At 39.9% G+C, this 72,089-nt stretch overlaps 1 protein-coding gene across 1 annotated transcript; it reads right to left on the bottom strand.

The window, feature by feature from the left end:
* Positions 1 to 15,977: 15,977 nt before the first annotated feature.
* LOC307254708 (BMP/retinoic acid-inducible neural-specific protein 3-like) lies at positions 15,978 to 45,220 on the bottom strand (the record flags this gene model as incomplete). The annotated part of the gene is made up of 8 exons (XM_080033187.1): positions 15,978 to 16,748; positions 18,144 to 18,486; positions 23,435 to 23,657; positions 25,981 to 26,217; positions 27,038 to 27,143; positions 31,456 to 31,646; positions 33,913 to 34,103; positions 45,000 to 45,220. 8 exons carry the CDS (start codon positions 45,218 to 45,220, stop codon positions 15,978 to 15,980), a joined length of 2,283 nt encoding a protein of 760 aa, XP_079889313.1.
* Between the last annotated feature and the right edge of the window lie 26,869 nt (positions 45,221 to 72,089).

The raw sequence follows: 72,089 nt of genomic DNA, 5'->3' as shown, positions 1-72,089 counted from the left end.
GACATGCCATAGCTATTTTAAGCATATAAGGTGTGTACCAAAAAAATTATAACGCATAATGCAGCATCTCGGCAGTGGCGAAGTGGGTGGGGAGATCGCCTCTGGAGTGCAGGGTCGGAGGTTCGATCCCCCGTCTCCCCGCTACATGTCGAAGTGTCCATGTGCAAGACACTGAACCCCAAATTGCTCCCGATGGTTTAGAGAGCGCCTTGCATGGCAGCTACTGCCATCGGTGTATGAGTGTGTGTATGAATGGGTGAATGTGGTAAGAAATGTAAAGTGCTTTGGGGCTGAGAAAATCGGCTAAAAAGCGCTATATAAGTCAAGTCCATTTACCATCACGGTCATAGATATATTATAGACAATCGGTGGTGACTCCCTGGACATTCAACTTTAACATGGAAATTAGGTTTAACCAGTGTATCTTTACAGTAGATACTTATTGTGTTTAAATACATACGAATATTCATTTAGTTTTCATTGTTGCCCCTCAAACTGACACCATCAATGACGTAGCTGTCAGCCCATGATACAAAAACTTTAATACTGTGCATGTCTTTTTACAGACAACTAAGGATATGAGGAAACAATAATGCTATTCTTCTTCATTATCTGTCACAGCCAGGCAAAGCGTCACTGTTGCCTGCTTTTGTTCCCTTTGAGAACCTACTAGTGCTCCTCAGACTGCGCTTCTTTGTTTTTGCTAATTCTTTACATGTCGGATAACGTGTTGTCTTTGTTGTTTATGAATACTTAATCAGAGGGATCTTTTTTTAATTTACAAGAGTATTCACCTACCGGATAATAGAACAAAATTAAAATAAAACACGATAAACTGATTAAATAAAATGATTTAAAAGACAAATGCATAGTGCCCGCTCTCATCTCCTCGTCTCCTTCATTTACGAACATCCACTTTTGTTTTGCTTGTTTATGTGTAAATAAGTCGGTCCCCAGAATATACTGATCTCAGCTGTGTTTCATGTGCTTGGTGCCGCCAGCTCTTTAGCTATTTCAGATTATGCAGACTATCCTCTACAAGAAGAAAATGAAAGTAGCAGCCATGGTTTTGCATAGTCGGATTTAATTGAGTGGATATTATTGTAAGAGCCATAACACTGCGGTGCAAATGTTCACATGAACTCTGCCGAGCCAAGAATGGAGGACACAGTGTCTGAATATTTAATGAGTGTCACATTAGCCCCGCCTAATGAAATGATCAGATTCTCACTTGTTTTTATTCACACAGTTCATGCATAATGCACCGCTCTTATGCAAGTAAGGGGATCTACTCTATATATGCATTAATCCTAAGAGCCGAACTGATTTTATTATTTTTGTCGAGTGCAGAGAACAAGATAGAACTGTACATTTGTGTGCGTGTGAGTGATGTGGGTGAAACTACGAAAGCAAAATACTAACCTCTACCTTTGTAGTTTTAGGTAATTACTTTACAATATTAAATGATCCCTTTCCAAGCCAGAAATGCTTCCAGGCTAGAGGATAGATTATATTGGGTTTTCAGCAGTTTATCATCACTTCCCACAGAGTATAGCTCTCAGGGAATATAGTGATCAAAACATGATGGATAACTCTCATATTAGCCATCATTTGCAATCACTCTTGGCAGCACCCACAAAGGTATTCATTCACACTCTGCTACGTGGGCTTAAATGTGAATATACGTGGCCATGCAATCAGTCATGCTTGGTCATCGCACGCTTGGGAGCAATTAACTTTAATCAGGCTTCAAGCGGGTCAGTAATTTGAAAAGCAATCACAATAATCCAGACATTTTGACATTAAATGTAAACTTGGCACCAGGCTTGTTTCTATAAAAGGTGATTTGTGTTTGTTTTCCATTATATCCGTTACCAGAAGTGAGTGGCTAAAGTGAAAATACAAATTTGACTTTTAAATTGTTTCAAATAGTTCAACACATACGGAACAGGTTCTGAATGAATTAGTTGATTAATTGACTAGTTTATAAACACAAATAAAAAACAGTCTTGACAACTGATTAATCACATAAGTGGCTTATTAAGGAGGACATTTAAGAAGAGTTGCAGCAGAGGCTGTGAAATCCTAACATTTCAACCCAGTTTCATGCACCAACTATCCATTGCCAACATTCAATACCAATGCAGGAAGTTGTTTCCACATTCAATATTTGTGGAGGTATAGTGGCATGTTGGATTGTCATAGTTTAGTGGCCAACACCAAGATATTTCCCCTAAATTTACCCATACTGGAGTTGTATCCAATCCAGGTGTATGCCAAGTAAACAAATGTTGAGGTTTTGGTTCTGTAGTAAACTTGAACTTTTAGTCCTTGTATTTTCCAAAATCCCCAGTTCTTGTATTTCCAATAATGCAACTTGAAAGCATCTCTTGATTGGGTTCTTGAGACATGATCTTTAAAGTTTAAAGTTGTTTGAGCCTTTGCTGTCCTTTAGAAAGACAAAGGACCTGGTTTTGCAAGAGTTTGGACTGTTTAAATAAGTGTTTAAGGAACATGTCACATGTTTTGGGGAATATGTTGTAAATTATCCCCCTTTTTTTTTACTTTATTTGTTGTACAATTCCTGTATTAAATGATTATAAATAAGTTGATCTAAATCACACAATGAATATATTATTTGACAAAGAAAATAACCATAACTTGCAGACCTAAAGTGAAGTATTCTGTAGTTCTGTAAGAACTAAAGAAAGTCTACAAGGCTGTTTTTCACTGCTTCTCTATGTAAATCTGAGATGTTTGCATGAGTGCGTGTGTGTGTGTGTGTGTGTGTGTGTGTGTGTGTGTGTGTGTGTGTGTGTGTGCATGCATGCAAATAACGATGTGTGTGCGAAGTCCTTGTTTACAACTGTTCCAGTGCGGCGGTGTCATTGTGAGAGAGCATTTATTCGATAAAGGCTTAGAGGGATTTGAGATGAAACTTGTTTCTCTGTCGTTTTATTTTCCCCGTTTGACTTTTCGGCATGAAAGATGAAGATTATAAAGAGTCGTGCGACCTTAAAATGCATGCGTTGTTCCTCAGAGCTGTGTGCCTTTCATTTAACCTCTCGGCTGATTTATTTATGAATCAATCTGACCCTCTGACTATTCAGATTCAAAGGTGTTGTATCTATAATTACTCTATATTAACATGTCTTTAAGTGACACAAGCCTATGATGGTCTGACCCTGATCCCTTGTGGTTCTTAATTCACCCTGATCCTACCAATCTCCTTCAAATCGATGTCACCTTGAAATACAAGCCCCACTTAAAGGGAACCTCAACAAATATCTAATTTCGTACCTGCTCTTATACACAATCAAAGAATTTCACACACTCAAAACAACTTTGCTCTTTTAGTGAAGACCAGAGTACTTTATATAAAGTGCTGAAGGAGAGCCAGTCATGGGCAGTTCAAATGAAAAAAAAAAAGGTTTGGTCCGTGAATGGATATTTGAAGCATGAGTTCACATCCTGACTAGCAGCCCTCACCCACCGACACCTGAATGTGAATGCCCAGCCTGTGCAGGTGTTGGAAAATCAATATCGTCTTTGAACATTGCATTGTCAAGCCTGCCATAACCTTGCATTGGAAATTCCCAGGCTTGAACGCAGGAAATGCTTGTAAAAAATGAGCCTCTTCAGAGCAAATGGGATGTAAATTAGCTGTATTTGTCATGTAAAGATCTGTCAGATTCCCTGGCAGAAAGACAAATGCTCTACCTGTTTGTGTCAGATGGATAGTTATGAGATATCCTGACATATGACATAACGATATCCTGCTTGCCAGGCTTATCTGATAGAGCTGCGGGCTGACACATTACCAAGAACACTGGTGTCCTTATTCAATATTCACTCTGCATCCTGCATTGCTACCAAACAGATGGCTTTGCAGCTCTTTTTTACATAAACCCACAAGAAATTGTTATAACTCGTGCATATAAAACCCAGCGTAGTCTCAAATAATGGGGTGTCACTCTGCATAATGTCCATTTGTTCTGATGGATTTGGGCTCATAATGTATTCTTAATTAATGCTTGTATGTTTTGAAAGGCGCTGGAGCCTGCACAGAGGATAAGGCTCTCTCTAACCATCCCACACACTGGGAGGTTTTGGAATCAGTGGACGTGAACGTGATGATGATGATGACGATGACAATGCTACCAGCTCTATTTGCATACCTCTGTGTCTGTGCAGGCGCCACCAGTGTGCCATCCATCCATCTGTTGGCGTTCTAATATTCTGGGAACGTGAGCTGAGGGCACCATTTGTCTGAAGTGTCAAAGGCACTTGACATTACAGGCCCTGCGGCTTGAATCTCAAAGACAGGATGACAGGAATCTGCCAGCCGATTTGAAGCCATCTGAGACAGGTCTGATCCGTCGGAAAGCTCTTTCTTTGTGCAACTTTCAGAAAGTTATCCACTGAGATGACTTTAGGGGAAAGTTGAGCTGAGGCCTAAGACCAGGCCTCAACCATACGCAGGAAGACAGACACCAGGCTACACACAGTGTGATGGACTGAGAAGATGAGTAGATTATTCACTGAGCAATGCAGCATGATGGGGCTGTGGACAATTTAGCAAATTAATCCTAAAGCCAGTTATAGCTGGTGGAATGGATGATAGCAGGAGGCAGTGAAACACTTGAATGACTCTGTGTAAAAACGCACACACGTGTCTCGCGGATCTAAAAGGACATAACGCTGCATGCTTTTCTGTTCCACATCATTTCTATATGTTCAATGTTTCAGAATGTATGCAAATTGAATTGAGGTGTACTCTTTTTCACGTGCGCCTCATTCCTGGTCAAACCAATCTAAAGGGAAAAACTTGCAGGGCTGCTACTGTATGTCTGATAAGTGTCTCAGCAATGATTTATTTCCGCAAGATACACATAACGTCACCGTTCTGTCAAATTCATTCACTCTGATGAAGGAGCAATTTCAGCAGATACACCACAAAGGCTTTTTTTTATTTAGTTTTTGACATTTTTGCCAATATGTCTGACATGCAATTTATGCAAATTGATCCTCTCTAATAAGCATATTTTTCTGGTTCAATTGGTTCAGACCTTTTTTCTCTCATCTGACAGTCTGCACGTCTAATTTTGGTCATGAAAACAGCCTTATTATTTTCCTGATAAGGGCATGCCTATTGAGATGTCACTATTCCGTTCTTGCGGAGCAATCACCCTATCAATTCCATTTGGATTCGAAATATCACTTGCTTTTCTCATGGGAGCTTGTGCCCCTCCACAGTATGTAGGTGCTCCATGCACAGATGCACGCATACACACACATTCAAGCACCTCATCATTGTCATCTCAAATAAAACTTGAGTGATGGATCGTTTTGCAATGCATTCATTACAAATAGGAACATGGAGTTCTCTCGCCCAGCATCTACAATTTAATTCTCTGCTCTCCCAGGAGGAGGAGAAAAATGTTGCATTAATATGTGCTGTTGATATTTTCTTCATGTAAAGTCAAAACAAAGGGAGGGTGGGAAAGAGTGAGTGAGGGGTTAGCGGGACTCACATTAACTACCTGTGTTGGAATGGGTTCGTAGATAACTTTGCATTCTGCCCCTGGGAGGGTCTGATTCAACCATGCACAGTCCCTGCACACGGGGTGTTCTCCCCGAGAGGTTGAAAAATGAACGGCACCAAAGCAGATCTGAGGAACTATTGTTGAGCAGCTGCACTGTGAAATTGATATTAATTGAAATTGATTATTCAATCTGGGACACATGGGTCATTAATTTCTAATCTCTGCCTTCAATCAATACAGTATCCCTCTCTCTAAAGTGTATTTTACAGCTTTTGACTCTTGTTTATGAATCAAAATGATTACAATGATAGCATTCCTTAATTAAAGCAGAGGCGTCCCTGCCTCCTAATTATTTTACTGAATTGCATGCGACTGCAAGGGGAAAACGGATAATTAAAATAAAATAAAACAAAGATTAGGAGTTTGAGGAAAATCCTTTTTTGAATTCACTCCATTGCATAAAAATGTTTTGACTTTGCCCCATATTCTGCTTTTATCAGTTTGATTATTTTTGCTGTCCGAGACGAATGTGTTATATGGGTTTGTATTTTTCTCAGTGGCACTGGCTTTTTTTCTAAATGGGAGGGGGTAATAAAGTCCATGCAATAACACATACATGGCTGTCAGGTATTCAAACCCACACAATAACAGCCATGTGAATTCATCATTTTGTCCACAAATCCTGTTTGGAATCAACATGTACAATAAATGCAGCATTGGGACATGCACCGTTATTGACTTGGTTTATGCAAAACTGCAACTTCTGTATCTTAGATGGAGACAGAAAATCAATACAGGCTTTCGACAGCCAGAGTTGTTTGCCACAGTACAGCCTGATTTGGCTTTGATTATGTTTGTTGATTCGACCTTAATTATGCCCACTGTTTGGTGCTCATCTTCTGCTGCTGATTACTGACGCATACCGCTATGAGGTTGCGAGGAGCAGCATCCGGTGCACGTCAACAGCAACATTTCAAGTGCCACTGAGGCGGCTAATGATCCTTTTCAAGCACTCCAGGTTGTTTGATTTGTGGATGTGTCATTAGGAAGGGAGCTCCTTTAAAAAACACACACATGCATGGCTTTTCTATGAAGTTGACTATTTTTGAATCGTGTTCTTCAGGATGTTAAGACCTGTTTGCCTCTGGAGTGTTGTTTATACCTTGTTTATATTGTGTATATATCATCTTCTCTCTCTCTCTCTCTCTCTCTCTCTCTCTCTCTCTCTCTCTCTCTCTCTCTCTCTCTCTCTCTCTCTCTCTCTATATATATATATATTTATATATATATATATATATATATATATATATATATATATATATCCTTGGTAATTATATATACAGTATATTATAATTTAATCTAATTCTAGCTATTGTTGAATTAAAATGAGTTAGATGGATAGATGGACAAATGGATGGATAGGTTTGTGTTTGATGTGCATTTATATGGCTGAGTGGAAACTACATTCAAATCAACATGAATAGACTGATAACATTACATAACATTAATATTTGTGACAATAGGCGAGAACAACCTGATAACATCACATAATCATCTCAGAATGTGTTATTGATTTCTCGGCTTCTTCAATTAAACTGGTGTCAAACGAGGAGCAGGGGAGAGATAACAACTGCTATCTTTTATCATAAAAGGATACGATTAACACATGGTATTAACCTTGATAAGTCATATCATAAGAAAACCGTCTGATTTATATGGAGATGCTATTTAGCTGGATGCAAAGGCTCACACTGGAAAGCCTTGGAACAAAGGTTATCCTAATGTTTGTGCACAAACGTAGTACAAGCACTTTACTGGAACACATTGAGGTTTGTTTTCGTAGTGCTATGGAGCAACATTGTTTAAGTGGATCCCCTGTATTTTAAATCTTATGCTTGCACATGCGGACACACATAGATGTGAAGGAGCATGTGAGTTAAATGTTCCAGCATTACAATGAACCATAGGTGGTGGTAATGTGCCAAGCAAATAACTGATGGGCCAGTAAATGGTGGGGGGAAGAAGACGGCTGCAACATTTAAGAAAAAATCGGTTTTGCAAAAGTTATATGATGATGGAAATGCATTTGGCATATTTGTCACACATCAAGGACACAATGTGCAATGCATGTATGTAAACAACAATGCATTTAAATTGAAAGTTTGGTTGTTAACAAGAAAACTACAAAGGGTAGTACCCTTTAACTTATTCTTAATTCTTAACACTTTAACTTGAATAATTCCGTTTTATATTCTGTTGTATTTCTACTCCACTACATTTGTGGGATATTTGTATTCATTAATGTCTTTATAGACTAAAATTGTACGTTTAATTTGGATATACAGGTAATTTTTGCCTCTGGTTATCTGCTTTTTAATTTGGTTGTGGTATATCCACTTTAGCTTAAGTAAAGCATTTAAATGCCTATACTGCTAATGAATAGATCATCACAGCAGTGAGGTCCGGGATGGTATCTGCTGCAAGATGCATACTTTCCAAATATGTCACAAATGAACAGCCTGACCTGTACATTTTATTCAAACCTTTTCATAGCTGATTTCCTCTTCCAAACACAACTTTTAACTTTTATTAAATATTACATAATAAACCCAATATCGTCAAATCGATCCATTTGGACAGGATGGTCATTATCTACGGGCTTATCTATAATTTGGTGGTATTTAAGTTGGTAAGACATACTTTGTTCAGGCATTGCAGCAATGTAGGGCCTCAGTTATCCAGAGAGGAAATGCTGCGGATTACACGTTCCGCTCCCCTGACACACAGACCGACCCAGACATTGACTGTGTGGAGCAGTGTATTTGTAAAATGCGACACAAATCCAAATAACTCATAAATGACCTTGTCTAGCACTAGAGCCTCAATCCTCTGATGAGTACATGTCACAGCAAAGGATTGTCTAATAAGTGATGCAGTGAAAGGCCTGGCCAAAGGATCCCTAAAGCAATTCCTTGGTAATTGATGTTGCAGCATAAAATGACTCTCAGTGGGCCGGGCTGATTAGGTTTTTTTTTTGTGTTGCTGTCTAGCCATTTGCCTCTCACAAACAGTCACTCACCAGGTGGACTGACAGTTTCACATCCAATTATCTCATTAAGGCAGATCACATTCTTGTGTGTCCCGTTGTGTGTCTCTCATCTCATCTGCAAATGCATGTAAGCAGCATATAAATATTACAGTCTGAATATTGACAGTCGTTTGCCTTGATGAATGCTGTTAGAAAAAAACACAAGTTGCTTGGGTTTATTTTAGAGTTTTGAATGCAATCTATAATTCATAATGATGAATATTCTTGGAAAATTCTTTTTTTTCTCTCCCTCTACCCTTCTGTCTCATCCTACTTGTTTTGTTTTTCTACATTCACTGCCGTGTGGACTCAGGGGATTCAATGCAAATGTCCTTACTCTCCCATCCAACAGGGTTCATCAAGTCTAATCAGATGTGCGCTCTGTTGATTCCCCCTCCGCCAAACAGACCCACAGAAAAGAACAGAAATATACCTCTTTGTGTATGCAACCTTATAATTTGCCACAGCACTTGAGTTCATTTGGAGCCGCCACATGAGCACCACTATAAAAGCATTACATGCCTAACATCTGCGTACCGTGCAATATTATACTTTATGATAAAGCATGCATCATACATTATGAATAAAGCATTGTGACACATTAACATCAAGCTGCCCAGCAGTACTAAATCCAGTGGCCCTTACATGCACAGCAGTTTATAGCATACGCTGTAATAATCTGACAAATGTGATTATGCTCAAAAATGAGCTCACAATGTGCCTTTAAAGCCTTGTGAGCGACATTTCTACCAAATAATGGTACATGTGTGTTCTGTTTAGTCGTCTGAGCAGTGTAATTACCACGCTGTTATTTGTGGCGACTGAAAGGATATTTCCATAATTAAAGGTGCAGCAGTGTCCAAGGCAGTCTCTTAGACGCCATGCCAATGATTTCATGCTTTTCTTGTGATTCTCTGTGAATAACCTTAACAACTCATTTGTTTCCATCTAAATTCATGACTGCAACATGAGCACACAGGTTAATTTGTATATATCTATAAATCCATCTATATATCTATCCATCTATACATCCATCCATCCAGTGATGATGCCTTTGTCTTTTGTGATTTATATTTTCCTCAGATAAATCGTATGAACACTGTTATTGCTTTGTCTACACATCTCTAATGATTAATACTGAAAACAATAAACACTTTAACAAGTTCACCCAAAAATCCTAAACTCTCTCTCTCTTATTCTCTGCACATCCACAGTAGATGCACTTGACTCACTTCCTAACGAATGGCATTTATCCGGCACCCTGTGTAATGTCATTTTACAATGCATCATAGCAGCTAATAAAGTCAGGATTGATTTGTGCTTATACAAAAACACATCAGGCGGAAACCATCTCATCGGTAATAAATTGAAGCTGATCTGGTCGTGGGGACAGAGCTGCCAAATGCCAGGGGGAGTTTTATTTATTTATTTATATATTTCCTTATTGGAGGCTCCTCGGCAGTCCAATCGATCTCGGTGCAGAGCCTTTTGTTCTGTGAAGTAATAAAGGAGTGTATTGATTTATTGGCGGACGACAGTTACCTTTTGCCTCCTCCTCCTGTTCCGTGCCACTGTTAGATCCCTGGGGAGGAAAAGTTTGGTCTGTATGGAAGGAGCTGAAGCCTAACACTTTTTCTACGATACTATACACTCATGATCACACAGTGACATAACGGTGGAGTCAGAGATTTTGGAGAACGCTTGAATATCTCCCCATGATCTACTACCTGTCTGTACTTTGTGTGAATTGAAAAAAAAAGATGGTGTTAATACACAGCCTAGGTGCTGTAAGCGGGTATGCAATTGTAAACAAAGGGTTTGTTAACAGAAGGGGCTCACCGTAGCTATGTCTGTTTACAGAGCCTAGGCTGTGAATTAACACTGTTATTTTGTTCAGCGCACAGTACGGACATGCTTTTGGCAAACAAAGTTTTTTTTTTTTTAGAACAAGCATTATCCAGAATCACTGACTTCACCTTTAAGCACCATGCAAAAATGCCATGAATGCAAGAGGTATATATCTGGACAAGTACCATGGATTGGCTGTTAGTCAGCACTGAAGGCTTTGTCATCATCATGTATGAATATGCTAGGTAATTCTCTGACACTGTCAATTGACAAGACAGGCTCAGTAATAATCTCCATTTAGGGATAATTTATCTCTTCTAGCTGTCATAGTGAGTGTGAGCAATCCATTGTTTCCTTTGTTAACTCCTGTTCACATTTTCTCAATGTGGCAGATGAGAGAGAAGAGGCTAGACACCAGCCTCTGTTTGTATAAAAATGGTTATTATAAAGGAATACAGTAACTTCATCCTAAATACATTTTGAACAGCTCCTAAAATGCCAATTTCAACAAGCCTTCAATTGTATGTATCAGCATTACCAGAATATTTTATTTGCACTCATCCAATCTTTGTTCGCTCTCTCTCCCCCTGGAAATGCAAAAACATTTGAAATGCTTTAACCAAATCAATGAATGGATGTACCAACATTTCCCAAGGCAGCCCTGTCTCCTAGTCCTGTCTGCGGTTAGATTAAAGCAAATAAGCTAACATGTTGTGTATGCTTTTAGTCACTGTTGACTTTTTTATTATTTAAAACAAAATCATGTGCAGTTTATCTATGAGTGGGTCAACTTTTGGTGTCTTGTTCAGGCACACATCCAATAGTTTCACACTATTCCAGGATGGTGGTAACACACCAGGCCAATAACAATGTTCTTAATTATGTTGATAACAAAAAGTAATATTACATGTGTTGCATCATCTATTAGAGCTTACCACAAATCATGAAAAGTTACTTATCTGTTGGAAATACATTTCTCATCTGATAGCTATTTTTAATGATAAAAATGAATTACCACTGCAATAACAAAGTCCCCAAGTCCAAACAGGTTTTTGAAAAAACATATTTCCACCTCTATCTGCACTTCAATGACCTTTGCTCAGGTCTTGAGAGGCTATTAGCTACAAACCTGAACATATCTAAACATATAATATCCAGGTGTACTGAGTTTGTCCCATTGTTTGTGTCCAACAGAGTGTTACTGAGCCATCTTCTAGTTTATTCTCTTACTTTGACCTCAGTAGTTGTATAACATGTTCAATAATGTTCTACGAATAAACTTTACCTGCCTGGCTGTCTGTTTTCCACCTTTGAATGAAAATCATTAAAATTTCTGAATGTAGATTTAAGCCATCCAAGGTCATCATCAGAATGAATAGTTTGACTGAGGGTAAAATGTATCCTCAGGTTCAGTCAAAGCAGGAAGAAAAAAATACATAGCAAAATAAATCATGTTGACAAACAGAGACTCTAATCAAGCAGATTTACAGATAATCAGATGGGCTTTTGTGATTGCTTTGATTGACAGACTAATCAAAGTGTGCCTCTTGCTGTCCACTCACAATGCCGTAAGGGAGGCTGCATAAAGACACTGGTGGAATAAAAAATTGGGCTATTTACAAACTAACGGTGATGTATGATGGCTTGCTGCCTCTGCAGGATGTGCTTTTATAATTGGTAATTGCACCATGAGCAGGGTGCTGTTAAACATCATAATTATGGCTGTACGCTACCTTATGCTCTTTTTATTTTGCTGGAGGAGAAACACATTCTGTAGGGAGGGTCGGATCATTTTTCAGTCCCCCATTTACCTTTTTCTTTGAAAAACCAAATCCGTATCCCTAATTACTCAGACTGTGCGGATGTTAGATTATTTTTCCAGGGGGAGATAGGAAACAGTATTTCCCTCCTGCAGTTTTTCCTTTTTGTGTAATCTCTTTCCGTCCCTTGCATAGAGTTATAACTAAAGGTTTGCTTACCGGCTGCGAAAGACTGTTAAAATTCGATGTCACTAAGTGTCCAAAAAACAATGTCCCCACAGACTCACAAGCACAACCACAGGGGCTGGCTATGATCCTTTCAGACATAAAGCACTCATTCGCTCCATGTAATTGGCACGGCTGTGAAGATGTGCTGGCATTTGGTAATGCATTCTACCCCTCACACATCTAATCAAATGCTACTCATCCATGTTTCCTCGTCCAACGTAGCTTTTGACATGAGTTGGAGTTGATTGTAGGAGCAGACAAATTGAGGTGTTGACTGTTCACCTTCACAGCTGCTTGACTTCCCTCTGGTCTGCAGTGTCACTAAGGCGTGTGCTTGTTAACAGATGAGAGGTGACACCTGACAACAATACGGACAAACTCTTTGACCTAAAGTACAGAGGCACGGTGGTGACTGAACTTCAAAGTCTACATGTTTGTGTTTCTGTTTAACATCAATAAATCAATATTAGTCCGGATACATTAGTATGAATAATGTAAAGGACAAATCCTGATCCTGCTCATGACTGAAACAGAACCCAACAGCTACGCATGGCCTTTTTTAGTTTATGTTTATGTCCAATGTTACATTTAAATATAATTATTGAGTTCTTGGGATGTGCTATAGGGTAGATGTCTCCTATTTCTCATCCCATTGATTGCCAGTGAAATGATGAATGTGTTGCAAAGCCCACCTGGTGCATGACTTCACAATCCATATTTGGGCCAGGATTCTGCCAAGAGGGGACTTCCCACGTGTGCACTTTACTTCCATATCCAATTCTTAGACACAAAACTCCCATTAACCACCTGTAAACCCTTTTGTCAGCAAATGATAAGATCAGACAACTAAAACAATTGGCCGGGGCTGGGGGTTATGGAGAGATTTTGGTCATTGGCTTGAATATTTGAGAAAACAACACACTGTCAGTATCAGATGGCGTCAGATGTTTAAAGTAAAGCCTTCGTTTGCTTCCTCTTCTTCAAAAGGTGACTCGACACACTGACACAACCACACATAGACTGTCTTGCAGACACAGTTTAGCAATAGTTTGTTGAGCTGCTATGCACTTTGGTCGGACAGAAAGTGTTGTGTGCTGCAAAGAGCCTAATTGGCATTTGGTCCCATCACCTTGTCTAAACTGGCCATGTAGTGGAAGCAGCATGTCAGCAGCACAATAGAAGCAGCTGCTGCTTCTGTCAAGCATGTACGGGTGAACAGCAATACTGGGTGCAAACACATCCAGTGGAGACAGTGACACAGCCCACAGCAATGGACAAGCATGTCTGTTTGAGTAAGTGTTAAACAAAAAGTGTTGAAAGTGTTGGAACAGGCTTCAGGTTGCAGTTAAATAGTTGGAGAAAGGCGCAACCCACAACACAGTTGGTCTAGTCAACTGCATTGGTTAACATTCATTTGATCTGTTTCACGACCCAGCAGCCTTAAAAGACAAGACAATGCTGCTGAAACACAACAGGTGTAGATATCATATTAAATTGCAAAATACATTGCAAGATAGCTGAAAGCGGAAGAAATATCTATTTCATGCAAACCAACTACACTTAAATGATCATATTCCTAAACCTAGCACAGGCCATGTACGTTTAAACATGGCCTAAAATCTGGAACCTGGACTTACGTATTGTCAGGCATTGTGTATTTACTCTGCCCTTTACTTAGCCTGGTCCAACCAGACCATCGTACTTCATTTCATTTGTACAGAAGGTCTGGAACTGCTCTATTTGGCAAACGTTCACTCACTTGGAGGCGGGTGTCGGTTGAAGTTTAAAACTATTGGATCTGCCCAGTACCACTCTGGATCAGCCAACCAATCGCATATGGTTTGGTCATGACGTATGTCATGAGCCGGCTTCTGACGGTGCGTTCCAGTTGTACTGGGAACTCGTAAATTTCCGACTTCACTACATATTGTAGTCTATGGATCTACCGGTACCTGGCAACGGTAACGTGCTAGAGCCTAACGTTTAGTTATTTGGATGAGAAAGGTTTTAGGCGTCCATTCTTTCGCGAGCAGATGCACTGGAACACAGACAGGTCGGAACTCGGAACTCGGAACTACCAAGTCGTAAATCTCCGAGTTCCGAGTATAAAGGAACGCAGCATTCAACTGAAACTGGAGCGCGACTTCGACATCATCGTTCTTAGCCACTCGCTCTGTTCGCTGATTGGACGGCCGGAGATTTTCCTGAGCTAAAAATGAGAAATTCACCGCAGCCCCAGACTGACTATTGAAGGGAAAATTAAATTTGAGCGGAAGTAGGTAGGCGGGCGGAGCCAGGCTACCCTTTACTCACTTCCATGAAGCACTTTGTATACACACTACTGTATTAGATTTGGCAAAACATTGACTTGATGGCTTAAAGTCAATTTTACTCACAGCATTAGTGAGAACAATAAAGCAGTGACTTACACACACAAACCATTTTACTATTCAAAGTGCATTTCTCAATTTCACACTAGCTTGACTCTGTGGATTACATACAGTGTTTAACATACAAGTGTAGTGTTGTGTTCTTATAGAGAGGGGGAAAAATAATATCCCTTGTAATAGAACCCACTAGTCCATAGAAAATGTACTCTTAATTTTCTATTTCAGTGTTTAACAGTTTCAGTAGAGTAAAATGGGGCTATGGTAGTGTCCACCGTGGTCACCCTATCAGGTTGAGTGGCAGTTTCCACATTGAAAGACTAAACGTGGGACTATTTTGACCATATATGTTTTTACCTGTTAACGTGAATTGAGGAAATAAGAGCTTGTATTGCCATATGTGGTGTGTGTACCTCAACATTTTTTATGATTAAAGGATATTTGTGCTTGGAAAAGTTTTCCTGAAAAGTGAAGTGGGCAGACAATGGGAAAAGACATGGGAGTGATCACAGAAAACAAATAATTTTAACAAGACTACATGTTTTGATGTAATTTGTGAAACCTTTTAGCCTGTATTTTAGAAAAGAGCGCTGGTAAAAATAGCATGAAAAATATTCCAACTGCTGTAATCTGTTATAACATAATCTTTTAATATCAATGTATCTACAAAATTTCGACTGACACCACTATATTCTGGTCTTCATGGAAAGTGCACTGTCACTGAAGCAAAGGAACATATAAAAATTACAAACAAACAGACTGTACCATTTTACCATAAAATGTCCATTCATTTGGCACTGGTACTTACGGTATAAATGAGCAGTCTTATTGAAACAGGATGGTTCTACTTTTTATGTAGCGGGATCTGAATGTCTATTGTACTTTTGTAAGAGTTTTTTTTTTTTCGGGAAACAGTTGTGCACTTTCTCGCTGATCCACCTCGTTCTTTACGATACAGCACTGCAAGTAGATGCCACAAAACATAAAGTGAAACAAAACCAGATAAGTACATTCTTCGGCTGTCCAGTTTGGTAATCCATAGAGACAATGCACAACTGTAAGCATTTGCCACACAGTGTACACAATCCTTATGTCCAAGAGCTGTCCTTTCAAGCAGCTGTTAACTGCACAGCTTGGTGGTCTCGTAATCCATGGAATTGGGCAGACGTGAGCTGAAAGCCTGTAAGGAGGCATGGATACGAACCACCTCGCTGGCAGTCAGTTTGAGCCGATGTCGCAGAAGACAAGCAAACAGGTCCAACCTCTGTTGACCCGCAGGGGACAGCCGATTCACCCGGTCTCGTATTTCCAAGAGCTGAAGCATGGCCGTGTCCTGGGACCCTTGGGTGTACGGGTAGTCCAGTTGCAGGATCAAGTCACGTATCGCCTCCGGGTCAAAGTGCATGCTGTAGCCAAACACTTGAATGCTGTTGATCTTCATGTAGCCCAGGTTCCTGGCAGGGTCTGTAATCTCTAACGGCTCGTAATAAACGCTGCCATTCGCTCCCTCCTGAGTCTTTATCCTGCTCCGAAGGTAGATGTGTATGGTTTCAAAGAACGTCTTCCACTTGTTGCCCAGTGTCAGTGTCCAGTTATAGCACTCGAAGGGTAGGTCCAGCTTGGTGGCCTTCCAGTCGGGAAAATTGTTCTCATTGATGGGGATGTACCAGCTCTCCGAGTGGCTCCCTCCGAAGGGGTTGATGTAGAGAGTGAGGACCGGCTCCAGGGTGCTGTTCTTTGTAAGGCAGACCTGGAGGGACACTCCCAGCAGCATGTGGACCATGTTGGACTTGTACTTGTTGCTCTTGAGCGTCAGCAGCATCCTCTTCCTCCACGATGGGTCAAACCAGCTGTTGAGTCGCATGTCGTTGCTGATGAAGATTGCATGGACCTATAAGACATGGAAACAGTATGGTTGGACTGAACTCATGAACACACAAAGTGCATCAATGCATTGACAATATTTAATTCAGGGGGCGCTCGTGGCACAGTGGTTAAGGCCCGGGCCCTGCACCGCACTCATTCAACAGGGGTACCCATCTCACTATGGTTATTAGGAAAAGTATGTATCTTAGATATCATCCTATCAGAATTTCAGGTCACATGACATTGCTTGAGCTCTAAGAGACTTTTTCACGCACAGGATTGTATGGTTGTTAAAAACTAGGAAACTGTAATGCTCATATGAAATGTGCCCTAAAACAAAAACAAAAAACTAAGGAGCATTTTTTCATTGCCCAGTGAGCACCTTCCTTTGAAATGATTTTTGGACATTGCATGATGTTCTCTTGATTTATTCCAAATATACAATATCACACTGGCAGCTTAAATATGTTGAAAAGCAAATATTCACTGAATGTGAAATAGTGAAAGAGAGGAGGAAGCAAAATACTAAAAGGCATGGAAATGTACTGTATATCAGGTAGCTGGGTGCATCTGTCACTCCTTTTAATCTATTTTTATGGATGTAAAGAAAGTGTCAACACATGGTCCAGCTTCTTCCTTTCAAAGCATTTACCTACATCCTGTGATCTTCCAGAATAAGTTGTTTAGGGAAGTGTTTTTCAAACCTCTCCTGGGGAATAACTTGTCCTGCACGTGTAAGATCCCTCCATGCTTCAACACAGCTGATTCCTTTGATCAGCTTGTTATCAAGCCGCTTCAGAAGTGTATAACAAGTTGATGATTTGAATCAGTTATGTTTTGGAGCAGGGAGAGGAGGACAAGTGTCCATCCAGGAGATGATTGGGAAACACTGGTTTAGGGAAAGTCCATCCAAGGCCAGGCGCTTCATGATGTTGCAGTTTCCTAAGGCAAGAAGACCCCTCAAACTCATTTGTTGTTGTTTATAGTATCATTTGGATTAAAGAAAAATAGAATTGTCATAGTGTTATTATGCCTGCTTGCCTTTGGTAGGAAGGTAGCTATATCATTCTGGATATTGTAGAGTAAAAGTACATCTCTATTTCACTATTTATTATGATAAACCTGTGAAATCATTAAAACATTTATTTTTGTCTTGTTTATCTAGAGAACATATTCTCTCTATATATATATAAAACCCCAGACTGCCTGAGATGTATAGGGATATATAGGGACACCATAAACTTGACACAAAAAATACAAGGAAAACTGGTGAAAACTATGAAGTTCCTCCGTCGCCAGAAGGGCAAGGTTTTGTATTGCTTAGTAGCTCCCATGGGTGAGTTGTCCTCCCTAGGCTATACAGCCAAGCTCTCGCTCAGCCTGACACGATTTAAACAAAGACTAAAGGAAAAAAAAATACCTCTAGCCTGCGATCAGCTCTCTGCAGTAGGTATCCCAGCTCCAAATCCTGGAGGTCTGTTTCGAACCCCAGGTAGTTCTCGGTGGAGTCTGCCACCATGGGCCTGCAGGCCCCCTGCGTCAGGGCGAAGCCTGGGTTGCAGCTTCCACAGCGGGTGTGGTTGTCTGGTGCACACGCCGCACACACCGAGCCTTCCCCAACAGGGCAGGGCGGCGGCAGCTGACATGGGCTGTGTTCGTATCGGCAGCTGCAGGTGTGAAGCTCCTCAGAGAAGGAGCCAAGCTGGTTGTTCTCCGAGCAATACAGGAGAGACTGGAAGTGATTGAGCCAGTAGGACTGAGGCCTGCACCAGGGAAGGAAGAAATACAGTGAAAGGAAGAGAGAGAGAGAGAGAGAGGGGGGTTATTGAACATGGTTTAAAGGATCAGCTGGTTTTATAGGTAGTTGCTTTATTAGGTCCGGGACACCTGGCAGTGCAGACATATTGCTTGTTAAACATATAAAGCATATTTAGAATAATGTAAATAATGCAAGCCAGAGGGGATTCATCTAAGAATGGTCTTGGTAATGTACATGACAAAATACCACAGGTTAAGTTTTTTGTTTTGACCCATATCTTAATTAATAGCTTTTTAATCACTGTATTTCAACATATCCTGGATACACAAAAACATACCCTTTATAACTTGAGCAAAACATTTCTCAACCAAATTACTTAGACATGTACATGCACTGGTGGTGGCAATATGCAACGGGAAATTCCAAATTAAAGATAAAATGTAACTAAGTTTTAACTTTGGCATCTCAAGTTTTTTTGTTGACAAAATATATGCTTGTTTCAGAAGATCAGAGGATAGGTCTTTAAAGTGACATTATGGAATGTACAAGCTTTACAAGGTTTAGTCATATTGTGAGGCCTAAGCTACAAACTTGTGCTCACCAGTCTACCTTTCAGTGCGACATTTCCCACATGATAATGATCTCAAAATTGTACGAGAGTGTTTTCAGGAATGCTTTCATGTTATTAACTCAAGCTAGCCTTAGATTCCTGTGGAGTATACCACTGTTCATGTTTTTATTGTCCTAAAGTGTTCAATGTCTGTATGCGACACATGCAAAGAATATGAGCACAAACACTGGTGTTTGAAGAGGAAGCGAAAGCTAGAGACAGTAGAGGGAGAGAAAGTTGTCTTTGATCAGTTTGTGACATAAATATTAGAAGTGCGCTGCAGCCGTAGGGTAACTGATGCTCCGACATACATACAATTCCCCCATGCGGGATGGAGTTTGATTCCCGTCTGTAATACTTTTCTGACTGCGATCCCTTTATGCCTCTTATCCTCTTTGCTCATGGAAGAGAATAAATGAACAGTACATACCGCTGGCTTTCCTTTCAGAAAAAAAACCCAACCTTTTTCTTTGATGAGGGTGTATTGTGGTAAACTTTATGCTAATCTGAAAATGTTTGTTGAATTACATTCGGGGCATCCTTCCTCTGTATCCCAATATCGTTGTCTGCATGGTAATGGGAAGCAATTCACAAAGTTCACAAAATAACTGATTTGAATATCATAAACCCCAAATGGAGAAAGCAGTGATGGGAAATGAACCGAAGGGGCTCTCACTTTCCATCACCCCCGCTACCTGTGGGCAAGGCGGTTCACCTCCGACAGCTTCAGCAGAGCAAAGCAATCTCCGAGACAAGACTGCAGTTGTGCTGTTAGTTCCCTGGTGGGATTATGTATAGCCCTGCTGCTCCCTGCAACTCTTCCTCCAAAACACCACTGTAAATCAAATGATCGTCTTACTTCTGTGCCACTTTAAAGGAGAAGGCAACACAGTGATTTCACAAAATGAAATCACCTAAATATATAGGCCTAGTTGCACTTTTTTTGCAACACTTTTGGTGGTAAACTGTAAAAACAACTCTCAGTCAGTGATTACAAGATACTCAAGCTTGGCTGCTATATAGGGCTTATACTAAGGCAATGTACAATTAATGGCCATTTGTATATGGGCAGTGGGCACCCAGGTGTGGTTGAAAACTGTCATTGTCAAATCAAAGTATATTATTTAAAGCTTTTTTTGTTGGATCTGCAGGAAAGGCTACCCCAAATAAAAAGGGCTTATTCGCAAAACCTTTAACTCACATTTATCTTCTGTCAGAGGTATCGACGTATGCTAAAACTGTACCAAACCTGTCAATCAATACTAAAGAAAGCAAGCAAAAGCAGTCAATATGATATGTGCCATGATATCCAATAAACCTTCTGGACCTTTTATCTTTTGGATGGATTAACGTAAGTGTAACATTCTGAGGCTGCAAAGTTGAAATAAGTATGATCTACTGAATGCCTTGTCAGGTTCATTTAACATATTAAACAGTTTTCAGTGTGCAATTTTAATTGCACTTTTTAGTATTCAAACAAAGGTGAGAGTACTACTCCAGACAAGACCTTGGCATGCATGAAACAATCCGGCTACTTTTGTTTGGGAGAGGTCTACGCATACGTAAGGCAATTTCTAAGCTGATTAAAGCAGAAGTACTGAACACATCACCTGAATGACAATTTGCTTCATCATGGTTAATTACAAAAGTGTGAGAATAAAGTGTCCTGTGTAGTTTTGTCGTTATGAATAAAAAGCAAAGCTGACTGCTGATTGAATTGCTTATTTTGCTCATAATTGTCAGTGCAATGGAAAAGTAGCCCCCAGGAAGTAAAATCAATCAAGTTTCTCTCATACATATCAAGTGCCTCAAACAGGATGTTACAGGGGGAGACGTTGTTTTCGAGAGCTTCTGTTTCTCTTCCAGGCAAACTGACAAACATCCCCATTCTCAATCTCGTTCCACTGAGTATGGAGATTCCTGTGAATGCATAACACAAAGGGAAAGCTTCACAGTCGGTAATAACATAGATAAACACTGCCTGGATGAGGGCGAGCACGCTCCCACTCCGTTTCCTTGCAAGTGGGTTGGAATATCTGTTGCATATATCAATGAGTAATGTCTGTTCTGGCAATGTGGGGGAAAGCATTGGACATAGGGGCTTGCCTTCACTGAGACAGGGAAAATAAAGAAGAATGAAAGGAACATAAATATACATTCAATAAAGGACATGCAGGGATTGGACAATAAACGGACCGCGACGTCTAGATGAATCTGCTTGGTATGTGTTGTGTATGCATTGTGCCCTCAAGCAGCTCCACCATTACTGTGGAAACTATGTCGAACTGAATGTTTGACTGACAGTGATAGTTGAATGTGTCACCTTCTGCAATCACCCACCTATAAAGGAAGAAGATAGAAGGCAGTGAATGCAAATTTGAATCAGTCTTAAACCCGGCAGATGTTTTTTTATTGTATTTTCTCCCTGTGAACAAACCCTTAAAACGACATGTGTCTGTATTTTTCAGTGACCTCACTCAGTGAAGTGATGTGGCCTTGATTTTCAACTGACCAAAAAAATAAAAAAGAATTGTGCTAGCGAGCGCGATGTGTGCTTGTGTATGGTCATAACCGTGACAAAGGCCGCGATTTGCAGTAAATAAACGTCCACATGTGTCTCCAAGTGTCTCGGTATGCTATTTAAAAAGAAATCAAGCAAGTAGACTAATAATAACATTAATGAATTATAGGTTATTGCATCACATAAGGCATATTGGCCTATACTAATAAAAAAACACCACCTTAACTATGTTTACAGTTTAAAAATGTTTTGAATGAAATGCAAACCTCAGTTAATCATTTGCTCTTATTTCTCTGTCCTGATATTCACACAGACTGAGTAGTCTTGTTTAAATGTTACAAATTGAGCTAATAAACTGAACTTCGATTTTTGTGTTGCTGCAGAAGTTATCTCAGCTAATTTTATAATCTAACATCTAATTTGATAATAAGGTGATTGTATGCAGAATGCTCATGCCAGAAACTCATACAGTGGTGTTGTACAGATAAATACATAGCTAAATATTAACAGGTTCTCAACAGTATTTTAATTTAGGAAGGGGGGGGGGGCGAAAACATGTCTGTCCCCTAGGGGGGCATAACAGAAAATAATTGAGAACCACTGCTCTAACGTATAAATAGGCTATAAAGCAACACTGGATCGGATTTTGAAATCAATAGATATTCAAAATATCCCTCTTAGGCTGAGAACAGTATGAGATTTTTAAAGTGTAATGTTCTTCTTCTTTTCGGCCACAGAATCAATGCAGAAAATCATGGTTTCAGAGATTTCATGGAGGTTAAATACAAAGCATTGGAATGAAGATTTAATGACTCTATGCAGATTTCATGAAGCTCATTAAAAGTTGAATTGAACAGAGACGTGTGGATCTCAAAAAAATGAAATGTACTGTTAGAGCAGCTCATGCAGGGTGTCCAAAGAAGTGAACAAAGAACTGTGTCTATAAAAAACTAATAGTGCTGCATTGAGTCGAAAGGTTGTTCTCTGCTGTAGATGTGAAGCTCTTTGTAATGGCAATCCGTTTAATTTAAACCATAGTAAGATATACATTAATATTGGGGAAAGCTGTACAGAGGAGATACAAATGACTTTCTTTACATTTACCAAAAGGCATTGCTAGGGCATACAAGTCAAATGCCACCACAGCAATGACAGCTTGTTTACATCCACCTACAGTACATATCTGGATTAGTCTATAGAAAGAACTGCAGACTGCGACTTGAAAATGCAAAATCTTGAAACTCTTTTCCGGGTGTAAATGGAACATAAGGGCTTGGATATACAAACATAAAACTACATAAAGTAAAGTTATACTGCTTTAAAGGGGAAGTAAGTGATGTTTGTTAAAATATGTGTTAAATCACTTTACATTCATACAGCAATCACTTAAACAGTATGCACAGTTCATAACACAGGTCTCCCAGTCATTTGGCTTTGCAGTAATTGCCAGTTAGTTAGTTTTTTTTAAGTTTTATCCAATTTGGAGACACAGCACTATAAAGAGGCGGGTCTCTGTGCCCGTGAACAATGACTCGCTGCTCTCGATCAAGATACTATCTTAAGAAGACGGTTGAACGTTCATGTGGTGCTGACGTAGGGACGAGGGAGGGGACTGCAGTCACTGACAGGAAGTTAGCTAAAAGAACCATATCACGTACTGCTCCTTTAATGAAAAAAATAAATAAAACATTGACTGCAGTATGTTTACTCAGGATAAAAGTTACTTTGGACTTAATCATTATTAAGCTTTGTGTAAAAAAAAGTATCAGATGTACATATTTTACAATATAATACAATTATGTGTCAGCTGTTTTTGCTCACCGTCCTCTAGGGAGGCGGACCTGGGGCTGCCGGTGACATCTTTTGCTGAGACTGAAAAGCTTGAAAATGACTCTCTGGGCTCGTTTGGAGAGAACCCGCATGCCGTTCTCCAGCTGCTCATATCGCCACTGGAACTGGCTGTCCATCGACCACAAGTGTTGAATGGTGGACACGTTCATGAAGTAGTTCTGGGGCAGCCTTGCATAGAACGCCTTGAATTCATCTGTAGCAAGAGAAAAACACATATCAATATATATGTATATCTTAATATTGTAACATTGTTGCAGCATTTCCAGGTTTATTTATAGTTGTTTAAAACAAGTTTTTAGCATCCCGTATCATTATATACTGCAAGCATAAGCTACTACCATGATAAAGGTGGTTACGACAGCCATCAATACGGTGACTGGCTCTATGATGACAGGTGCAATTAGCCTCCAACCTGATATCCAACCAGTTATATAACCTATTAATAAAACGTAATATTAATTAAATTAACTTTTAAAACATTTTTAAAAGACAAAATGCCAACTGGTTGATTGCTGCATTGTCTATAATTGCATAATGTGTTTTGAGTCAATGTACGGGTGATTTCATTGTTGTTGTGTTATAATAGGCTCTATTGATAGCAGACTATAACACACTGTTACACAACTTCAACACAAGATAAGCAACTGGCAACTGGTGTTACATGTCAGAAATTGGTATAGCCTATGTGTTTGGCTATTGTGGATGTTTGCTTCTGTCCTGTGTTTACATCACGTCAAGGCTGAGGACAATAACACATTAATGTATATGCTTGACTCAAATTATTAACATCCTGTAGTGACTTTTCCAGTTCATATATTAAACAGTCAATGATACACAATACCTTGTGAATATAATGTGGTCGCGTTATATTTTCTATTGTATAGCTTCACCTCAGTGCTTCGCTACACAATTGATTATAAGACAGTGTAACAAGAAGATGGTGTACCAGTTCTGTCTCCAGTTTGAGGAAAACAATTTTTTTTTCTTCTTCAGTTGCAATTGAATGAGCCCTTGAAATTGGAAAGAACGTGGCAGCAAGTTCTATTTGGACCTGAATTGTAGACTATTGTAGTACCTGTATTGGGATCTGCTCTGCTGCTTTGAACATTTTAAAAGTGACATATTGATCACATTCACAAAAGCAAAAAGAAACCAAAAACATCCCAACAAAGGATGTTGAATATGAGTAAAGGTCCACTTTGAGGCTGAAAGCAACATTTGTAATTGGACTTTGGTCTTAGCACTATGAGAAAAGATACGATAATTATTTTTCCATGCTATATTTTGTTAAAAAATTAAATGTAATCCACCACTGCAACAGCCTGTTCTACAACTAATGATATAAGTATTACTGATCTGACCATCATCATATTCCATATATCTTTAAAGACCTACTTTACCGGTGGACATATGAAGGTGTATTGAACTTTGAGATCCTATGTACAGTAGTATACATTTGCAAACATTTTAGAAATCAGTTCATCCTAGCCTGAGAAAATGCAGAGGCGATATGAGCTGAGTGTTTTATAGTCTCACTGTTTAACCCTACATTTTCCCATGTGTGACATCACACATGGGAAAATGTAGGGTAACGATTAACAGGACAGCTGGGCTATTATATTATAATAGTGATGTTATAATGATAAAATGCCGATTCCGTATGGGTGAAGTATTAATTTAAAGGTGAACCTTGTTTATTCACAAGTATCTACATTATATTATGATGTCCTTTTGTGTCACCCTTTGTTTCAAGTTTAATAATAGCATAGTTGGATAAGAGTTTCTATTTGATCTATGTCAATGGTTAGACCACTTCCTCAGCTCTCCGCGTACTGATAGAGTAACAAGCTAGAGATCTTTGATATCCCTTGCTGAAGGACACATTTATGACTCTTGTGAGCGTCTGCATTCCAAGCACGCTCCTGCCCTCACTTCTCACCCAGCTATTAAAACATAAACTTTGAAAGTAATTGCACTTAGGGATATTTCAGCCAAATCTGAGGAGTGGAAAAAAGACATCCATTTCGATACCACCTGAGTAATAATCACTGAGGCAGGGTGACCGAGCACAGCAATAATAACCAAACATTATGCTAGAGTATTCCACTCAAACTCTGTTTCCCCGGTGATATGAAAAGCCAGACTGGCAATAAATGTGTTTTATGGCTGATTAATCTGCTCCAGACATATTGTAAACTACCTGAGCTGAAAGCTGTTGATTTTTTTAATCCGGTCCTGTCGCCCTTGTTAATTTGCTTTATGCAGATAGTGTGCCAGGACCCAGGATTCACAGCCAGCTATTAAAGTTCACCTATGCATTATCTAATAGGGAAGAACACACATATAGGATCCTCACTCAGATTTAATAATGCAGACAAAACACCTGAATTCATCTGTGCTTCCATCTCATATGAATGATTTATAATCTTAAAGTGTAAATGTTCCTGCATTCAGGATGAGAAAATGAATGTGAAAGGAACCAAGATTCCATTATTTCCTGCGGATAACTTTCTTACCAGACTCTTCAAACTCTTTGTAGAGTATCCCCCATGTTTCTGTGATTCTGTCCAGGCTCTCCTCCATTGCTTGGATGTCCATATAAGGGCAGTTGCACTCTGGGAACTTGGTGTCACAGTTGCACCAGCAGTCATTGTCCTTGCAGACGAATCCGCCCTCTCCATTACAGGCTATGTAGCTGAGAGCAGCCTGTACGAAACTTTCTCTCAAGTAGTCTGGAAGAATCACCTGCAAGCCTGTAAAACCAAGCAAGGTTTAGTGCAGTCGTCAAACTGTGAACTTGTGGTGTGACAGTGGAAGTCTATTGGCAATAACTTACTTAATGAGATCTATAAATCTGTATGCTGTGTTTATCTCTTGTGCATCTACTTTTCAGGAGAATGCTTGAGCTTTAAGGCGAGACACGACATGCGAATAGGGTTACATGTTCAACTAATAATTGTGAAACTTTGCCAGTTGATTACTTGCATTGAAACATAATTTTTTTTTGTATTATAATTTTTTTCTATAAATATGAAATGATTATGCAAATATGGTAACATCTAACACATTGTGTATAGATTTGCAATATTTTTAAAAACATCAATTCTAGATGTTGGATTAAGCTGGATGAAGTTTTTCGTCCAAGGTTTTTACAGAACAGATTTTGGATACAGCAGTGTAAACATACAAACAATGCTATGTACAGGTCTAGAATTGATCATGATCATCATATAATCAACATCATGTGAGCATATCCTTCAATAATAACCTTCAGAATAGTGCTAAGTTTAGTTGATGTAAGTGCTTTAGAAATTGCAATTTTTGGTTCAGAGTATTGAAACAAAAAAGAATGTTAAGATAATTGCCATTAAAGATGATTGTATCGGACATATATATACATATACATGCAATACTTATATAAGAATAAAAGAAGACATGTTATGGGAGCAAAATAGGAAAAAATCTCAAAATTGACAAGAGTTGAAAAAAAGGTATGTATGCATGTGGTTTCCCACTTTAAAAACACAACATGACGATGAGATGAGAATGAAAAGTGGTACAAATGAGACAAACCTTGCAGCTGGACTTTATTTTCCGGGCTCTGAACCAGTACAGAGCTTACAGAGTCAAGGTTGTCATAGTTACTGCATCCAAGAGGACCCGTGCGGGTCTCTGTCACCTGGGAAACAACAAACAAAAAATGCAATTAAAAAACTCTCCAAGGCATCCATTTTAAAACAAGGGCATGGTTAAGTGTCTTTACACATGACAACATGTTCAAATGATACTTTAAATTTAAGATACAAAAATAGTTTAAAGAAGGGCCAGATAAAATGTGCCTTGTGTAACATAAGTGGCTCCCTCTGTAACGAATAAATAAAGTAATTCATACACAATCAATTGTACTTGATTGATTATGTAGAATGGTTTTAGCTCATTTAGATTCTTCTAAATTGCTTGAAGAGGACATTGCTGCACTAATTTTTCTGCAAAAATGCTAAAACTGTCCTTCTTTTGGTCTAGTCACTGATTGAAGACGTTTCTATTGACCTTTGCCTCAGAGCAGCTCCAGCAAAGCGTTCTTTTTCACTTCATTTGCAAGGGGAGATCTTATTTCAGTACTCTCTTTTGTTCTTGCCGTGACATGGCGGGCAGCAACCAATTCTCATTTTTCTCTCTTTGTGGTTCTGGGACACCTTATTTTGTTCGGCGATTTGTCCTGGTCAAGCTTGTCTGAGGACAGTTGGTGTAAAGTGACAGATGGATGAGGCGAAACAATGAGGGTCACTCGATCAGTAACACAATCATAGAGGGCTGAGGGGCTTGGGAACTCATATGAGGCCGCTGCTGCGGGGAAGTGAAATCTCAGTATGAGGCTCTTTAATCAAAAGCCTAATCCAGCAGAAAGGGCTTTGTGAGCGGAAGAACAAATATCCTTTGTGAATGGGAAAAGGAAAAGGAAGATAATTCTTCAACTATAATATTTATATCACATTATAAATCCCTTGTTTCCCTTATGAGGGATTTTGATTTTGATATGAATGTGAGGAAATGAGATACAACCCTTGCTTTCAGAGCCCATAAATATTGAATCCATATAAGGAATTATTTGATATGCCATATGATATGCCATATGGCAAAACATTGACTGATGAGCAGAGCATTCAATTTCCGCTTTGCATAGCAGCTGCTATTCACTGTAGATGCATCCTGGTATATTAAAAATACTTAATATGACATTATTGGCCACCTGTATCTTGGCACATGGCTGTAAGAGGGAATGAAGAAAAGGCTGGAGCTCTGCGGAGGATTTCACGTTGTGAACTTGTTGTCCTTCTACTAAAGTGCTTTATGTATGTTCTGAGTCCTATTAATGGCAGAGTGGGCGTCAGAAGCACCGGAAGGAGAAAGCTTTGACCATTGCCACATGCAGAGCATGATTCCTTCTAAAGGCTAAAATCTTTTGAATTACAAGAAAACCCTTTAGCAGGTACTGGCAATTAAACTGTATAGATGTATGTCCCTGGTTTTCGAAGTAGTCTGCCAGAGGAGTTGAAATTTGCTCCGAACCTTAACCCCTCTTAAAGGACAAGGCGAAACTATTTTTTTCAAAGCTGCATTGATTTATTTTAGCCATTAGAAGTCAGTATACACACTGACTGACATGTTGCCACGTTATTATGTTGTTATAGCTAACGCAAAGACACTGCAACACGTGATGAGTTATATTCAAGTGAATCATTAGAACAAAACCTGAAGAATTGCGTTAGGAATTGTATTTTCTTTATTATTGGTACAAGTAAGTTAACCAAGACTCACAAGGTGGATTGTAGTAATGAACATAAAAGAGATGAGCTTAAAAATATGTTGAATATGTCAACAATAGTGTGGAGTTTTCAAGCTACGGATATCATTAAAAGAAAACAATGAAAAGAGAAAAAACACTTTGACAACACACACATCCAACAGAACGTTGGAACCCAATTGAACGTTTTGGGCTGCAAAACCAAAACAATCAGCTGAAACGCTGCAAAGTTGGTGTTAATCAGTGACACAATCATATCATTTGATGATTAATGCAGTATATATCAGTGTGTGGAAGCTTGATTTAGTAACTGATTCATTTCTGAAACATATTGCTGTGGGAGTCTTACATTAGTTTTAATCTATACTCTTTGATGTCCTTATGGATGTAAAGCGCTATCCTGTATGATCATATTAGCAGTCTTTACTTTGTGAGTGCATTCAACGATCAATCGAGTCATGAGACTGGGAACACAAACACATGTTTCTCCAGCATAATACAGAGGATGAGCTGAGATAAAACATGAAACAGAGACTCCTGCTGTTCCATTCAAGTGTGTTGCCTCGTACATCACTGCGTACAGGCAACTCTGAAAAATATGGCAAGTGTCAGTTGGGAATATGGTCATCGATTCAGTCTAGGAAATTCTCAAATCGTGACAGAATTTATCCCAGAGAGACGCTCTCAAACAACTGGAGTCATTACTTATTGTACAAACAAGCTGATCCGATCACAGGCTCTTCTCTGAAGATACCGTGAATTTCTCAAAAGAGCGAAGTTTGCCACCGCAAACCCCCAGCTCACCACAAAAGTAACAGACTTTTGTCTCCAAAATGTAGCTTCATTTTCCCTATTGCATTGAGGCAGCAGGGGGGCCCTCTCTCATACAGAAGTGGAACACAACAACGTATTTCTCCAGCATAATACAGTGGGTAAGCTGGGAGTGAATACATTAAAACAAACACTGTTTTGTTCAAGTTTGTTGCCTTGTACAGCACTGCGTACAGGCAGACTGAAACATATGGCAAGAGTCAGTTGGGGATACCACCATCAATTCAGTAAAATTCTCAACATTGTATCAACAATGATCCCAGACACTGGAGTCATTATTGCACAAACAAGCTGATCCGATCACAGCGTTTTTCAAAAGAGCTCAAACAGTAACAGGCTTTTCCTCAAAATTGTTGCTTCATTTTCCCCCTTGCATTGAGACAGCAGGGGACCCCTTCGCCTGACAGGCCCTCTCTCATTCATTCCGGGACTTGTTTGATTTCAAATGTATGCAGACAATTGAGTACTAGTTGTAACTGTTCGGCTGCTGTGTGGGTCAACGCCCTGTGGAAATGATGCACAAGTGTGGAGAAATATGAGACTCCTTTGACTCACTTATCTAACAGTAGTGCAGGTTAGTCTCTCCTCTTTCCTATCTCTTACCTTTCAGTTTCCTCGTGGTGAATGCCTTTGGAGCATGAAAGCACACTCCCTCTTTCCCCCTATGCAGTGACAGAGAAACCCTAATTCCTAATAAATGGAACAGATAAAAGCTTCTGCCTCTGCACCTCAGATGTGCCCACCTTAGCTGAAAAACAAAATACCCTATCTTCTCCGAAAACAATGTGGTAAGGAGACAGGGCTTTGATATAAGTAGAGTGCAGTCTGATTCATGTTGTGCTACAGCAGAGAAAGCCACACTTCACAAGCCGACTTCCACTGTGTTCCAAAGAATAAAAAATAGGCAGAAAGCAGGGTCATCCTCCCCTCTGTAGCCCTATTAACCCCACGCTTCCTGTAGGTGACAACCGGAGGTAGGGACCTGTCACCAGATGTGTTTCACAAGATTCATTTATCTTCCCCTCACCATATGCGCTCATCACAGAGCTTCCTCCAGACTCGATGTGCTTGCAAACGGCCGGAGATCATATCTCATCATAAGCAGGCTGATACAAAAAGCCTCATCATCCACTTTATTTTCATCGCTATCATTTTATCATTCATATAACGAAAAACCATCATAAATAAAAAAAACAGCAACAACATTGCATGTATGACTTTTAGAGATGCAGTTGTTCTACATTGTAAAAAAGCACAAGTAAGAGCAACGGTCCGAATTAAACTTTTACATTTTAAAACAAAACATTTGTATCTATCAATCTCTATTTACAGAGCACAAAAAAACACAGATTCCAGAGATTAAGCATGCAGAAATGAACACAATGTTACACTTACAGTAAATGTGGTGCGTTTACTGTATAATCTTACTCCACATTACAAATTCGGTGATACCAAAGGCACCATGTATTTGGATGCAACTTATTGACACTTTGACATTTCTCTGAGCTATTCCTGGTGTTACCAGCTCCAGATGGCAGTGTGAGGTGAATCCTAAATCCTCAAATCAGGTATCCTGATTTTGTATCACCTCAGTTTACAAGCAAACCAAAATAATTCAAGACATTCTGCTTTGTACAAATATTAAGAACATGACTGAAAGAACAAAAGGTTACCAAATAATTAGAGACTCCCATCCCTTTAGCCATTTGAAAATATGACTTCTTGTCATAAACGATAACCCTGTCTTGATTCCAGGCATATGGAAAAGTAATAAAGATTGCATTTTTTGACAATCAATGTAGTCTGAGAAAAAAAACTCCCCCATAACTTAACAGTAGAGACACATAGGTGTTACCTTGATGGCAGTGGAGGCGATCTGGATGTGGTGTAGCTTGCGCAGGGTGCTCTCCCTGTCTATGAAGTAGGAGGCAGCCAGCTGGTGCAGCGCTTCCAGAGTCACAGTGGACGAGTTCCCCGAATAATCACTCACTTCTGCTCTCTTGCTCAGTTTCCTCTTATCCACAAATATCGTTAAGGCCTCTTCTCCTGCACAGAAATGTAACATTTAATCGTTTAAAGTAATTTGCACTTTGTACTTTCTGAAATGGAATGGGGTTTGCACATTATCTATTGCTATTAAGGGCTTCCCAGTATAATCTCACGTTCAGCGTCTCAAAGGCTTATCGGATTTAAAATCAAAGTGTTAATTTCTTAAGTGTTTCAGTGATTTTTGGGGTGTTTCTCCATATTTGAAGCGAAGCACTCATTGCTTAGATGCTAATGCGCTGCACTTTCCCACAAAACACTTGTCAATCAAAAAGTGTGCCAACTAGTGTCAGATATTTTTTATTACATTACATGTCATTCAGCAGACACTTTTATCCAAAGCGACTTACAACTGGAGCACACATTCATACACCGATAGCAGCAGCTACCATGCAGGATGCTGGCTAACTATCAGAAGACATTTAGGGTTTAATGTCTTGCTCATGGACACTTGGACATGTGAAGGGGAGACTGGGGATCAAACCTACGACCTTATAGTTGCGGGTCCTTGAAATTGCAGTGGAGTTTCTGCATTTGGCATTTATTCCATGGAGGCAAATTGGCTCATGTTAGCGTTGTTGTTTTTAATTATTCCAATTGTTCTACATTATGACATTTTGTAGCTTTAATTTTAAATCCTGCCACCTGCTTTACTTGAACGCACACTAAGTTCCAGGTGGTGAGGAGCACAGGAGTAGCCATATGCGAGCCTCTGAAGCCCAAAGACACTTGACCACAATTAGGAAAGACCATGGCACGCTGTAGCAGGCGCCCCCGATCATAGCAATCAGGACTTCATAAGTCTAGGGGCCATGGTGCAGCACACTCTCTTTGCTCGAGAGTCCCCAAGATACTGCACCTCATATTTCTCATCATAATGCAGTGTTAATGCTTCAGGGCCATTTTTCTGCCCACTGGCTTCCTTCCTCAGCAGCTGAAGGGCACCCTCTTAATATCCCAATCTATTTATTAATTTCATTAAGTCCATATGTTTCTGAACACAGAGGCAATCCATTCAGAACCACAGAGGCATATCTCTGGCACACATCCAAGGCAAACTTCTCATTCTCCTCTCTTCATACCACTAAGTGCTGGCTGAGAGCCAGAGTGAAGGGCTGCATCAGCTCAAGCAGCTGCTAGAGTTGCATTACACACAGCTACTCACAACAGCCACTCATTTTCTAAGCTAGCAGTCAGGCCTTGAGTAAAGTGTTGCTCTGTACAAGCAAATTTGCTTTACAATACTTGCCTGGGCCTCTCTGACATCTCAGATTATTATTTTTTTCTTCACTCAGAAGATCATTAATGCATGTCCATTCATCGTACAGCAGAAAATCAAAAAACGGGGCGACCATGACAGGGAGTGGGAGTGGCAGGTTTGCAGTACGCGGGCTAATAAATGCAGTCATACATATCTGAAGAACGATTGCTGTGCTGTCAGTGGTATATTATTATGCTGTGATGTGTTATTAAGTTATTGACAGTGAATGAGTTATTGCGCCATGTCCATCTGTTTACCATATCCAACACCTAGGAAAGCAAATTCTAAAGGCTTCTATAGACACAAATTGCATACTTACATGCAATATATACTACAAGTGTATGCTACAGCATAAATCATATCTGGGAGGGGAGTGATTCCTAAAAGTACATTTTTCATTACACTACTGTGTCATATTACTTGAGCAAATCAGAGCTACTCAAGTGCTTCTTTATGTCTCTGTATTTGGTAAGAGGATATTGACTTTAACCTGGGAAACACATGAACTATGCGGCTTAATTTATTTTTGCAGTATTGCTATATTAAGTCAGTATGATTATCATTGTTATCACCCTTTTTGCACAGTTCTCATTTTAAATAAAGACAGTAGCAACCAGATCAGCCAAAGACACAGCTTTCCACCAACTCACAAAATTAATCTTACTTCTCTAACTGGCTACAGGTAACTAAATCTACCAGCAATGGTAAGAATTTCATTTAACAAAATCGACCGTTGCTCACCAGAAATGAGAAGAGCGCAACAATAGGTTTCTTGATTTCAGACAGATGTAAACAAAAGCAAAGATTGCTATTGTTTGGGATTGCAAACATAGTAAGCCAGAATGCAAGGCTTGAAATTAAACTAGAAGGAGTGCACGGCTTAGTGAACAGAAAACAATTCTTGTGGGTAAGTTCAGTTCAACAGTTTATTCTAACGGTTTCATCAGTTAATGCATACGTGTACAATATGATCGAGCTACTATAAACAGTTGTGTTGTTGTTTACCTCCCAGTGTAGCTGACAAGAGGAAGTGAGTCCCATACTTCCTGATCAGATTGTCAGTGATCATCTGGGTGGTGGGTCTGCGGCCCAGGAGTCGAATGTTCCTGATGAACTCAGGCGTCAGAGGTAACGGAGACTCCAAGAAATCTCTCCTTTCTACTGCCAAGTTGTTCACCTTCCATCTCCCAAACTCCCTGGAATAAAACATAGTAGCAACAAATATAGGTTTTCACTTTCATAGATTTATGAGAGCTGAAATAATTTGAAGCTTATGTTTTCTTTGCCTCAATAAATGTAAAAAGGAAATTTCCCCAGAATTTGGACATTGTATAAAATAGATAGGTATAATGAGGTTTAATTTATGCTATTAACTAAAGCACTATTTTGATAGTCAAAACTATCATTCATAATCATTGATAAAGCGTATGTATAGCAGGTGACACTGCAGAGGCCACATTCTCCTTTTCTGCCTCTTAGCCTTTATATAAATGTATTATAGGTACATTGTGTCCGTACAGCTGAGTACCTTAGTAGAATAAATTACTAGAAGAGAGAGACGGAGAAAAAGAAAATAAAGTAGCAAATTTAAATCAGTATATCCCTCCGTGTTTTTGCAATGTAAGGAATCCCTCAACCATGCTGACACAGCCTGAACGTAAGTGAAAGAGAATTAATGAAGAAAAAAGAGAGAATGAGAAAAAGAGAGAAAGCTGATGAGAAAAATCCAGACTAAAACCTTGAATAATGTGGAACCATGATTGTCACCTGGGACAGATTTGTGCTCATACTACACAGCTGTTTTCCTCAATAGCCCACATTCTGACAGAGATAAGCATTGAACTGAATACATGACCAGGTCGTACACGAAAGAGACGTGTTGCTCGAATGGAGAAGGTATTATCTAATGAGAGAGGGTAAAAATGGTGAAAGGGAAGTTTGAACAAAGTGCCTTTCTTCCCTGCAAACATCTAATACGTCTGGCCTGAAAAATGAGTGATCCATATGAATCCCCACAAAAAAGCAACCAGCTTTAAGATGAACACGAGTCCAGACAGGAGGAAGGGAGCAGAATTGTAATAAAGCTTTGTTTACTGTTAAGGAAGGAATTTCATCCTGCCTATCTCCCTCCTACAGCTTTTAATCCTCTGTGACTTTCTACTGTCTTGTAAATACCTCACACATATATTAAAGGAAGAGAAAATAGATCTGTCAAATGCAGCGTGGTAAGCTGAAGTGAAGCGAAACTCGAGGGACCCACATACTCTGTGTAGGTATGTTCAATCAATGAAGAACCATCTGGAACCCTGAATTTATTCATACTATTATTATTTTTTTTGCAGAACTTTTGCCAAATGCACAGCTCTTTGAACCAATGTTGAATTGTGCTTTGACGACAAAGAAAAAGTTTGACTTCAACCAAGAAGTTCAAGGTTATGTGTAGCAGATTTATTATTGACTGCCTGAGCTGCAGTTCCATACATGCTTTCTCAGCTGAACTGAGAGAGTGTGTTATGAATGAAAAATGCATATGCATATGTTTTGTTTGGCTGACATCTTGGAAAAAGTTCACATTGTAGGCAAAGACTACTGCATTTTTAAAAGAGAGGTGTGCATGGCATCTGAGAGATGTAAATTGAATTACTGTCTAACTATAATGTATATGCAAAATAAAAGATACAACTAAAATCAGAAACTTGGAGGCTGAGCTGTGAGATTTGACTAATAATGTTGAGATAATACACATTGGTAACCATAAAGCAACACTGAGTTTACAGCTATGCTAGTAGCTCTGAGAAGTTGTATTTAGGCACACCAGTGCTTTGAGAGAAGTGTTAACACAGACAACATCCTCACAGTGACAATACTAACATGCTCTGTTAGGGGTACAGTTTAGCGTTTATAGTAAAGTTAATGTAGGTTTTAAGATAACATTTGCTTAGTAGCAATGTACACAAAATCGAATGAGTTAACAAAGTGATTACAATTGTATTCGAACGGGGCACATACATGTGTGAACTAAATTGAATGGCAATCCATTCCCAAGTCATGGACATTTCACTCAAAACAACAAATGTAAAACTCATTGTGGGGAAAGAAGAAAAGCAAATGGATCACACTATGAGAAAACCTTTCTTAGAATAAGTCAAATCCTTGACCTTCTCCTGGTACTATAGTAAAGGTTTGGGGGGCACCAACATCAGTGGGATTAATCCTCTGTGGACCATGCATGGTTTTCCATCAAATAATGGAGAACTTAACAACTGAGAAACCAATATTGCAATCCCAAAAGCCATACCATAGCATTAATCAAATACCAACAAGAAAATGGAAACACAACATGCTATTAAGTACCGATATCAAGCCGATAGAATGCTGAATTTGAACCATGGGAACCGTTACACTATAGCTTTAAAGTGATAAATGCAAGAACTGGTTAAAGAAAGACAGCTTCCTACCCCACCGCCAGTTGCCAGTAGTTGCCTGAACATGTACGCAGAAGGTTAAGCTGTACCACCAAGTTGTTAAACTCAGGGCCTCCCAAAGAATAATTCAGCTCATTTCTACAAAAGTGTTGCCACTTGCCTCAGGAGAGGCTGCACATTTTACTCTGACCACTGCTAACCTGCTGTCATCACAAATTGGATAAAATAACCAGGGGCAGAACTCCATGACTAAGGAAGACAGCTTGCTGTACAGAAAAGTAATGCCCTGCAAACTGAGTGAGCGCTCGGTTTGGGAATATCAAATCTGTACCTCGGCTTTGGGCTTAAAAATATTTTATGATAAGTAATGTTATGTTATCCCAACTACCAATTTTGACTCGAAAACAAAAGACGTGTCCAAATGATCAATGTTTATGGTTATGTGTATGTGTTAACATGGGCATTACTGAATGAATGGATATGTTATATTCTCGAAGGATCAAACTTAAGAAGTTGTGTTAATATGTAACTGAATCAATAATCAACCTACTTTTCTACATTGATCCATTTCCTACAATAATATTCACACAATCATTGACTGACAGCCCTAGGCTAATGTTTGCCTTTCCTTTACAATGCATTAAATAACAAATAAAAGAAAGCAAACATTTAAAAAATTAAATGTTTAATTTATTTTATTTTCCAATATTAATTATAATTATCTAAATTATTTTAGATTTTAAGGCTTTTTTGGAAGATGACAGAGCACTTCTTTGTTTCAACTCATTTCTATGGGCTCCTCCCTTTGTTTTTTGGTTAAAATTTATATATTTCTATAAAGTGATGACTTATTAAGGTCTTCTGGTAGAAATTACATGTTTCCTCAAGTATCTATTAAGAAGCACAGCTGGGCTCATCTGATGTTCACCAACAGTGAGAGAAAATAAGAATGACTCACATTTGGATAAAGGCAATTTATGTGCTGGCTGGTATTAATTAACAATCATGTTGAGAGGAAAGTAGCTAAACAAATCCACATACGAGAACCCACCTACAGAGAAATAACCTATTTCAGTATTGGCAAAAAGGACTAATTAAATCAGCACTTCAAAAATGTAAATGCTGTTTGAAGACCACACATATCTTTGATGTTTAAAACAAAGTACACTCTGATATAAGGCTAAGGGAGGGATCGGGTTTATTCAAGTCACAGATCTACAAAGCAATGATTGTATTAAGAGAAAGATATGAAGTCCCAGACAGATATCACAGCTGTAATTAAAACAGATCAGTTGCGATTACTTTGAAAGTGTGTCTGGGAGGCTACATTAGTGTGGTGCCAACTGCCTGGCACGGCCTCAGACTTCCTCACATAATCACGTTTATTTGAGAAGAAAGAGAACGTGGAAAATTGTCCTCAAATAGAAGGCTGCCTTTCTTATAGAGCACATTGCGCATTCTGAAAGTTTTCTTTGCAGGGCTACATCCCGATGCTGTTTATAAATCAATGAAACCCTCTTGAACATGATCCATTGTGTTGACTGGTGGATTATTTTTTTGTCACATGTCATTGCGTGGCAGGAAATAAACATCCAATGAATTTATGTGAACGGCTTCGTCCTATCAGTCAAATACCGCACGTTTCTCTCTCCAAAATAAAAGCTTGACTGCTGTAATCAGAACGGGTTGAACAACCTTGGCTGCACATGATGGATGGAGGGAGTGTGGCCTTTTGAGAGGGGTATATATCACATTAAACCAGGAGTAATGAGGAAAGCTTGAACACAGATGTTTGAATGATATAAATTGTAAATCCCCCACAATTCAAACTGCTGAACACTAAAGTTACAACAATCCACTGGAAAATATTTTCAACATGCATCAATTTCAATATGTGTTTTATAATCATGAAACGAGACACTGATTCACACAGTGTTCAAGCAGAAACATGTGGGCAGTTTGTAGAGTAAACCTAATCATTTTAGATGGATATATGGTACTGGCTGACCTTTTTGCTGACACTGTAGTATTCAGACAAAGCCTTTGACTAATCTCTTGCTCAGATATATCTAGTGTAGCTATTAATCTTCACCTCATTTCATGCCATACAAATAAATGACCTCTTCAAATGGGACACTGTGTCTCTAGAGTTCCCACTTTGCAGCGTGAAAGCACTAGTTCAAACCCGCAGCACGTTTTTTTGTGGAAAAGGAGCAAGGCTCAGGGAGAGAGCTAGAGAGAGAGAGAGAGATAGCTAGGAAGAGAGGATGAGGGGGGGGAGAAATAACAGGTATAGAAAGAGTATTCACAAATCCCCACTGTCGTTCGTTTTTTCAGTTATCGTTGACTTTGATAAGCTAGCCCTGTCTTATCTTAAACCCCCGATAGGCCAAATGGTTTGTCCTGCGGGGAGAGATGGAATTTTAGGGGCTGCAACTGCGCAATCCTGCCTACAACCACATAGTCATTATTATCATCATACATGCATCTGCAGTCGGGGAAAACAACCAGGTATATTTACTAAAGATATGGACTTGAGTGAAATTGCAGCATGTGCGCTTTACCCCGCTAAAATATACATCTTACTTTTACCTTAGTGTATTAATATGACAGCTAGTTAGTATAAACACATTATAACTACAGTATAATATACAATGCATTATTAAAGATAAGCTATAGGGCTGCTTCCGCTTCTCTATACCGTCTAGCGGGGCCTTGCTGTATTACTCTTTGTGGTAACTGTTTTGGCTTTGGCTGATTAAACTGCGTAACACATTGGATACACGACATATTAGAGGCATAGCAGTTGGAGAAGTATTGCTATCTCCCACCACTGTTTCTCTTATATTTCTTGTATCCAAGTGTATTCTCTGGCATTCAGCCAAATGTTTTAAGCCGATTAATAATATTTAATGAGCATTGTGGATTTTTCTCAGATAATTGATCCCTAAAATGATATCTTATCCCATTAAAAATAATCACATGGATTATCCAAATGCAATATGTTCAGAACGCAGCCAAATACATGGCAGCAGTCCTGCCTTCACCCTGGTGAATATGGCAGCTTTCCCTTGGCAATGCTAACTGTGCACAGGTGGCTAAGGCGGAAGGCCCACATTGTGTTTACATTGGAAGCAATGGGTATGCTCTCCAGTAAATTGCCAGTAAACACACACACGCACACACACACGGCCACAAAAACAAACAAAAACACACACTTTTCCTTCCGAGGGCTTAAAAGATATTTCAAATTCAGTCAGCAAGGAGGGGAATAGAGTAGAGGAAGAACTCTGTGTGAATCCATTACTGCATCATTGCTGAGGGAGCTCACACACTGTAACTTGTAGCACAGATTCCATTGCTATTATGTCTACTCCTGTTTTTGAGCATGTATTAGGATTTAGCAGAGATCAACAATGCAACAATATCTGGGGTGAAGGGAGCGATGTGAAAAATACAAAAATATTTCCCCAGAGTGGTGAGTATCCTAAAATGAAATGTGACATGTGAGGAGAAAGAGAGAACGAAAGGCAACTAATTGCCAAACATGCTAAAAAGGACGTCGGAACTCTGAAGTATATTGACAGACCATAGAGGGAGTTTTGCATGTTTTACCTATGTATTAGATATCAGCTATATGTTGCATTACAGTGGAACACCTTCCAAAGTGCAAGTATCTTAGATAGTTTTTTTTATAATTGAAGCTGCCAGGGGATATTGAAGCTGCCAAACAACAACAACAACAGGACAATGCTACTGGTGGGGGCCCTCCACCTGTGGACCCTACACCGTCAGAGGAACTTGCAAAGAGCTGCTAGCGGGGATGGCCAATGATTGAGGGAATAGAAGTGGGTATCATCAGAAATGATTTCCCAAGGTGCTTAGGACCAATATGACAAAGGTATGGTCCACTTATTTTTAGTCTCTCAATTTCTCTCAATTGTCATCATTAACTGTATGCCTATATCTGCCACTGAGAGGAGACAACATACACCTGCTGGAACCCAAAACCACAGATGCTCAAGCCACACCAACACAGAGAATCTGCCATCCACACATACCTTTAATTAGGGTAGAAAAAGGAAAACCATAATAATAATTCCAAGTGGAGGCACTTACGGTGGATTCACCACCTCTTTTTTACACTTTTATGATCTCCGTGGAATAAAACGTCAGAGAGACAACTCAACTAGAGAGATATTTCCGACTTAGTGCCTGCGGCGTTAACAAATTGAATAAAAGTGAGAACCAGAGTAAAAACTGAGAAATTAATGGTAACAGTTTAATGTGTTCTCTCATGACTTCTATAAAAAAAGGAAGAGCAGAGTCCAATACTTGTTCCTGATACTTTATACAGTATACGGTGGCTAAGTGAAATTGTCTTAAGAGGTTAGAACAACTATTTATCGCTGTGTTTTCACCAGCCTATTAACACAAGGAGCGACTCGGAGTAGCCAACACCTCTGAGAGGATTTCAGGAGAGGATACGAGACGAGAGGAGACAAAGCGCTTCAGTAGGAATGTAGCTGTGGGACGTTGAGGACCAGCGCAGAGGGAGTCTGCTCTAAACCACTCACCTCAGCCCTCCTCAGAGCGCCTGCACACTCCCCCGTGGTCCAGGAAATCTGTCGTTGTTTATTGTGCTTGAAGTGGCTATTGTACCAGAGAGCTACTTTCTTTTGATCAGGTTAAACGCAAAGCTGCCCACCTGCTCGAGGTCTGCAGACTAAACTAATTGCATTATATTAACGATTGTCAATTCATTATATGTGGAAGTACAGTGGTTCCCACTGACACACTCACACCGTCTACTGCAATTTACTCTTTTCTAAACTACCTTGCTGTCTTTCAATATTAAACATGACGGAATTAGTATTCATTACTTTGTGTTGATTATTTAAGTATCTTGGTGACAGCCACTTAACCAACCTTAGTGTTGAGGTTTTAACATGAATGATTTCATAAATGGAGTTCAACATATTCCACTCATATATACATGAGAATATTTGTTTTTTTAATCCTTTATAACTGAATTCCAAGTGGTATTCTACCAAACTATTTGTACTATCAAATACCATAGCCTTGAAATGTGAAATGAAAATGTAAAACGTTGCCAACAGAACAGCAGCTCCTGTTAGCTTGAAACAGAGGAGTCCAATTGGTGATATTTTTTGAGTTAGAAAACTTCTAAAACACTCCCTAACGTACGCCTCAAGTCTTACTTCTTGTCCCATTGGCTTTACTGTGGAAACTTTTAATTGTATCCTATTCCTGCACAGCATCAATAGTTTTCATTGTGCTCAGTTTAATTGCATCACTTTGCCTATTTCTATCCACTTTCCATTTTCTGTAAAGCACTTTGTAAACGTATTAGGCTTAACTTGAGATTTGGGAATCCCATGCAATCGTATCATCTCTGAAGAAACAGTGTGCCGTTATCAATAGTCTTCCCTCAGATTTCAAAAGTGTTGCAGGAATTGTAATCTCTTGTAAACCTCATTAAAGACAAATTCGTTTTTATAATCACCAAACAGCAGCAAAATCCTTTTCAATATAGTGATTTAATGCAAATAGCTATTTATGGAGTTGGATGTTTCCATGACAATAATGTAGGATTAAAAAAGTCAATTTTCCGTAGGAAGAGAAGTCTGTAAAAAGGCCAGTTTGCTGATGATTCAGTTGTCAATTTTACCTGGAAATTTACAGAACAAGTTTTAGCCGATGATAATCACTGAGCTGAAAGCTAGTTTTTATAAACTGACAATTGCTTTGGTTAATCATGAGAGGTTCAGCTAGGTTAAACTTAAAATAGCATGGAATATACAGTCATTTTCTAACCAATAATACATTGTTTTTAGAGTAATTAAAAATAATTGAGAAACAGAATGGTGCTGCATGAACAGAGGTACAACTCCACAGAGCAGTAGTTTCCCCAGAAACAAGGGTCCAAGATTTATCAGTTTAGTTAATTGTGTCTGTAAACTAAGTGTTTTTCCTCTTCTAGGGCTAGGTATTGAAACTCAATTAGTTTTAGTACACATTGATATTTGATGTGTCCTCAGCATAAAGCATTGAAAACAGTCAAGCTTTAAAACGCTGGCATATAATTGTGAGTCAGTTCTTGAGTCTTGACTTTTTGTCCTTATTCTTTAAAAAAAATGTTTCATCTAAAACAGAAAATCAGAAAATGTTTTATATGAATTGTGCAAACTTTGCCTTGCACATTGGCCCATTTCCTCTTGTTTGAAAAATGAAGGTCAAAACTTGTTTTAGAAATTTAAGGAATGACATTACCGAGCAGGAGCATAGCCCCGAAGTTAATATTGCACTTGGCAAACTTTCTTAAATAAAAGAACCCTGCTGAATTTGTTATGAGGCAGCTCAAGTTGTGAGCTTCCAAAATCCTTGCCACATATCGCCCACCAACACAGAAAGACAGTCTTGATTTGCCAAAACAGGAAAACAGAAGCCAGCACACACCTGTATCCATCCTTACTTTGTGGTATTCCTTTCTGAAATTGTATGGGAATGAATCCAAGTGAACCTTCAATTTAGCAATATATACAGGCTATTTAAATTTTTAAGGTTAGTTTTTCCTTTTTTAATATCATCACTATTAATCAATGCCACATTGTGGTGATCTACAGAGCCTCATAGACAACCTTGCAGCTGACAGAAAAAACCCTCAGGGGATTCTGTGATAATGCAGAGTAATAAGTACTAAGAGCTCACTAATCACTTGGCCACATGATACGACTATAAATCTACAACGCTCCATCGCTGCCTTTTGCCAGAGAAGAAAATATTAAAAAGCTCTAATGCAGCAACCGTTCACCCAAGCCATAAAGCATCCAGCACCGATCCATAGATGTCAGGAACCCTGTCCATCTAATTCCAGGAGCCCGGACAACATCCCCCTAAATGACAAAGAATATGATTCACGACACAATCTCCGCTAATACGGTCGCATGCAGATACTTCAGACTGTGTGCCTGTCATGACAAATCATAATTTTTTCCCGGAGCTAATCAACATATTTCAATTGACCACCTGATCAGGTGACTCCCTGAGGGGTTTGGTGGAAGGCAGCAGACCGTGATGAACAGCCGGGCTGATAGCAACACGGAATACATCATGCTTCTGTCTACTCGTGTGCCAGATGTCTTGTGAACATTGGCTGAAAGACATCTTTTTTACACAGGGCAAATAATAGTCTGCCAACTAAGTCACCGTGAAAAGGGTTTTCATAAAGCATATTGTCCGCTTGGTGCGCTGATAAGGTATGCAGTTGTGGTTGCATTTTCTCCTCTACACCATCTTAATGTTACGGTATAAACTTTTGTAGGGAAAGTCTTATTAACGTCTGATAAAAACCCTGTAGAGCTGTGAACATTAACTACTCAAATCAAAATAGTGTTCAGATGACTTTATCACACGTGTTAAAAATGCCCTTGGAAGGACCTTGTCCTCGACTTTAATCTGGTGCTTAACCAACATATTACGACCGATTTTGCAGACGCACATTTACAAGTTAATTCAATCGAGGGAGATGAAAGTTCACCCCCTTCTCTTTTCTCATCTTTCCCTATCCCCTGATTTGACTGCAGTGTATTTCATTGCGAGTAATAAAATGTTCACCGTAGTGCTTTAATAAGGGTCAGGTAAGGACTCACTTAGGACACATCTCTAAATGTGCAACAGCTGAGTGATAAGAAATGTGTGGTACCTACTTCTATCTAGTATTAATGGAAACATACAGGAGTTTTCACTTCCAACATCCAACGATGATACTGAATCGTAAGATGTATACTACAAAAGCTACTAAACAGACTATTTTATTCAAACTAACATGTATACGTGAACACAATGGAAGGGTTGCTAGAAAAATTATGGTTGATTTATTATCGGGCTGACTGTGTTTGATAACTTTAATGGAGGTTCTCCGCCTTCAGGTTAAATGTTTAATGTCTGTGATGAATAGATTTAAAAGGAAAGTTCAGCTAGAATAAATGTTGTCTGTCAACAACCTTTTTTCCATGACTAAGATGAGACCTTGACCAGCTAAAAATAGATGTTTGATAATAAAATGTATGACAAAATGCATGTTTTGTTTTCATTTTTAGAGACTAGATTAAAATGTTAGTGTTCAGCAGAGGAACGTAAAGTCGGAGTTTGCTCGACTCAACTGTGGACTAAAATGTTTTAAGTTTCTGTCGACTAAAACTAAACTAACACTATGAATGGTGAAAAAGACTTAAATGTGACTAAAACGTATAAGAATGTCTGTCTTAAGACTAAAGCCAAATCTACAAATTAAAACAAAATGAACACTACTTTAGAGGAGATTGGTGGATTGTTTTACCATTGGACAGAGCTAGGCTAGTTTATGTGTTTTATGCTAAGCTAACCAGCTGGTAGCTTCATAAGAGTGGTATCATCCTTTGCATCTCAGTCTCGGCGAGGAAGCTACTTCCATAGTGCAGTTCTAAGTCATATCTAATCATTGTGTATGTTACCTTTAATTACACATAGCCTATCTTTTCTGTGGACAACCATGTCCACTGTTTGACGTTGCAGGGAGATTCACCGTGCATACAATAGGCGTGAAGAAGCAGCAGCAAATTCCCTCTACAGTGCCTGTTTCAAACAGCAGATATGATGACTCACCTGTATATCTTGTATCTGGTGGAGAAACCTTGCCGGTTTTTCTCCACAAAGTCGATGTACTCCGGGGAGTGGTGGAAGGGCCCTTTGTCAGACAGGAGCCAGTCCAGGGGCCCCCCGGGCTTCTCATTGGGGAGGCTGGTTGTTGTTCCTACTGCCAGTACAGCAGACCGTAAACACACCCAGCAGTGAAGGCTGAGACTGACAACACCCCATAGAGCCATCAGAGAGGAGGGGTGAGGGGTGGTGATGGTGGGGGGAGGGGGGGCGCTCAGCAGCCAAAGACACACGTCATTAGCTGACTCCTCCACTGGGCTGACCGGGGGACCTGCATCACCTCAACGCCCCCCAGACACCTGAAGGAAAACACACACACGCAGACACACAAAAACACAGATGGCGTGTATTACTAACACACCCAAATCAAGCACAAGACGCAGACGATTTTTTTTTTTAAACATTTCAATATTTCAGCTCCCTGAAGAAGAAAGATGCAAATGCTTGTATTTTCAAATCGTTTGCAGGGATTTCATTACACATAGATTCTGAAAATGAAGAAATTATTGAAGTCATGTATTGAGGAAACATTGCTAAGCAATTGGTGGCTGCAGCTTCTCAGCATAAAGTTGTGTTAATCTAATACCTAATGGTTTTTGATTTACTTAACTTAAAAACATCTCACTTTCTGAAATATCTTGTTTTTTGATTGTGACCATCGAAACTATCACACACTGTTTTTCCTTCAACCACTTCTTGCAAGCACTGGTCCACTCTTTGAGATGAAATTGGGGTTTAGAGTTTTGATCAAAGATACTTCATTATGTGGACAAGAAGAGCCAGGGTTCAGCCCCTAAGCTCTAGATACATGGACCGACTCACTCTTGTTTGATCCACACAACTCTTACGTGCTCAAATGGGGGCGAATGTTTCTAGCTAACCATGATTTAACCACATTTAATGTCAATTAATGGATGTGGCTGTTGTGGATGTGTGTAAACAGGAGACATATTGGAGAACATATTGAAGATCACACAACATGAGTCTAATTATCCTGATGCATGCTGGGAGACTTGGACACCTGCCAAAGGATGCTGCAATATTAATATTGATAAACTATTAATATTAGGATGACACTAATATTATTAATTAATCCAGTTTTTATTATCACCAACCAATCAATTTAGACAGATGTAAGGAAATAGAGAGGCAGAGAGAAGACTAGAAGGTATTGTATGTATCCCCAAAGGGAAATTTCAAATACAGACTAATTTCTAAAACAAGAATTAACCTTTTGGTAAAAAGTATTATGTTGGGGGAAAAGTACTAATTTTGGATGAAAAAAAGGAGTGAAAAACATGCAGCACAGACATGTTATAGCCTTGCAGATTTATTAATGATTGGTAAAACCTAATTAGAGATTGATCAATAATAAAATGTCTCATTAATTTGTGCCCTCCACTCCCTGAAGCTAAAACAGTTTAACCAAGGGCTGGAGGAAATAAATACTCAAATTAAAGAAAATCACAGCAATTTAAAGCTAAACGCATTGGGATGTGCCATTCATTCATCTTAATTTGGAGAGCCCACAATGTAGGCTACCCCTTTTTTTCCAGAACACAGTGTTTCACATTTGTTAGGAATCATTGCTTTCTGTGAGTTTGGACTCTCTTAAACGATACGAGAACCTCATTTGGGTAAAAGAGGAAAAGTTTGGCAGCCTTAATAAGAAACTTTACACATGTATGTTGCAGCCTTGCCAGGTGATTTACAGAGATATTGCCATGATGAGTAAGTGTTGATTGATGATTCAAAACGGTATGATTCTAATTGTGAATTATTCCCTTTAACACCGCGGATAATTGTTTTGCTGCTGCTGTTTCCCAAATTAGACTCCTCATACTTGAACTTTACCTCTCACACATCACACACACACACACACACACACACACACACACACACACACACACACACACACACACACACACACACACACAGAAAGACAAACAAATGTGTCGCTAAAATAAAAAGTTGGTTGCTGTGTTTCATCAGACTCCATGCTGTTTAGACTGTTGTCCAGGGCTCACATTATTCTCCATTAGCATCTTGAGCCCCGTCAATCATTTCCCCCGCAGTGACACATTCTCACTTTGCTATGTGTGTGTGCGTATGTGTGTGTATTTGGGTGTAGGTGGGGGTTTGAGTCCCTTTACAGTATTGTGATGATAATCTGTCAAGTTAACTCAGCCATGTGACCGTCGGTGTGAGTGTGTGCACATGTGTGTGGGTTTCAAAAACCATTACTCCCTGACAACACAAGGAACAGATTTAAAATGTAATACTAAATAGGATGACACATGTAACCACAGAAGGAGAGAGAGATAAGGGGTTGATTGTTGAAAGCAAACGTGCGCAGTATAGGCTTTCATTTAGTAGTTTTAATAAGGCGAGCTGAGCTGGCTATTAGGAAATTGATTTCAGTCGCTCCACATATGATTGGGACATGTCTGGGAGATTGTGTGTGTGCATTGTTGGTCATCTTTATATTTGTATATATATATATATATATATTTTTTTTTTTTTAAACACTGGGATTTCAATGTCACCGTCAATATGTTTTCTGTTGTTTTTGTATCACACCTTCTTTAACTTAAAATTGTTGTGTTGTTCTTCACTCTCAAAACCTATTGCCTACCCACACAATGCAACATACACCCTTGTATATCGTTTTGAGATTTGGGTGTGGTATGCCAGTACCATCTTATGTAGCTTCACATTTCTAACGTTGAGCAGATTTGAGGAGTGGACTACAGAGGACTAATCCCTTGTAAAAGTATACATGTAATATCAATTGATCAGATTGCATGCATCTACCTATGGAGCCACACAAGGCTACTGTACATACTTATTTCACATGCATTGGTAATACAAAGGTCAGGCGGATTACCTCTTTAAAGGCATTTCTAAGGTATTACTTATTACTAATGACATAACACATTGCAAGTCATGATCCAAGGTTGACATCAGTCAGCATAGACTTTAAAATGACTGAAACCACGTCCACACATAACCTTTTCCAAACACAGACATATGTTTTACATCTTAACATGCAGAAAGGAGGACAACACAATTGACAACAGGTGTACAATGATTAGAGCATAGAGGAAACTCCCACAAACCCTTGTTCCTGTACCAAAATACAAATAGAAAGGCATCATAAACTGCTTGCCTTGCGAATGTATTCTGCGGTTCTGCACTGAAAAACGCTCACAAACAAAAGAAAAGCAGCATGATTCGGACGGCATGGTGAATAGGTAGATGTGGTAAACAAGCACTCTGCAGAGACAGCTGGAGTAGAAGGAGCTTGGATTGAAAACTAAATTCAAAAATAATTCTCACTGGCAGCCCCCTGCCGCTTTACAATCTGCTCTGCTTTTTTATCTCCTTGGTCCTGATTCCAGTTGCAAGAAAAAAATGAATATTTAAAATAAGTGTGCATAGAAGAACAGGCAGAGACAGACTACAATAAAAATCACACATGATGTTGTTGTTTTACATCCTAACTGTCAACACCAACTATTGCGGTGAGTCATGAGGCCAAGTCATGATCTGCACTATTCCCAATGCGTGTCACTGGGCACACGTCTGAAGTCTGCAGTTCTGACATATTGCACTTGATCTCATGTATAGTATGAAATAAAACCATGCATTTGGTACGTTCTGCACGGCTATGCTGTTGACATTAAAATAGGCAACCCAACAGTGAAACTGAGCGCTTTTTCACCAAATTCTCTTTTAACTTAATTTATTGTTGTTGCAGTAAAATCACGAACAAGTCCTTCAGCGCTATCTGTTCTCATGCCAGCAGTGTTAAATAGTGCATTGGTTCTGAGACAGAGGACCTCTGTCTTCCCAGCTTGTCTGTCATCTTCTGCCATGTCTCTCTCCGTGCTCAAGCTTTGCATTCTCCCTCGTTATTCCTTCACCATGCAGTGTAGGGCCACACAGTGGGCAGAGTTTACACGCATCTGACACTAAAGTTGTGTCTTGATATCACATAGAATCAGGGTTTGAGAATGAATTGCTTCATGACAATGTTCAAAGACGTGACTATGCTGCAATCAAACTGGCCTCCAAACAGCTACAAGTCAATGGTATGCTGAATCCAAAACTACCTTCTGCTTCCACTTTGACGCAATATTATAGGTGAGCCACGGACGTGCTTTACATGGTGCATGTTGTGTATGCAGTGACCTATCTCAGAAGGTAGTGTGTGGCGTGTTAATACCAGAAAAGAGCGCAGAGGTCATATTAAAAGACTCCTTAATCCTATTATCCAACAGGCAGCTGTCCAAAAAGCTGATGCAGGAAAACACTGCGCGCTCTCCGTTCCCTGAAGCTCACTTTCTCTATTTTTCTTCCTCTGACACTCCTTGGTCTTTCTCTTGTGTCTCCTCTCCCTCAAACGACCCACACTCTCCTCCACTGTGTTCTCAAATGCCTCTAAAATCCACTTTTGACTCACACCCTCCATGTTTTTGTTTTGCACACTTGCTATGACAGTTCCGTCTGTAAACATTCATTGTTTTCAGACAGGTCTGCGTCAGCCTTACAATCACATTATCGCCCCGAACAAAGCCATCCGCTAAGCCTGTTGTTATCAGCTGCCTGAGTGAAATCGGATACATGCCATTTTCACTTTACAAGGGCATTATGCCACTTCTCCCACCATACTACGCAAACACTGTTTTTCATCAAACCATGTTCAAAGTGCCCCCTCCCCCAGGCAAGAAGCCTTGACATAATCTAGACACAACACATCAAATGTCGAGAGATGCAGCAAGGAGGATTTTTCATTTAAATCAGTAGGCAAGCAGTAGATCTACCCGAAATAGGAATTTGCACAACATGGGCCGACAATAACTCGGGGCTGTTTGGAACCTCTGTATGAAGTGAAAGCTCTGTTTGTTCCTGTGAGGTTCCCCTTAATGGAATTGTGAAGAGAGTGCAAATGATGGGGGAAAAGATTCTGCAACACATTATTGTAATGAAGACTGTGTTCAGCAAATGCCAAGAATAATATTGGTGATGTGGAATTATGTAGCAAATACGGCCCTTTAACAATTATCCGTGCAAATTTAAGCTGTCAAGTGTTTTGTTTTTCTTGCGTTTTTCGTAATCTTCCTTTTAGATTATGAAAACATTGCCAGACGTACTCTCAGAGCACCAAGGTAATCAGAATTCTTGAGGTAAATTAAAAACAGTTTGAGCCCTGGGATTAATTTTTTCCTGCTTTCCAAAACATCTGTTATGCAGCCCTCCAGGATTAGAAACAGTTCTCTGGCGAGCTTGACAATCAGCAAGTGCCCCTTTTCACGCCTCAGCCTTGTCTTTTTTTTTCATACGTTTAAAAATGTCAACAAACACATTTGCACTTATATCATTTTATTTCGAGTAGAGAGAAAGCTCTGCAATTCATCTTTCAAATTACACCTGTGACAAGGTTCTGCAGGGAAGAAATATCAGTTTGGAAAGTATATATTTTTTCTCTAACCAAGTTCGATAGAGAAAGGCGGCTGTTAAACAAATGGCCATTCAAGTGAAGTACAGCCAACAGCGGATCAAGCTCGACAATTTATTTTACGCCCACTGCCCGTACTAATGGCAAGCCATATTCAGTAAGCACCACTGACTATCAAATATTTCAGCTGCAGAAATACTTAACACGTTGTCTGTGATGACTCCCCTCATATGCAAGGTTTAATGGTCTCATTAGTTAAGCAAGAGGCCCAGCAGAACAATGGCAGAGCGGAGAGTGTTGTATTTCCATGCTGTTTTTTTTTTTTATATCTCAGGCCATTTTATTTTCAACTAAACATACAGTACATCAGCTAAACACGTGTCAATCAATGTTTAACTGATCTCAAAAGGATTTGAAAAATTCTCAATTTAGAAAAAGACAACATATTTACCATGAAGGCCTAATATGAAAAAAATACATTTTGACGCAACAAGTTCACACAATATCTTCATTTTGAGGCATCGTAGCCATTCTTAAAACATAACTTATGATGGAAAAATGAGGAGTTATTGGAGTCAACAAAAACATGCTCAAGTCTCAAATGTTCTTCCCTGAGGTGATGATGATAAATAATAATGGTTTTGACTCACTCTTGTTATGACAAGGACTTTTGCTGGCTACAGTAGCATATGACACATGCACATTGTGGGCATGGCATGTCCTATGACTATTTGGAGCCGCCTCTGTGTGAAATGACAACTGTCCTTGTTTTTTCACTTGTTCAACTCTATGATCAAGACAGAATTGTTTCAAATAATAGAAACAAATATATAATTTAATTGTCGGCGTCCTTAACTGATAGGCCACCGCAGTTGAAAACGTGGCTAAATTGGCTGACTGGGAAACATTTAATGTTTGCAAATTTGTGGTTCAGTCAAACTGATCATTTGACATCCTTGACTTATTATTAAGCATTTGTTTTGAAATAGATGTTGTTGACTCTCAGACGTCTTGAGATAAATGAGCTAAATTGCCAGTGTTGCCACTCAAAAGTTAATATCTCAATTGATTTTGTTCAAAGGGAACATCTGAAAAAAGCTCACTAATGGGGCCTCTCCTCCCAACGCTGCTACATGTCTGATGAATGGATGTATCTGTCCTCACAGAATTTGGGAGCAAGTCTCTCAGGCTCTACCGCAGCACTTCCTGAGTCAGAATTACACGTTCCCTCTAGAGACGTGGGCCTGGCTACTGATTGCCGTGTTGGATCCTCACTCCAACCCTGTGTTATGGGGGATACAGGACACGCCTGATGAGATGTGGGAACTCCCAAGCCTAATCTCTCTGGAGAAATGTCTACTGCCCATTTCAATTTTAGACTGGGACAGAACAGAGCATTCGGTCCCCTAAACATCTGCTCGCCTATTGTAGGCTGCCAGAGCTGCAGTGGTAACCTACAGTACCTGAGCTTTGTGTGTGTGTGTGTGTGTGTGTGTGTGTGTGTGTGTGTGTGTGTGTGTGTGTGTGTGTGTGTGTGTGTGTGTGTGTGTGTGTGTGTGTGTGTGACAACGTATGCCATTTTGCCGTGTGGTTTCACAGCAGAACTTTGGATAAAAGCAGTATTTTTTTTGTTTACAACACCAGCACCCAAGCACGAGTCGGCAGCGTGTGCGTTTGTTCAGGAGACAATACATTTGTATGCGACATTGAATGTTTAATAATGGTAATGTACCTATGGTACCGAGTTTGCCGATGGCCTCGTTTGCTGTTACAGGTCAGTTGTGATCATCAGAGAAACAATGAGACTAAATTTACATTTAAACGTTCCTCGTACGATGTTTAAGGGAAATTACGGTAGAAAAAAAAGAGGTTAGGAGCATGCTGTGTGTGTGTGTGTGGGTGTGTGTGTGTGTGTGTGTGTGTGTGTGTGTGTGTGTGAGTGTGTGTGTGAGGATTAAAACAATTCATTAGAATTCCTTCAACAGGATACACGTTGTAACTTGTCTGCGAGCCAACCCCACAACCATCCTCAAAGTCGGGAAACAGGAACTGATAAACTTTACATCTTCCCTTTCCGTGCTGACTAATGAGGTTTTTGGCCCTAATTAACCCAGTTATCTTCCCTCCTACAACTGTCAACAATACCTCTCATATCAGTGCCAGGGGTAAAACACTGCCTTTGTGAAATTATAATATATGAATGCCAGTTGCACTCATCCGGCTGTCTTACAAACAAATACAAAAGGATGAGCTCCCATGGCCTGCTGGGAAGACATCTAAGACACAAAAAAAATCGGTAAGCGCTCAGACACACAGTCATGAACACGCATGTACTTATCTGCAAACATGAATATAATCATCAGACATGAAGACTCGGGGCTTTATTACGTGATCAGCGGCACTAGGTTGCTGTGGGGAAGATCAAATGAAAGTGCGCATGCAGTATTGGTGTGTAGGCGTTGTTCTATGGACTGCTACATTTGCCATTGATCCTCCTGAACATGTTGTGGATCTTATTTAGTGATAGAAGGTTCTCAAAAATGTTGAATCTTTTGATACTTGAAAACTCAGCAGTGCGGTCTTTAAAGAGGAGTCAGGGACCGTGGAGAATGTTTGTTGTCAAAATCACTTCAAGTCAAAATCAGTTAATATCTCCTCACGATCTGCTCTCCATACTGTGTGTGCGCTGGCACAAATATCCACTATTAATACACATCCTAGTGAATTGGTATGTAAACAAACTGGATACGCAAACATAGGGGGTCACCCCTAGCTACCCCCTGGCTTCATGCCTGTTTACAGAGCCTATGCTTTGTAATAACACTGGATTCCTTTTCAGTGCACACAGTACGGACAGGTAAACGATCATGAGGAGATCAATTCATTGATTTTGACAACAAGCATTCTCCAGAATCGCTGACTCTAAATCCAAATTCAGATTTTGTTAGACAGCTGTGAAGCATAATTTCATGCACATTAACTGTCTTTTCCTATATATAATTCCTGCTTCTTTTTTTTCACTGTCAAGTCTGACTTAAACTATGATTTGCATTTTGGCTGCACTATTCCTTATCTCTTATAATCCTCTTTGTATGTAAATTAGTTTTAGTGCAGTCACACAACAAAGGGACTTATTTAAATGTTTTATTTGTCTGGCCTGCTGCTGTAATGATGTTTACTTTTGTATATGTAGATGTGTGTTTATTATCATTTTTAACAGGAAGACAACCCACACAGTAATGTTTTTATACCTTGTGTGTTGATGAAATTGACTTTCCTACAACACAATTAATTATAAGAGCAGAATCACGCTTTTTGTTTTATTTGACCTCATCAAAAAACAATTTAGAGCAATGTGTTATAGTGCTAATTGAATCTGTAGCGAGACTGTTGATTAGGTTAGTGCCCAAAATGACATACTGTATGTCGTGACAAAACCCTCTGGTGGATGTAATATGTGTGTGAACAAAGGTGGTATTACAGTGACATAGTTATACAGTGACAAAGTCTGCATAGGGAGGTGCGCAACCTTAACCAAAGCCTAACCATAGCACAGTTGCATCATACTTTTCAGCAGCAATTTGTAACTGTTTTGGAAAGTAAAGACAAATAAAGTGGTTGTGATGTCAGGGACAAAAGCGAAAAAGAGGGCATAGACAAATGTCATGCTTTATTGTTCCATTTGGAGGACATGTTGTTGGTAGAAGCAAAACACAGAAATGACCATAAAGTTATAAAAGAAAATCCAGAATGTCATGTTTTTCATGTGGGCTGTTCATTGACATTTCTTGGGGAATCGGATCAATAAAAAAGTCCTCTCATCAATCAACATCAATCATAGACAAAGACCATAGGAAAATCCATTCCATTTAACCTTATTATTTTTAGCTGGAGATTCTGAGAACCCAAACACAAGTTATTTTCTGTAGATTACGTTTTGAAACAAGCAATCAGTCATCCAAATCCTGTTAATAAGCAACTCACATAAAATGAGTAAAAGTCATGATCTCCTGGACCGCAAACACAACTGTATATGCAAATGTTCTAATATGCCAAAAAAAAAATCCTATGTTTATTTGGAAGACCGAATTCCCTGCAGCCCAACATTGCTGTGCTTTCCATATGTAAGCAGCTGATCAACAAGGGAGCCAGATAATAGATAAACCAATTAGTGGGCCAGGGTTACTGCCACAAATGCACAGTGGGATTCGGCAGCCGTACCGTTTGCTTTACAGTGTTCACTTCTATTTAAGGAGCACGGGCCATACGTCACATCAGAGAACTGTGTCTTTGTAAAAAATCCCATCTGATCCATTAAGCTAGAGAAACTCTATACGGCAGACATCTTATAGGCTACACGGCCATGGAAACAGATCAGGCCCAAGAAATCCTTCCTATCGCAAAAAAGTGAGATGGAAACGTGGCTGGAGGGAACAATAAACCAATAGCAAACACAACAACCCCTCCTACTTTGATACTGTGACAATTCATTATGGACGATGGGAAGCAGTGAGACCAGTCACACACTCATACACACACACATACACTGGCGTCATGAATTCACAACATTATGCAAAGATGAAAAACATGATCCTAAAAAAGTCAAGTCTGTTTAAGCCCCTTGTTAATCTATTCTAAACCAACCTTGATTTTCCAGGGTTGACAATCAATATAACTGCGCTAGAACAGGCAGGTATTGTAGGTGTGTGTGTGTGTGTGTGTGTGTGTGTGTGTGTGTGTGTGTGCGGATGTCGGACATTATACTGTAGCTGGGTGTATGTTCTCCTTGATGCCTGTGGCAGCCGTGGGAGATTAATAATTTAGACAGATTCAATCAATTACTCAATTTGTGTCAGTGTGTGTGTGTGTGGGTGTGTGTGTGTGTGTGTGTGTGTGTGTGTGTGTGTGTGTGTGTGTTTATAGATGTGTAGATGCGAAGGCCAAGTTTAGACCAAGTGGGCATTTTTTAATCTGCAAGGGTGTTGTTGTAGTAAATCGGGATAAGCTATATTGTACATAAAAAGCTCCAGTTGAAAGCAAACAGGGGGAAAGTCACTTTAATGATTGCTACCTAGACTGTAAACTTCTCACTTGCACGTTTTTTATTTGGCTGCATATCACCAAGTGCCGGAGAATATACAGAGTGTGAAGCCTCTATAAATCCCAGGAACACACTAATAGATCTTTTTCGGCTCGTGGCCTTGTGCAAACAGGGACAAAGGTTGCTCTTAAATTAAGAGGGACAGTTTGTTCTTCCTCAATCTCCTCCCTAGTTGCTCCTTTGCTCATTTTGTTTGTGTAATGTTCTGCTGCGCAGGCTTCACAAATACCCACAAATGGCTCAAACTATTACTTTCAATTATTCTCCATTCACTTCCTGTCACTAGAAGTTGGCTATGAGATAAAGAGAGCATACACAAATTATTCAAAATGGTAGTTGCCTTGTCATCCTTGCACCTTTAGTGGTATCGTACAATAACTTTGAATTGGTTCATGCTTATTTGGAGCTGTATATAGCTTGTTCCTGACAAGAGGTATGTTGCTTAATGACTAACTTAATTTAGTATGTAAATTAAAACTACTTACTTGATAAAAAAAAAGTCTTATACTTGGACTGATTTGAAAATTGTCAATGGATTTGTTTTAGTCTCATCAAGTACTTTAAGTGCAGTATAGGAAATCATAGAGTTGGTTGTTTTTTATGATGAAGCCCATGGATTTTTAAATTGTATGTATTACGCCGTCGTTATCTCCTTTGTTGTCTCTTAAATGAAGACAACACAAGACTTAAAGCTCTTGGTCTGTGACTTCAAAAAACACAGCCTTGCTAGTTCCTTTTGAGGGTGTTTTTTTTTTTTTACATTTGTATAGGTTTTTCAATGTTGTCATGCTTAATGCACACTTTTGGACATAGTTAACAGAGTAATAGTTGAATGTCAGACGCCTGCCTATTTAAAAAAAAAAGAAACCTGCATTTGAATCATGGTGCATAATATGAAATGAAATACTTCTTGTGAGTGAATGCAGAGTTCCTATTCGAGGAGTCTTCTGGCTTGTACTTTTTACGCAACATGTTCAGACTCAACATTCAATTACCAGTTGCCTCGCAGAGATTTTGGTTTTATGTCCCAGGCGCACTTAATCTGAGCGCTTCGAATTTAACCCCCCAGCTCGTCTCAAGTTCCTCAATGAGACCTTTTTTTCGTCTTTTTATATGACTTTCTCCTCGTTCGCTTTACTCTCATCTTCCCATCTCTTTTCCTTCCCCCCTTCTCTCCCTCCAACTGTTTTTCTCCATCCTTTCAGATTGAATTCAAACTCCACGGTTTGCCCATTATCATAAAATAATGGGCTGCGGATATTGAGCACATACTGGCAAAACTTGACCCCGACATACCACCAAAACCTGCAGTCAATTTCTTTTTTGGTTCCTGTTCTCCGGATACATTCTTCATTTCATCTTTCCTTTCCTTCTGTCCCTTATCTTATCTTATTCCAGACATCATTTCTTACTTCCCTCTTCAAAACCCCCCACTTCCCAGCAGCTATCTGTTGTGATCAGATATACTGCAGTGGTGTTTCACACAGCAAGGGCCCTCATTTATTAAGTCAAACACTTTGCATTGTATCCCCAAAAGCTGAGCAATGTTGAATGGATTTTGCATCAAACTGAAACTGCACTTACTGCTCCACAGAGTCTATTCATTCCCTTGTGGTGTGTTTACAGAGGATGTGGGAGGAGGAGGGGGGTTGGCGGTGGAAGGGATCCTTTTATTTTCTTCCCTTCACTCCCCATTCTCTACTCAGCCGTTACACCTACGAATGATGCCTCATCCAGTCCTATCAGGCAACCAACACTAAACTGTGAGAGCAAGGCGCTCACTCACGCATGTAATTCCTCCTGTTGCCATTAGTTTAGAAGCCCTTTTGAATGGCTCCTTGCTCAGTCAAGAGTTGCTGTGTAAAAGTGCTCAAGCTCAATTTGTCTCTCCCTCGGTTTGTATCCACAACAGGCTGTCTGTCTTACGATCAACACCCTGACACACGGGGAAATTCAAACCCACACAAGCATACAAGTGGACTCGACACACACATCTCTAGCCTGACTGGACTTCCTAACAGCCAGAGAAGTAAATATAGGTTGGGCTGTTAACTTATTTCTTTGTGTGGGGGCAGGTGAGCGCTAGAAAGGGGAGAGAGATCACCCTTTTCATAGGAGGAGACAGTGTGCCTTTCAGGCCTAGACACGCTCGGGTTCACCAGTCACCCAGGATAGATGAGGACACCGCTGAACAGTGGCCCTGTTGTGGCCCTATAAAAAGTCTGGGGCTTTGGCACCTCTGCCTAACACTGGCAAGTGGCAATGAGAATTACAGCAGTGATTCACTGTTTTTTCTTTCAGCTAAAAACTACCTTCCTGACTCTAAAGTAGGGTATGCACTCTTAAGATATGGGTTAAATGTGAAGGTACATTTAAAATACTACTAATAGCACCTATGTCAGCATGCCCTTGAGCCAGTATGATTGCATTTAAAATGTTGTTTGTTTACTTGGAGGGCGTTTGAATCATTATCTGAGGCTTCCCTGATGGTCCCATAAGGCCAGCCTGACTCATGCCTTCTTAGCTTGAGGGTGATATGAATAATTATGAAATCTGAGGGACTGCTTCTTCTTTTCGTTTCTTTTATTCTTCCTATGCTGAAAACAATCTGGGTTTCATGCCTGGCTTGTGCTTGGCGAACCGTGGTCTGTGCACACATCAGTGTCAGAGATCTGATATTCTACAGGCGAGAATGCCAATACAGCCCTAAGGAATGTAGATTAGAGATGTTTGTTGCAAAGGCACATAATAAAGAGTGGCAGTGTGGGTAAGGGGGAGGTGGGAAAGAGGCAGGCAGGCAGGCAGTGAGAAAGGCATGAAAGGCAATTTGCTTTCCTGAAAGCAGCAGTAGATATATTTGGCAGATGTGTGTGTATGCTTGTGCAATTGTGAGTATGCAGACATGATTGTGCATGTGTGTATGCATGTATGTAGGTGGGTGTGTGTGTGTGTGTGTGTGTGTGTGTGTGTGTGTGTGTGTGTGTGTTTCCGTTGGAGTTTCTGCTTGCATCGTGTTTAATCCTCAGGTAGCATTTCACACATGTCACAGCACAGCAGATTTCAGAGTGCTATCCTGGTCAAGTCAAGAACACTGCTGATATGTAATTATTTGTCAATAAAAAAAAATCAGCACAAGACAATTATCCACAGGTAGGTCGTATACATGTGTGTGAAATCTAGTTTATACATATTCCATTTCCAAATTCGACAAAATAAATGCTTAATGACAAGAACTCACCGCGGTTTGAAACGGAAGGTAAAGTTTAACTCGGTATTTCCCATGCTCTTGCCGAATCTCGGTGGCTCTCAAATGTCGACATTGTAGAGAAACTCATTTCACAGTTTGTCAGGGTTCAATAGCAACTCCGCAGAGGGAAAAAAACAGCACTCCAGAAAACACTAGCAGCCCTAAACACTCAGGGATCCGAAGATAGGTGAAAGTGATCGGGGAGGAAGGTCTGCTCCGGACCAATTCTTCGCACGGTTCTACACCAGCAGCAGTGGGGGAAAACTTTGACTTTCGCTGTGGGTGGAAAAAGTCGGCTTATCCCAGTGTAATTCAGCGGTCCTTAGAAGCATAGGCTTTGACCTTTCTGGGGATAATGACTTTACAAAATGAAATCATCCAGCAGGAGATGTAGTCAAGAGGAGAGACGAGCAGAGGGGGAGAGAGAGCGAGCGAGAGAGCGATAGAGAGAGCGAGCGAGAGAAAGAGAGATAGAGAGAGATAGAGAGAGAGAGAGAGAGAGAGAGAGAGAGAGAGAGAGAGAGAGAGAGCAGGAGGAGGAACAAGACTCCGGGAGCGCAAAGGGTCTTTAGATTAGATGATTAAAGACGCATTTGCGCATTTAAATTTCAGCCTGAAAGCATAGTGGTCCAGCGTAGGACAGACGGCTACCGGGATGCGGACAGCCGCCCCACGAAGATGGTCAAATAACCCGTTATGAATTCCACCCCAGCGCCGTTTCTTTCTTTTTTTTACTTGACCCGCCTACTCCGCATCGCTGTGTTGAGGAGCGCAGGAGCGTATGAAACTATAGGTAGGCGCCCAGCAGCATCTAACAGGCATGGGCGCCTCTTAGCTCTCTCCCCTGTTCCCCGCTCTCTCACTTAGTCACATGTTTAAGACACAAGTAGCCCTCTGTAATAGCTGCCTAAGGAGGGCAGAATAAGGTAGGCGACGTGGCGAGAATCATAACAAGCGTTTTGTTAACAGCGTCCCTCATTCCTTCTCACTTTAAAAAGAAAAGCGCTGTTTTGCACTATAAGTGAAGTGACACTCTTGTCATTAACTTTATGCCACTAATATAGTTATTTTAATGACGCCGTTATTTATGAAGACACGGGCAATGGAAAGTAATTGAATATCCCTCCTAACTGCCGGGCTGGTCCACTCCAAAAAGGCGCCTCTAGAGAGGACGTCAACATTTAAGTCCTTATCTGTCTGAGCTGTCACATTAGTCAGGGGAGAGCGGAGGTGTTGAGCATAATTCCTAATCCTCTTGCTTTTGTCTCGCGGAGCATGCCTGTGCATGAACCATGAGTCATTAAATGACACTGCAAAGGCTAGCCCTGATAAAAATCGCCATGCAGCAGAGACTAAAGCCACTGAGTGAATGAATAGATACTGGCATTTTCATAATGACTATGACAGCACACATTACAGTAACAGGGATCAGGGCTGTAAAATTGTATGCCCCAGCAGCTGATATCATTTCAGATTTCAATGTAGCAAAACCAGCACTTGCAAAAGGTTTGATCTGGTTAGACAGACAGGTCATTTTTTGTTGGGAATAATTAATATGCATTGATAAAAAATAGGCTATTTTGTCTTAAATAAATCTGAAGTATATATTGAATTCGTCAGTGATGTGTACGCTCTCCTGTAAGAAGGTTAAAATACCCCCCAAAAAATATGCTAAAAGCACATTCTAAATCATTTGCACAAACATACATTGTACTAGTGCAAGTAGTGCTGCCATATGACAGTATCACGTTATAAATACTGCTAAACAATGAGACAGCATGTTGACTAATGTGCAGGGCTCACGGTGCTGTATCATATGGTATACAATGTGGGATGTGCTCGTGGGTCATTTGTTAACTCGTGAGTCTTGCTGGTACTGAAGAGGAAAAACTGAATCCACCCAGAAACAGCAGATATCAAACCGCGAAAGCAATCATTTCTTGGAATTCTACAGGCACAGCAGCCTCAGTGTGGTGCTAATTAACCCACTTCCCCATGTGTTTTAGTGTCCATTTAGTATGCTGTGCTGTGCTGTAGCTGTCCACGTTTCTCAAGTTGATTTATGTCGCATCCCAGCAGAGATTTGTGCCACATTCGGTGTGACACAGTCTCCGTTTTATATTCCCCAACAGTCAATTTCAATCAGGGCGGTGCCGCAAAAAAGTGACAAATTGTTAGAGAAATGTCACTATTTCAACAATGTCCCTATGTGTATCTTACCATCTTCAAGATACATTAGAATGAAACTACCATCCCAATCCATTTATAGTTCATATTAAACCGTTCTAGTTTAAGCCAATGGATGGGGTGCTGTCCATGGTGCTGAATCAACCAGCCCCTCTATGGAGCTCCCGGGATCATCAAAGTTGAACTTTCAGATTAAAAAACTACTGAAATGCTTGATTAAATAAGTGATCCAGTGTATTTTAGTTTAGCAAAGCATTGCCAACAGAGCTCTCCTCACATCACATCAAATACACACATTATACTAACCACTTTCAATGATTGTGTTTTGTATTAAAAACAAATAAAGGACACTTGACATTTCACTAGAAATACATTATTTTTTTTGTCCCAATGGCTTTTTGTTCCTTTCTTCTTGGCCATGACCCGCTAAGTGCTGTAATTCCATTAATTTTTGCTTTCAACCATTAATGACCTCATTAGCATATTAATGAGTGATGTTCATGGAATGGATCTCCAACATTTCTGGTTCGAGCTGGAGCAAAAAACCCTGGTGGATTTGCTGCTCCAGTGTCTGTGATGAGAGAGGCTGTGTAACTAATTTACACCTTAAGCACAGTCTCATCAGAGGGCCTGGGAGTGTCTGGAGGACAGCACATTTATTTCAGCTCTGTGACTGTCTGGACGTCGAGGGAGGGGGGGGGGGGGGGGGGGGGGGGGATTTGGCCTTTTTTCATTCTCATCCTCCATTTTTCTAATGGCATTATTCTGCTCAAAAAGGAGTTTGCATCCATGTCAGCGATGAGTCATTCCTGAATCAGATTACCTTTTTTTGAGGAGGAGGAGGGGGAGGCTGTTTGGTTTTGCTTGTGTGTTTGATTTTACATTTTTGACAATAGACTTTGAGTACTTAACATGATTTCCGTTTTCTTCCCGTGCTGTGCCTCATCTCCATAGATCTTTCAACTGTACAGTATATAGTTGACTGGCTGACAGTCAGGCTCCTGTGAACTTGTCTACAGACACACACACACAAGCTGAACCCCCCTATAATTTGACCTTAGCTGTCTCCAATATCCCTCAGGCGGCCATGGAGGACAGTTGATTCAGATAACTCCATTCCACTGGCCCTGTGAAATGAATTTAGGACTGTTCAACTAAAAGCCCATTCATTTTGACTCCATATCACTATCTATCATCTCCCCAGAATACCATCAGACCAGCAGTTATCTAGTGTATATTTAAAACAGCTATAGGATTATTTGGTGCAGAGGGTGAATATATTGCATACTTTTACACAGATTTTACCTCAAGCTATCTTGTGTTACCTTCTATATATCACTGCACTACAGATTCAGTATTAGAATAGAAGCCAGTGCCAGCAGTATCATACACTGTTTATTATGGTGTGTGCATATCACTGCATTCCCAGGACAAAACGGTCATGAACAGAAGGAACTTTTAAATCAGAGAGCTCAGAGAAAATATGTCACTCATCACAACACACATCTTGCTGCTTTACCTAAAGACTTTTTCGGGAAATCATATAACAATCATCATTAATATACCCTTTATTGACGACAGAAACATCTCGAAAACCACCCCATTCAACACTTATCCTTATTGGATACAGAAAAATACGTAACGAGAGACCTCTGGGCTAATATGGTCATCTTTCGAAACTTCTCATAATATCATAACCAGACCCCAAATGGACCATACTCTTTGTACTTGTTATATCATAAACGATTCTTTGTGAAATGGCCAATGTGTGGCTTAATGATCACTCTGATGAAAAGAGGAATTAGGTTCATGCCAGAGGCGGGGTTATTAAAGGTGAGATAATCTTGTTATCATCTGGAAGCAACAACAGTAATATTGAGATAGTGACCAGTGTTTTTATTTCAGATATGTATCACAGTGTGGCAGCTATCACAACTATGGAGGTGAATGAGGGAGGTAAGCTGCTTTGTCTACCCTTCAGTAACCACAGATCACATTCTCTATCTCATCCAGATTAAGTGTTTTGTTTATGAAAAAAAAAACATTTGCCAGTTCATATGATGCCATAGAAACTGTGAGCTTTGAGTGCTCTAGGAAAGTTTTGAGGCATAACTGGAAATGCAAATTGTATTTTCTGCCTGCGGTTAGAGAAGTAAAGTCATGACAAACACACAACAAAAAAGGTTTTTGGCACAAATCCCTGAACAGGATTAAAAACAAAAAGGAATGTACTTCAACTAAGTGCCCTATGGTGAGATACTGAACAACACAGTTGTTATACACCTCTGATGAATAATTCCAACTGCGGCCATTCCCTTGCTATAGTTGTAATCTATTCGGTTTTACCATACATTGCATCAATGTTTGAAATAGTACAATGACCAGAAATCATAAACAAAGTGTCTTCTGCACCTCAGTTAGTATCTCTACTCTAGAGGTGGTTAAGAAGGTACGGTATTTAGGTCACATCATCACTGATGATCTATGTGATGATGATGATGTCCAGCGCCAGTGCTGTAAGCTTTATGCACAGGCCAATACGTTGGCACGCAAATTTCATATGTGCACGGATGATGTTAAAGTTAGTCTCTTCAGAGCCTACTGTACTCCATTTTACACAGCTCACCTCTGGTGTAAATATAGAACAGCAAAACTGAAAAATGTACAGGTAGCGTATAACGATGCGTTTAGGATCCTCCTTAAAGCGGATACGAGTAACATTTAAATATCTCTTAAACAACCTCATGTTTCCTCTGATAATCATAAATTACCTTTAACAGCAAACGAGACCATCAGTGCAAAGAAAGACGTTTTTATATAGTTTTTATTACTGCTTTTGGTCTGGTCGCACACCCAGTCCGATTTTCGGTTCGCTCGTGCAGGCTCTATGGTCACATATCCGTATTGGTTGCAGATTTCAGTGTGGCGCTGCAACGCGATTTGAGAAGCCTATCCCTCCAGGTGAGGGAAGGGGAGCGGGAGCCTTGTTTGAGACAGTTATTTGTCGTCATAAATGACTGATAACGGGGCTGAACCATCAAAGAAAAAAAAGAGAATGCAATGAAGAAAAGCGAAAAGGGAGAGTGAGTGATAGGCGGGCGGGAGGACGTTGCCAAGCAACGTGTATACAATTTCACGAGAGCGAAACTAGACTGCTAAATGAATGAGCGGTTGGTACTAACACAAAGTTTGCTTTGCTTCACCATCATCAGATACATCAGGTCGGCAATCAGGCCACGCCCCCTTTGGGGGGAAAACATTGAACAGCGCTCCATCCACTTTGTATTGAAGGAGACCTGTCTTCTGCAAACAAACTTAATTAAAACGTAATCGAACATCCATTTAACAAGAAAACGTTACTTTCTTTAAAGCCACGACTCTTGTCTGTCCATACGAGCTGTTTTTGTGAAAAATTATTGAGTAATTTTCAATATTGAGGTGTTTTTTCCCGTCCGTGAGGGTTAGCCTATGGTTAGCCTACAGCAGAAGGCTAACATTAGCCTAGCATTCAGCATACATTAGTTAAGAGTTTTGTCTCGATATTGAAAATTACTCAATACTTTTTCACCAAAACAGCCCGTATAGACAGACAAGAGCCGTGGCTTTAAAGAAAGTAACGTGTATTTGTGAAAGGCATGTCGTATTACGTTTTTATTAAGTTTGTTTGCCGAATACGGGTGTCATTCAATACAAAGTGAATGGAGCGCTGTGTATTGTTTTCCCCCCAAAGGGGGCGTGGTCACGAGAGTTCCGTCCAGATGACGTATTGCCGACCTGATGTATAACCATTATCTGAAATAGTCATTATTTACATCAACAACACAAACACATTACCTCATCGTGATCCATAGTCTACTAACTGCCGTCTCTCATTCATTCGCTTTCTGTGAGGACACAGCTCCGTGAGAGAGAGAGTAGTTAGGTGACGCTGCTGAATCAACTCATTGCAAGCAGGTGTGTGTACTGACTGGCATTAGTTGATGCAGTGTCAAAACCACTCTCACGGAGCCGAAAAGAGTCCTCACACTTTCAACACACGAACATGCACTATATTGCGCCCTTCTCAGTCCACGCTCACGCGCCTGGCACGAGCATTTGCGACAGCGGGCGTCGTAAAAATACTACCGCTTTTGTCCAAAGGGGACGCCAACGTGCCATCTTACTCGTAGTGCCTTTAAGCTTCCTAGATGGACAAGTGCTAGCTCTTTGTTTGTGACTAGTAATGTCCCCACCTTTCATGCTGTGTTGAAGAATTGAATGTGTAAATTTATCTGTCGACTTTTAGAGTCAAAAAACAAACTAATAATTGCACTCACTGACACTAAACAGAGTGATACAAGGTTCTCCTCTGTGTTGTGGAAACATTGGAATCGATGCTTGTATGTATTTTAATTTTAATTTGTGTTGTCATGTATTTGTATTGTCTTTTTATATGGAACTTTGAGTCCGGAATAAAGTATTCATTCATATCCATGTTTGTAGTGACATATTTTAACAGTGCAGACATTATCAGTCAGAACTGTTCCAGAAAAAAAAAATTGGGGAATTGATAGTCCAGATATGGATGGATCCGTGTCCCCTCACACCTGGAGTATGCTGCCATTGAGGAAGCCTATCATTGAAACTCAATGAACATATGGCTAGGAGATTTATCAGAAATGATATAGTGTTGTGAATGAGCAGGCTACGGCTTCTCCATTACCTATCCATCACCGATGATGTATTGCAGATAAACTACTAGGCAGCCAACAAGATCTTGCTGAGGGGCTGACCTCGTTGATGAAAGCAAAAACTCCCCCATGGCCATCCCTGCATACACAGCCCCCTCCTTTCAATACACCAGCGATAGCTTGTCTCTGTACAAGGGGAACTCATATCAACATCACTATGTCTTGAGGGTGGTGTGTGTGCACTGACAGAAATGAACAAACACACAATTTGTCTCCAGACATTGGATGGAAAGTCTCCCCCTTCAACATCAGTGCTTGAAGGTGAAGTGGAAAGGCTATTGTCACAGCAGGCAGCTGATGTGCGTCTACACTAGACTGTACCTCAGCTGTTAAAAAAGCAACTGGTTTTATTCCTCACTGACTTTCATAAATTGACTGCAGCTGAACATGCATTTTGTTCTTCGATTAATGGCATATGGCCACAAATCTAAGAAATGGTGCCCCAGTCAGTGCTTAGTTTTGTTCTTTAGAGAAACCAAACAGTAGCACAGTCCTGCTTGTAGTCTCAAAAGAGTGTCTTTGAATAATGCCTGCATTAAAGTTAAACGGTTCCAGTAAAACTAGAAGTGTCTTCTAATGTTTTGCATGATATGGAGAGGAGTGTAATTCTAACATCGCAACCATTTTGCAACAGCAAATGTTTGTTTGGGAACCTTAATGCTGCCTGGATACATTTGTTTATCATCAAAATTACAAGAAAATCCGGACAATCTTTGCTGTCAATACCTGCTCATTGCAAATAAAGCATTAATAAGCATTCTTATGTTTCTGCACACACAGCACTTGATTACGGTTAGGGAGAAATATCCTAACCCTGGTTTCATTTGACAGTGACCCAAAGCTTGAGACGGGTCTTGTTTTCTTGACTTAAGTTGTTGCCTAAACCTAACCACACGTGGCACTCGGGATGCTCGCAACCAGTTGCTGGTATCAGAGCTTCAGGCTTAGCACTTTCACCCCATTCATCCCCAGAGACCAACTGCATATACAACTCGAACACAGTACACAAATGCAGCACTTCCATTACTTTAAGAAGCACGACTTTGTGTTGGTCACAAAGCGTGTGTTTACTGCAAATGAGGAGTTTAGGAGCATTTAATGATCTTGTCTATTTTTCTTCTCTGTATTCTACTTACTCAACCTTTTGTTTGGAATAGAAGAGAGGAAACAGATGGCACAAAGCAGAGTTGAAGTCATGGGGATGAATTCTTCTCAACCTGTGGTTTGCAGAGGATTGAGCATTGGAAGAAGGGACAAGTTAAGGCGTGTGAAGTGACCCGGACCACATTACCCCTGTCACTATCTGTATTTCCCAGCTTGGCCTGTTAGATCCATGGGCCCTCTGCTGACAGAGATAATACAAGGCAAGAGAGAAAGACGGTTGTGTGACAGCCATTGGGAAAAGCACAGAGGGGAGTCAAAAAAAGCAGAGTTGGGAGGTTGAAAGTGCATGACTCAGCGCAAGGTGTCGCGTCATTAAAATTAAATTTACAGCTGGTTTCAGACAAATCTGTAAGCTCTGGGGCTGTAGGCAGAGGTGGCTGGGCATGTGGAGGACATTACAAATTGACACCCTACTTCTTGGGACTACTGAATCATTTATTACACCTACCACTACTTAAGCTGTCGAAGCCGTGATGGGTTTGGCACTGTGTTGTCCACAGTTAATTTATCAGGGAAGAGGTGGCCGGTTGCACTGTCTGCCCAGTCCGCTGTTGAATCTTATTCTGTCATTAAAGATGTAAAAATCTCCAGACTTCGTTTTTTAGGTAAAGCTTAAAGAAGAAAGATCTCGTGAATTTGCAAGCTCAAGCATTTTATAGAAGATGTTTATGTGCGTATTGATTCAAATAATCAATATTATAATGTAACGCTGCTGCTAAGATAGTAATGGTTTTAGTAAAGTTGTTTTAACGTCAACAGTTATGGTTAAGAGGGGGTTTTCATTTGTCAAACAGTGTGGCAGGTACACCCATCAATCCATGTGCATACTTTTTCCCCTTAGAAAAGCCTGACAGAGGCTGGGTCTCTGATGGACTCTAGTTGTAACTATGAACTGAGTTACGCCTGCATTTATACCGTACAGGGGAGTGGATGCAATTGACCAATACATTTAAAACTATGATGAGAATCATTTATTATTTTAGAAAAAGGGAAATGTTAAGTGTTCAAAACCTGTAGAGGCTGTTTGATCCAAATGTGTGCACTCACAACTCCATGGATGAGAAGTGGATTCATTATGCAGACGATGACCCCTGATTAAATACTCACAATTAAAAGCATAACTTAAACTTAGCTTCTTGCATTTAATTATTACAAAACCCAGCGCTTCCAAAAAGGTGAATATTTGTTTTTAACATTACCATAATACCATTAATTATCTCTGCCAAAATTGATTAGTTAAAATTACAGTGAAGCTTAGCAGAATGTATTAGCATTTGTTGGACGTATTGAAAAAGCCAGTTGCTCCTGTTTTGTCTATAATTATTTTGTTGAGTTCATTAGTGTTTAAAAAAGATAAGAAGTGATTTGGCTCACACAAACCTTAGCATTTAACATAACATTCTTGATACATCATCATTAGAGTCACCCAAGGACACTTTGCATACACTGATAAATAGACACAACACTCAAAAGAAGAATCAGGCATATACATATACACACACATACAATTAATAACAACAGCTGTATCATGCTGCAATGTTCTCTGTAGTCAAAGCAATACTGTGTGTACAATATTTAAATCTTCGGAACTTTCAAAAGTCACACTACTCCGATAACCTTGCAACAGTCATTTGTACCATACATTAAGGTACCAAACCATTTTTGGACAGTATTTTGAACAGTATTCAACACAGGAAGAAGAATGCTTGAGTTTTGACAAAACAATGATACAATATTAAAATATTTAAAGGTAATAATTCATAATTGAAAAAAAGGTGCATTTACATGTTTTTGGAGATAGATTGTTTATACTCCAGGTCCCTCGGTGTGCAGGCCAGTGAGTCTGTTTGACCAACAGGTAAGCCAGCATTACCACGAGGCACAGTGTAAACAATGCTTGAAGCGTACAAGCCAAGGACATTGTGTCAGCGGGACCATTTAGCATCCAAAATGCTCTGGCAAGTTTTTAAGCTATTCAATGTGTTACAGTTGATTAGCTAATTAGCCATGTAGCCTGCAGAATGATGCAAGCCATGCACTTTTCCCCAGTGTCTGTTAGATGGCTCATTTGGCACAACATAAGATACAGTATGCTTCAATGTTTGAAGGCAAAAAAAAACATTAACTAGAAAGCTGTAGGTTATGGCTAGAATATATTTAACTATAATTAATATCTATAAATAATTGATTTTCCAAGCCTTAAAACACTCTACAGGATACATGCTTGGGAGATGGTTTTCAGCCATTTATTCTCTAAAGGGTTGTTGCAATTCTTGCAAATTGAGTTGACGATACAATATTTATCAAATAAGGGAAAATTAAGAAGTTGCAACGGATAGACAGGACAGACAGACATCCTGTTTTGGTACCGTCCATGCAAACTACAACTGGACTACAATTTCAAAAACCAAACACAATGTATTGGTTTTTCTAAATTGTGCGTAATGTAAACCTGCAGTATATGATTCCTTTGAGGACTTGGGATAACTTGCTGATACTGAACAAGACCCATGAGAGCTTTGAGAGTGATGTGGACAGCTAAACAATGAGCTGATACTCAGTATGAAGCTCTGTAAAGCCGACGGGAGCTGCATATTCTGGTGATAATTCTCTGTAGATGTATCACTAAGAGCAACCCATTTCACTTTGTCACACTTTAAATCAGGGTGATATTTGCACCAGGGAACTTTAAAGGCCAAATGCATAGTCAGTTTCATATTATAAAACTCCTTCCTAAGGAACATACTAGGTTTTTACTCCACACATTATGTGCTTTGCGGGACACTGAACAGTGGTGGTTTGGCTTACCTCCAATACACACTGCCTCCCATCAACATGTATTTAGAGTTTGAATGTCGGACATCTGTTTTTCGGGGTTTGGGAGAATATTTACTGAGAAAACAGAGCTGTCCCCAATCCCACTACAGACAAAGGGTTTCGGGGCCCTTTAGAAACAGTGATTGACAGCCAAGTTAAATTAAATGGAGCTCCCTCGTGATTTGACTGGATGTAATTTTCCTTCAATCTGGTGCAGGCGTTCCCCTGTTCCCAAGTCATAATTTAACAGTCCTAAAACACCCCTGTGCGCTTGGTGCTCAACAAAAACCAAACAACGCTAATGCCAAGTTAATTAATAGAACCCCACCTGCTTGGGCCTCAGAAAGACATGCAAAGCCATGGAGGAAATATTATACTATGCTCAAGTCTATTGTGACACTAGTGCTTTGGTATCAATGGGAAATGCCCTATTGGCACTCTCATCTGCTTTGTTAATTTGATTTTACAAAGCCAAAAATGCTGCGATTAATTTCATTATCATACCGTAGCTCTTGTGGCTTCCATGTGCTGTCAAGATCTGAGAGCAAGTTAGCGATTCCCCACTAGTGGACGTATACAACACACTGATACAAATGCAATTAGCAAGTTTATTTTTATTTTTTTTACCGGTAATTTCAAACTTCCTCAAGTTGCTGTATGCCTTAGTCTCTGCTCTTGGTCAAACATATCTTCTTTTTCAAATAATAATAATCTTACGATACAAAAGAACATTTTCTTTTTTAAACTGTCTTGAAAGGCAGGAATGTATAAGCATTAATTTCAACACAGGGAGTATTTACAATCTGAAGTTACCAAGACACAACCAGAGTGTTTGCCCACATACATTGTAGATCTTATCTCTTGATCATTTTGATAAATATAGTTACAACATATGAAAAGTATATATCAGAGTTCACAAATGAGTTAACAAAACAACAATATGAGACACAAAATAATAGGGGGAACATGAATATGAAATACACATAAACAGTGAATGCCTTATAATAGCTGCTTTGTAAACAGGATGCAAACACACCATTACAATTAAAAGAAAAGCGATACAGAAAAAAATTCTGCCTTCCAGGTAATCCCTGCATTTAAAATAACAGGCCTTATCCTTCACTGACAAGAAGTTCCAAACGGTTCAAATCCCTCCCTTCCCCTTCATCAAGGGACTGTGGTAATTGAAAGGACAGATAACAACATGTTTCCATCGAGTCCAAAGCTTTATCTAATCCAGTTTTGAGGCGAGATAATTAAAGGTCAAATGACTGACCGAGGTAGTGTTTCCATTTGCTGCCTGTTGCCCCCCGCTGATAAAACACCATGTCACCCAATCATTTAATTGACTTCGCTTTACATGTGGTATCTCAGAAAACGGAGAGTGATATACGATTGCGGGAGGTATAAGGTCATAAATCATCTGGCCCGCCTGTAAACACTATCACTTAAAAAGGAATAGGAGGAGATCAAGCAACACTGTTAACAAATCTCCTTTGACCCGAGAAGCAGATCGGCACAGACCTCCCGCTCTCTCTCTCTCTCTAGGCCTCTCCATGCTTTCAGCAGAAAGCAAAGACGCAGCACCTTTCCATACTTTATCTGACTCTTTCATTTTTTTCCCCCATAGCTTTAGCCTGATATGCCCCTTGATATAAAACGGCAGGTCAAATTGAGAAACATTGCCCTGAGTATGGTAACTGTGGTCAGTTAATGGCTCTGAAATATGTAGCCATTTTACCTGGGTCGGGAGGCATGCATGATATTGATCCCTTTGGGGCTCCATCCATCATGGCGATAACTTCGCCGTCACATAAGTTACAGAGAGCCATCGCTCAGGCCCCAAGGCTGAGAGGGAGGACAGGACAGGAAGGGACAGAAATCTATCGGCTCTTCATCTTCCCCGCTTTGTTTTTATTTGTGCGTGTCGTGTGTGTGTGTCGCAGCCACCGGTCAGTGCATGATGTCATTAAGAGCCAATGAATCAGCTGGCATAAACACTGTCCCTTCTTATTGTGCAAACTTAATCGGCCTCCTCTTTATCACCTCTAACCTAATCAGTGATCTAGTATCATAACCGTATACAGGTCTTTGATATGCACCAGAGATATGGGAGACACCGAAAAAGCATGTTCTTTGCTAGGGAAACAAACTGTGGTAGAGGCACACATCACTGGACACATTACTGATATACAATTCAAACTTGCCCAAAGCTACCCCAATCGATGTCATATATACAACACTCTTCATCCGTATGCTTATTTAAGAGCCACCACACAGGTGAACATTGTTTCAGGAAACAACATTCAACAGATCAAATAGGCTAAGC

This window comes from Ammodytes marinus, assembly GCF_949987685.1.
Source record: "Ammodytes marinus genome assembly, chromosome: 8".
Taxonomy (NCBI): domain Eukaryota; kingdom Metazoa; phylum Chordata; class Actinopteri; order Uranoscopiformes; family Ammodytidae; genus Ammodytes; species Ammodytes marinus.
This window is presented reverse-complemented; position numbering and strand designations above follow the sequence as displayed.